Below are 71,235 nucleotides of genomic sequence, written 5' to 3' on the forward strand. Positions count from 1 at the left end.
TATTCAGGCATTTGCCTTCTGGAGCAACCGCTACATGTAATGAAGCCCTACTGCCTGGGAAGCGGTGGGACATCACCTGCTGATGGGAAAGAGAGGAGAAATCTTTATTTCCTTTGCTTCCACGAGGTCTTTGCTTTTTCTTTATTAAACTGACTTTGTCTCAACCCATGAGTTCTGTTTCATCTTATTTTCTCCCTCTCCTGTCCGGCTGAGGAGGGGCAGTGATAGAGCAGCTTGGTGGGCTTGGTGGTTCCACTGAGGGCCCTGAGGAACCCTGAGGCAGGTGATGGGAATAAGGGAGCAGCACTGGGAGCACTGGCTAGGATGAGTGGGAGTTAGGGAGTTGTACTGGGGCACTGAGGTGGGCAGGGGCAATGTGGGAGCAGCACTGGAGGCACTGGGGCAGACAGAGGGAATGAGAGACTGGTACTGTGAGCACTGGAGTGGGCAGAGGGAGCAAGGGAGAGGCACTGGGAGTACTGGGGCAGGTGGGGGCAATGAGGGAGTGGCACTGGAAGCACTGGGGTGAGCAGGGGGAATGAGTGGTGTCTTGATTGGTAGCTCCATCTCCATTAGTATCTGCATCTGAAACGGCACCTGCGTCTGCAGTTCAGTTTGAATTGGCATCTCTTTCTGCAACACTATCAGGAATGGTAGTTGCAGTGACACCTTCAGCTGCAACGGGATCTGCACATCCAACAGCATCTGCATCTGCAGTGGTACCTGCATCTGCCAACGTCATTAGGAATGGTTCCTGAATCTGCGGTTGGTGCCTGCAATGCTAATTCATCCTGCAACGCCACCTGCAATGGAATTTGTGTCTGCAATTGTATCTGCATCTACAATGGCATCTGGAGTTGTATCTGAAATCATGCATGCCTCTGCAATGCCAGCAACTGTGGGATCTGCACCTGCAGTGGTACTGGCATCTGAATTGCAATTTCCTTTGGTAACTGGACCTGCAACATCATCATGGAATTGACTGCTTCTGCAGTGGCATCAGCCACTTCCAAGTCATCTCCATCTGCAGTTCCATCTGAAATTCCATCTGCATCCCCAGTGTGATCTGGAATGGTCTCTGCAGTGGGATCTGCACCTGCTGTGGCATCTGCATTTGCAAGGGTACGTGCATTTGCCATGCTGTCTGCATCTGCAATGGTATCTGCTTCGTCAGTGGCATCTGCAAGGACATCTGCAAGGGGATCTTGTGGATCTGCAATTGTCTCTGCAAGTCAGTATGTGTCTATGTCTGTACTTATGTATCGGTATCTGTGATGGCACCAGAACCGGGATTTCTGATGGTACCAGCATCTGCGTCTGGTGGTGTATCTGTAGCTGTCATTGCACCTGTAACTGTAGCTGTATCATCAAATGTATCTGTACCTGCCCATGTCCTTGTCGTAGTTTCTGTGTTCATGTATCGGTATCTGCAATGGTATCTCCCTCGACAAAAGCATCTCCGTCTGCACTGGTACCTACATCTGCAATGGTATCTGCAGTGATGTCAGAGAATCCTAGAATGGTTTGGGGTGGAAGTGGCCTTTAACGATCATCTAGTCCAACCTGCCCTGCAAGGAGTAGGACACCTGTCACTAGATCAGGTTACTCCAAGCCCCATCCAACCTGACCGTGACCACTTACGGTGATGGAGCACACACATCATCTCTGGGCAACTTATTCCAGTGTCTCATCACCTGCATCATAAAAAATATCTTCCTTATGTCCAATCCAGTTAAAAACTGTTGCTCCTTGTCCTGTCACTATAGGCACCTGCTAAAAAGCCTCTCTCCGTCGTTCGTTCCTTTTGCAATAAAGTCTCCCTGGAGCCTTGCCTTCTCCAGGCTGAACAACCCCAACTCTCTCTGCCTTTCTTCCTAAGAGAGGTGTTCGAGTTGTCTGACCATTTTTGTGGCCCTCCTCTGGACCCACTGTAACACGTCCATGGCTTTCTTGAACTGTGGACCCCAGAGCTACACACGTTACTCCAGGTGGGGTCTCGCCTCCCTCAACCTGCTGGCCATGTTTCTTTTGATGCAGCCCAGGATACGATTGGTTTTCTGGGCTGCAAGCACACATTGCAGGCTCATGTAAAAGTTTTCATCCACCAGTACCCCCATGTCCTTCATGGCTGGGCTGCTTTCAATCCCTTCACCCTCCAGTCTGCATTTATATCCACCCCAACAAAGGTGCAGGACCTTGAACTTGGCCTTGTTGAACCTCATGAACTTCACATGGGCCCACTCCTCCAGCCTCTCAAGATCTCTCTGGAAGGCAACCTTTCCCTCTAGCATACCAGCTGCACCACTCATCTTCGTGTCATCTGCAAACCTGCTGAGGGTGCATTCAGTCCCACTATGTCCTTGTTGAAGATATTGAATAATAGTGGTCCCTGTGTGCACCCTTGAGGGTTTCCACTTGTTACTGGTTTCCCCTTGCACAATGAGCCATCAACTCTTAGGAGATTACACACCCTAATTCCAAGGAAGCATTTCACTGGTGTTTCCCTGTTGCTTCCTAATACCTCAGCAGCCCCTGGCCCTTCTCTGTTGCTCAAAACTCCTCCCTCTTCCCGAAAGCTAGTTGCACATGCAACTGGCCTCTTTCACAGTATTTTCAGTCTACCCTCTTCTTTCTTCCTCCCTGCTTCCCCGTCCTCTGCATGTCCCTCCTGGGTTTGCATAGTGCTGTTGACTTCCTCATCCCTCCCAGTTCGAGGTTCTTCTGATTCTGCAGTTCAGATGAAAAGTCCAGCTGATCTTCCTGGAAGTGGCACCTGTAGTTTCTTGAAGGCCCATCAACCAGTGTGACTGGTGAAGTTCCTTTCCTTTCGTTGACTGTTTATTTTTTCAAGTCTGTCTCTCTGCATATTTTGCTTCTGGTTTCCCTTCTTTCTCTTGGTTTCCTAAAGGAGAAAGCCCTCGATCAGATAACCTTGCTGGAATAAATCCTCTCCCGTGGTCACATGCCCTCGTGTGACCAGGTTTGGTTCCCATCCCTGCCTCCCTTATCCTTTGCCAGTCAGGTTTGTGTCCCTGAACATTCCTGTTGACAGCTTCCTCCTTTTCTCATTATTTGATTATCCCTTGTTGCCTTGACACAGGTCCTTGAGCAGATACCCTGACAGGATCAGATACGCTCCTTCCACACACCCAGACACAGGTGAGAGTAGGATATGTGTGGCTGGACGTCTTGAGCGAGCGTACAACATAAATGGTGCAGGGGCACGTGCAGACAGCCCTGCACACGCAGAGCGAGGGCTCCTTCCATGACGGTGTCAGATGGTGACCACAGGCGGTGCTGGGACAGCTGCAGGTTCCCCAGGATGAGAAGCTCAGACAAGCTGCCCCGAGAGCTCAGACAGGGCCGGTGTTTCACGTCAGTTTAGCCACCCCTGTGTCTGGCGAGCCAGTCGCTGTCGTGGTCTGGAGATCTGAGGGCACTGAAGGCTCTCACGGGTGTGCAGGCCCAGCTCTGGCTGGGGTGTCTGCGCCTCCCCACGTCCCTTCCTGGTGCCGTTTGGGATCCTGCCCTGGCACATGGCAGGAGCACAGGCACCACTGCTCCAGGAGAGACAAGGGGACAGGTGCCCCAACCACCAGCTTCCAGTGGAAGTCCCGCCCCCTCCCAGCAGCCACAGGGGCCATCTGCCCCACAAGTCACTCTCAGGTACCACCACGTGCTCTGCTGTGATTGGCTGGCAGGACCGACCACCCGTTCCGGTTCACCCAGAGATGATCCAACCTGGAAGGCCCTTCCCCTACACACAAAGGGGCCGTCATTTTGTTTTGGCTGCCATGTTGTTAAACATCATACTGCTCTGTGATTGGCCAATGGCCATTTCTTGCCGTCGGCACAGCTGTGTGTTCTCAGGCAGCCCTGTGATTGGCTGGCAGGACTGCCGCCTGTGCCAGCGCTGCCAGGGGCACCTCACAAAGGAAGCCCCCTGTCATTCCATACAGGGAGGGAGACTGCCACTTCTGACAGCCTCATTACTGACGTTTCCATCCTGCGTTCTGATTGGCTGACAGCCATTTGTTGACACCATCATACCCACGTGTTCTCAGGAAGCCCTGTGATTGGCAGCCCACCTCCTTTGGTCAAGGAAGTGCTCAGATAGAGAAATGTGTCCTTTTATATGAACTCTCTTTCTATAAATAATTGTACAAACATGTATAAATATATGCTCTTTTTATTTATACATATATACTTTTTTGTATATTGACATATACATCTATATATGTATTATATATACATTTTTTTATATGTGAACATTTATAGAGCTACAGGAATTAAGTACATACAGCGTTAAAAACATAGGTATAAACCAGATGAACCCTTTTTGTAACAAGAGCTAATGGAGTGAACAATTACAGTTTAAATATGAACAGAAACAAAAGGAAAAGGCCAGGACAGGGTTCTCCGCTTCACTTGGCTGCTGAACAAGCCCTGACAGGTCTGGAGTAGGGGGGCACTTCAAGAGGGTGGAGCAGTGCCCGAAAGTGGGCATGGAAGATATTGAATGCTCCCAGGGGCTACTTCCCCCTCCTAGGAGGCCTCCAAGGGGCCCTCATAACAAATCCTGTCAGGTGCCAGGAAGGGCCCAACCCTGTGGGTCGGACTGGGTGGCCCCCTCGCCTGAGCCCAGCCCAGCCGGGCAGCCGTGCAGGCTTAGCGGGGCAGAGTCTGGGCTTCGCATGGCACAGCAAGACACGGCCCGTGCGGGCTGTGAAAGTGGAAAACCAGGACAAAATGTCAACTTGAGAACTTGTGCACAGGCACAAAGAGGAGAAGACCCAAAGGGAATCCCTCAAAAGAACCACATGAATGAGAATAAACAAGCAACAGGCCTGTGTACTCAAAACTTCATTCTGAGGTGTCACACCAAGACGTCAGGTGGTGCTGGGGAGCTCCCTTTCCCCACGGATGTGGGGGATCTCACAGCCACCTGTAAGGCCATTGTGGGGGGCAGGCTGGTGCTGCATGTTTTGCCTTCTCCTTAGGTTGATGACCTGATTGAATGGTTCAAAAAGCTCCAGATGACTGAGTGAGGGGAGGAGTCAGAAGTGGGCTGGGACTTGTTCAGGTCCACCTGAGCCACACCAGCCAAACCCCATCCACTGTGTGTATGGCATGTGAAAGGATGGGGAAGGGCCTTGTGATGGTTGATGCAAATGCACTGAGTGCTGCAGGACCTAAGCAGCATCCAAATGGTGTGGAAGAAGAGGGGGAGATTGTCCTGGGTCTGGCTGGGAGGCAGTTCATTGTCTTGACAGCACCCCATACAGTGCTGTGCTTTGTGACGGTGTCTGAAAGAGTGCTGAGACCACACTGATGGTGTAGCTACTGCTGACCAGTGCTGGCTTAGTGTCAAGGCCTGCTCTGTACCTCACTCTGCCGCCACAGCGAGGAAGCTGAGGGTGAGTAAAACGATGAAGGGTGACAAAGTCAGGACAGCTGACCCCATCGGAGCAGAGATATTCCATGTCATATGGCGTCTTGTTCAGCACTAAAACTGGGAGAGCAGTTTCACCCAAGTAGCCATTGCCCAGAGCCTGGCTGGGCTTTGATCTGCTGGTGCGAGTGGTTGCCTCTCCATGGATTGTTTCCTTTCCTTTTTCCCCTCCATTTATTAAGCGATGTTTATCTTTCCCCCGTAGTTTTTCTCTTGCTTTTGCCCTTGCAGTTGCCTCCCCCATCCTGCTGAGGGGGAGTGAGGGAGCCACTGGCTGGGCATTTAGCTGCCGAGGGGGGTCACTCCACCACAGGAGCTCATAGCAAATGGGTTGGTAGTGCTGGTGAGGTCCCTGCTGCCTGAGGAGCTGACAGGCCAAGAGTAGGCTCATGGCTTGTGTAGGAACTTGTGAGGTTACTGTTGGCAGAGTGGCGGACAGGCCAGGACCAGGCACAGGGCTTGTATAGGTGAGGCCACTGCAGACCCGATACCTCGACAACAACTCCACGGCAAACAGGGGGAAACGTGCTCGCGAGGTCACTCCCCATTGAGTAGCTGGTAGGCACGGAGCAGGCCCATGGACTGTGTTGGCTGTTGTGAGGTCTCTGCGTCCTGCATGGGTGGCAGGGCAAGAGCAGGCCCACGGTCTGTGTGGGTGGTTACAAGGTCACTGGTTCCCGAGCAGCTGACAGGGCAGGCGAAGGCCAAAAGCCTGTGAAGAGGTTTGTGAGCTCATTAGTGTCTGAGTACGTCATAGACCCAGAAGAAGGTTCGTGGGTTGTGCAGGTTCCTATGAGGTCACTTGTGCCTGAGAAGCCAATAGGCCAGGAGCAGACTTGTAGGTTGCGTAGGTGTTTGTGAGGCTACTGGTGCTTGAGTAGATGGCAGGCCAGGAGCTGGAACCTGGCCTGTGAACATCCTGGGGATGTCAGTGATGCCTGGGTACCTGATAAGGCAGGAACAGGTACATGGCAGTGGCAGATGCTGTGACATCACCTGTGGCGGGGTGGCGGATAGGCCAGCAGCAGGCACACGGCTCGTATACGAGTTTGTGATTTCACTGGTGCCTGAGCAGCTTTTAGGCAAAGCAATGGCTTGTGTGAGTGCTTCTGCTGTCATCAAGGTCATATTTTGACTCTACCCAAACATGGCTTTTTGGAAGAACCATCGTTGGCAGAGGCTCATACACAGCACACACACACACATGTGACGGTGTCACACTTGAGCATGTAGCAGCAGAAGTCGAAGGGTGTGAAGGCACCGTCAGGATAAGTCATGAGCACACAGCTGCTGCACTAGGACAGCGTAAGGTCACGTCACCGGTGGCACCTCATGGCCAAGGGGCTGGTAGCAGGGCAGCCGTGTGCATCAGAGGGACATCACGGGGAGGGGGAGCTGCCCGGCCCCACGTCTGCGAGGCCGAAGGAGCAGCCCCTGCAGCCCTGGCTGGAGCAGTTGGGGTGGGGGTGGCTCGGGGTCATGGCAGGGATGTGCCGGGGCAGGGTGCCAGGAGGAAACCACAGACTTCCTGCCCGGGCGCTGCAGGGGGATCACGGTGAGCGCTGCGAGGTCACGTGGGCTGTGGTTTGTGCACCTGCAGGCTCCAGCTCCTAATCCCCCCGCAGGGAATAACGGCCCCTCAGTGACATGCTGAGAGTCAGGGACACGTCTGAGCCTCCGGGCTGCACATCTGCTGCCGGGGCAGGGACATGTCCCAGATCCGGCTCCTGCAGGGACCCACCCTGGGACACTCAGGGGAGGGACAGGCGAGCCAGCATTCCTGGGATGGAGCTCTTCCCCTGGCCAAAGACTTTTCCCAGCTGCTGCTCCCAGCGCAGCAAGGTCTGTAGCAGGGCCAGGGGCTGTTTCCTTCCCATCCTGACACAGACTCTGGTGCAGTCCCAGCTCCATGGTTCCCATGGTTTGGGTGCAGCTGGACACTTGCCTCCTGGCTTCTTGGAAGAGCCCAGGGCAGGAGATGCTCAGTGCTCCCAGTCCCCACAGCAGGGTGCAAGGGGTGACAGACCCGGTTCCCCTCCACACCCAGCTTGTCCCGTGACGATCCCCCACCACAGTGACCATGACACCCATGACACATATGTGTCCCTCAAATATGGTCATGAACGGCGCTGGAGAAGTTCATTGGAGGACTGGGCTGTGTCGGAGAGGAGATAGCTCCCGATAATGTCTAAAAAGGTGCTGCTGCTTTGATTGGCTCCTCCTGCAGCTGGGTCGGCATCTGTAGAGATATATCACCCTCTCATCGTCGTTGTCCCTGTGAGTGCCCGTGAGCCGTGACAGGGAGCAGTGTGTAGCAGGGCTGTGCCATCAGGGCAGGAGCCTCAGGATGGGGACAGAGGGACTGCTGTCTCCTCAGGTGCTGTGGCTGCTCCTCTGCATGCAGCTGTGCAGGGGTGAGTGCCAGTTCTCTTCTCTCACAGCCCAGGCCAGTGGGCACCAGTGGGGTCACTGGGATCCCTTTGGGAATGGGGTTTCTTTGCGGGTGCCATTGAGATGAGGGTCAGAAGGTGCTCTGGTCCATGCACCTTCTGGCTCTCCCTGTGCCTCGCTGTGTTTATGGCAGCCCATGCCTGACACCCCATCCTTGGTACCATTTTGGGAGGCCTTGTTTCCCAGTGCTGTGCCCCTGAGGCTGGCAGGGGCCAGCTGGTGATGGCTGCTCTCAGCAAGGACTAGGGCACAGCAAATCTCTGGGGTGCCCCAGAGGGTTTGTGTGCTGCTCGCTGTCCCCAGGGCCCAAGGGAGCCCCAGCCGCGGGAAGGCATTTTGTGCTCCACAGCGACAGAGGGACTGGGCTGTCTGCACCCACAGGTGGCAGAGGAGTTTCCTTCCTGGGGGCCCCAGCCAAGCACAGGGCTGAGCTGACTCCAGGGTCGAGGAGGGGACATGGGTTGGAGGGATCCTCGGGATCCTCTCAGTGGACATGGAAAGCCCTGGGGAGGGTGTGGGTGATGTCAGGGCAGGTAGTGGTCAGGGGAAGCTGTGAGCCTGGGGGCGTGGGGCTGTTCAGGGTGTTTTTGTCTGCAGAGGAGTGGGTGTCCTGTGCAGGACTGGGGGGATAGTGTGTGGGTGGGTATGGGCAGGGGCTGTTGGAATGGGGGGGTGCTAAGGGCTGTGGGGCAGTTAATGGCACAGCAGGGCTGGTGTTGGGTGTCCCAGCTTGCAGAGACCTTGGGGAGAGGAGGGATACACACACTTTCGCAGAGACAACTCAGAGAGGAGAAGGTCCCACCCCAGGGCCTGTGACTCAGCCCAGGCAGGGAGGACTCCCAGAGCTGTGTTCTGGGCCTTGGCACTCCGCTGACCATTCCTGTGTTGGTGTTTGAAGGGGCTGCAGAGGTGAGGCTGGAGGATGGTGGCAGCCGATGTGCTGGGAGAGTGGAGGTGAAGCACCAGGGCCGGTGGGGGACCGTGTGTCCTGTGTTCTGGGACATGAAGGATGCTGCAGTGGTTTGTAAGCAGCTGGGCTGTGGATCTGCTCTTCAAGCTCATCGGGAAGCATACTTTGGGCCAGGATCTGGCCCCATTTGGACATCTGGGTTTGATTGTGATGGCACCGAGTCTGCCCTGTCTGACTGCACACAAAAAGAACAGTATATACAGTACTGTGACCACAGTATGGACGCTGGAGTGACGTGTTCAGGTAAGAGGTGAGCCTGTTCTCCACCTTTGTGGACAGAATAAGGGAAGGGACCTGGCTGTGTCCTCAGAGAGCACTGAGCGTGCACCAGAGCAGGGTCCAGTGTGTGTGGTCACACTGCCAAGCTAGGACTGTCATTGCTGGTGTCCCTGGTCCCTGGGGAAAGCCCGGTGGGAGCCCACCTCAGAGTGCCTGTTGCATGCCTGGACCCTGAGGTGGCTCAGATTAATCCTCCTGCCCAGCCCTAGGGTGTCTGTTGGTTCCCACCTCTCTCCTCTGGTTCACCCAGAACATTTCTGGCAGCACTGAGGACCAGGCCCACCATGTCAGAGGCACCAAGAGCAGCTCATGCAACCACTCACATCCCCAGGAATGGATGTGAGGGGGGCAGGGACTTTTGGGTTGTGCCCCCTGGCAGACACAAGTCCATGGGCCTAAGCAAAGGGGATGTTCAGAGGGAAGAACAGGTGTTGGGCGGAGGGGCAGGGTGTCAGGTTGGCCCCTCATTCCTCTTCCATGAGAAAGCTCTCGCTCCATGAGAGCCAGCCCACAGGGACATGGTCCTGTGCAGACAGGGCTGACCTGCTGCCCAGCGTCTCGTGCCTGCCCCACTCCCTGCCTGCCCTGCACCACAGGGGCTTTGCCAGGACGTGCTTGCTGTCCTCAGGGCCTGTCCTTGCCCTGGAAGTTTGTGTCAGCCCCAGGCTGCTCCTTTGCCTGCTCTGCTGCCCTCTGCCTGAAATCCTGCTGGGGTTGTGCACACCTGGCAGCGTACGCTGGTCCTGGGTGACGACCCCCTTCCCAGGCAGGCACTGGAGCTGGGGGCACCCTTGCCGTGCCTTTGCCCTGTGACATGTCCCATCTAACAGGGATGCCCCAACGGCCCAGGAACCTCAAGTAATGCGGTGCATTCCTGGCAGCACCAAGTGTTTCCTCAGCCTGGCCCTGAGCTCGGAGGGCACAGCAGGTATCAGGGGGCTACAGGCTTCTCTTGCCAGCTAACCTACCCCGCACGCACCGGAGCCCCGCTCCGGGGAAAGCAGGGCATCACACGGATACCGTCAAGCCAAGCCTTCAATTTAATGCTGCGCAACACAGGGTTAAATACCCGTACACCCGCTATGCACGTGAATGCACCCGCCCCCCTGCACCCATAGACCCATCCATGCCCGCCACGCACCTACCCCTACACTCATGGACTTATCCATGCCTACCACGTACGTGGATGCACCTGTCCCCTGCACTCCTGGACTTATCCGTGCCCACCACGTACATGGACACACCTAACCCCTGCACTGATGGATTCATCCGCGTCCAGTGCGTGAGTCGCCACGGACTGCCCCTCCAGCGTACGTGCATCCCTTCTAACGTTACCCCACAGGGGGCCATAGTGCCTGGGCCCATCTCCCTGGGCTCAAGTTCTATGGCCACTGCAGGTCCTGGGGCTGGTGCTGGGCAGCCCAGCGTCTATGGGGCAGCAGCAGTTTGTCTGAGCAGTGCCTACAGCTGGGGGCTTGGGAGCACAGCAAGCCCCTGAGTGCTCTCATGATGCATGAGGAGCAGCAGCAGGTCCCTGGAGTGTTTGTGCCATTAGCACCCCCTGGGAGCTGCTGGGATGGTTGTGGGGCTCTTTGCCTGCAGCCGCCTTAGAGATGAGGTGAGACATGGGCATGTCACTGCCAGAGGGCTGTGGGAACTTGCAGAGGTCTTTGGTTTCTCCAGGATTTGTCCAGCTGGTTGGTGGGGACAGCCCCTGCTCAGGACATGTGGAGATCCATGATGGGAGCCAGTGGAAAACTGTCTGTGACTCAGACTTTGGTCCCAAAGCTGCTGACATGGTCTGTGGGGAGCTGCAGTGTGGTGCAGCCCTGGCCATCCCTGGGGCAGCTCACTTTGGAGAAGGTGTTGGTGCCATCTGGGACCAAGAGCTGCAGTGTGTGGGGAATGAATCCCTTCTTGTCTTCTGCCCCAGGGGAGCCCCCAGGGACCAGCCTTGCACCCACGCTAATGATGTTGGTGTGACCTGCACACGTAAGGACTCAGGGTGGTGCTGAACACTGGTGCTGCGCTGGGGATAGGGGAGCAGGGCGGGGACTGTGCTGTGCTGGGCGTGAAGACAGGAGGGGTAATGTGGTTGTCTACAGAAGGAGGAGAAAGGAATGGTGTCCCTCTGGCCTCCCCTCCAGCTACAGAGGGTACAAAGCACCAATGCACCCTCTCTCATCTTTCTCTGCCCCCAGAGTACACAGGGTTCAGGCTCCTGAATGGCAGCACAGCGTGTGAAGGGAGGGTGGAGGTCCAGGTGCTGGGGACCTGGGGCACCCTCTGTGCCACCCACTGGGATCTCTTGGACGCCCATGTTCTCTGTCGTCACCTTGGCTGCGGGTCTGCTGAGTCCATTCCAAGAGGAGGGCATTTTGGGAACGGCACCAGCCCCATCTGGAGAGACTCATTCCACTGAAATGGAACTGAAGCCCACCTGGGACAGTGCCCAGTGACTGCCCTGGGTGCCTCGCCGTGCTCCCATGAGAACTATGCTGCTGTCATTTGCTCAGGTAAGTGCTGGGGAAACACCGAATTAACTCAATTTTCCCCTTAGGTGTGACATGGCCACCCAAAGCGGGGGACCCCATGGCAACTCCCGGCTGCATTTCTCCCTGCATAAATGTGCTTTGTCAGGAGCGATCTCAAGAGCTTTTCCTGCTCAGACTGGCTGCTCTGATGTGGACAGATGAAGACTGAATGGGGACAGATGCCTGTAGCCCCCAGGGCAGCAGCCCAGGCCCTGGGACCACCGCCAGGCCTGGGCTTTTTTCTGTACTGCTGCACGATGGGCCAGGGACGGTTCTGTGGGGCTCAGCTCCATCTGTCTGGCTGCAGACAGCCCTGTCCCAGCTCCACAGTGAGAACCGCAGAGCCCAATCCCACACCCAGAGGGGCTGCGCAGGTGCCCCCGGCAGCTGCAGATGAGTTGAGGGGTCAGATGCAGAGTGGACATGAGCTTCTGGTGCTGGGCAGCCCAGGACCTATGGAGATGCAGCAGTTTGAGCAGTGCCTATGGATGGGGGTTTGAGAGTGTAGCGAGCCCCCACGTGCTGTAATGATGAGGAGTGGCAGGGGATCCCTGGTCTGTTTGTGCCATTAGCACCCACTGGGAGTTGCTGGGGTGGCTGTAGGGCACATGTACCGGCTGCTGTTCCCTCCTGCGGGTGCCACAGGAGGGACGTGTTGGGTGGCTCTGCCTCACCAAGACCAGAGACAGCGTCTTGGGAAGGCTCAGGACTGGGAAATAATCCTGTGGGAACCTGCTCCTGAAGCTCAGCGCAGAGGGCTGGGGTCAGGCAGACGAGCACCATTGCACCATGAGGGGGCCAGAGCCTGTAGAGGTGCTGCGGGTTTTGGGCTCTCCGGTGCTGACAAGGGCTGGGGCACGGCTGCTCTACCCAGGCCCAGCTGCCTCCATGTCGCTGCGGTTGGTGGCCGGAGGGAGCCGGTGCAATGGGCGAGTGGAGATCTTCCAGCGCGGGACGTGGGGCAGAGCCCTGGATGACCAGTGGGACACGCAGGAGGCCAGCGTGGTGTGCCGCCAGCTGCAGTGCGAAGAGGCAGAAAAAGCCTACAACCCCTCAAAGGCTCAGAGAGGGACCGGTCCTGTGGGGCTGCAAGGAGTGCGGTGTGCAGGGCACGAGGCCAACCTGAGCCTCTGCAACACCTCCCTGCCCAAGAGCGCACTGGCGGCAGGGATTGCAGAGGATGTGGGGGTTGTTTGCTGGGGTGAGTGGCACTGCATTGGCCCCTCCAGGCTTTGGGCTGGGTGGGCAGCCGGCCCCTGATGGCAGCTGATGTTTCTTCCTGCTGCAGGGAGCCGGCAGCTCTGGCTGGTGAATGGGTCCGGGCACTGTGCTGGGAGAGTGGAGATCTACTACCAGGGCAGCTGGGGGACCGTCTGCGATGACGGCTGGGACCTGCCCGACACTGCCGTCGTTTGCCAGCAGCTGGGCTGCGGAGGGGCGGTGGAGGCAGTTGGCTCTGCTCGGTTCGGGGAAGGCTCCGGGCAGATCTGGCTGGACGGTGTGAACTGCTCCAGGGCTGAAGCTGCTCTCTGGGACTGCCCGTCAGGGTCCTGGGGGCAGCACAACTGCGCACACAAAGAGGATGCAGGTGTCGTCTGCTCAGGTCTGTGCTGGGAACGGTGGTGGGAGCTGCGTGCCCAGGGATGCTGAGATGAGGCTGTTCCTGGCTGCCTCTGAGCCTGCCCAAGCCCATCCCAGGGATGCCCACACATGGGTCCCCTCATTCCCACTGGGGGTCTGTAGGGAGCTCAGCTGTCCCCAGGGGAGAGCGGGAAGGGCAGGGGTGTCTGTCCATCAGGGACTTTTCTCCACCAGTGCTTACAAGGGGGACTTGTTGGCCATTCCTTTACCTTCCTGTGGGCCTGGGTGTTGCAGGGCATCCCTGCTCCCATAGCCCTGGACCAATCTGTTCCCCTTTGGGGCCTTTCCTCCCAGAGTTCGTGGACCTGAGGCTGGAGAACAGCACCAACTGCTCTGGGCGCCTGCAGGTTTTCTATAACGAGACATGGGGCAGTGTTTGCTCCAACTCAATGCCTCTCAAAACGGTGTCACTGACGTGCAAGGAGCCGGGCTGTGGGGACGGAGGCTCCCTGGAAACACCCTTGACCTCTGGCAGAGTGTCTGGCCCCACCTGGCTGGATCTTGTGGAATGTGGGGAGAGAAACAGCTCCTTCTGGCAGTGTCCCTCTGCTCCCTGGAACCCACAGTCGTGTGATGACCTGCGAGAGGAGACCCACATTACCTGCAATGGTAATTCTGAGCTACAGGGGCACCAGCGTCTACCCAGCTCCTGCCACCTGCTTGAAACCCTCAACTGCACAGACAGGGCCTGCAGGGGCTTTTCCTTTCCGTGCAGGACCCTTTGCTGCTGGTAGCAAAAACGGGACTTCAGGTCTCAGAGCCCCACACGTTCACCAGCAGTTGCCAGCCAGGTTCCCAGTTTGGTGCAGGGGAGGCACGGGTGTCTCCAGGCAAAGTCTCAGAAGAGACCAGCCAGGGCTCTGAGGTGTGGCCGTTTCACGGACAGCTTCCTGCTGCTCTGTCAGCCAGGGTCCCTTTGGGGCTGAGCAGTCAGGGTCCCCCACATTGCCGTATGTGTCCCCTGAATGGCTGGGGTTCAGCTGCTGCGGTGAGTGAGGTGGCGCAGGGAGGCACCAGCAGAGCTCGGCCCCATTCTCTGCTGCACGAAGCCCTTCAGCAGCCCCTTCACCAAGGCATTTCCTTCTACAGGGAGACAGCAAGAAACGCCTCTGGCCCTGGGGGCTATGTGCCCAAACGCCTTGAGTTGCACAGGTAGCTGCTTCTGTGTGCCCCTCTCACCTGGCGGGGCTCTGCCTGCTGTCCCAGTGCCCTGGGAGGTGTCTGCCTTCTCCAGCCAGGGAGAAGATTCATGCCGTGGGAGGTGAGAACGGGTGCTCGGGCAGAGTGGAGGTCTGGCACTGCGGCTCCTGGAGGACAGTGTGCGACGCCTCCTGGGACATGCAGGATGCTGAGGTGGCATGCAGGCAGCTGGGCTGTGGCCCTGCGGTGTCTGCCCTGGGTGAGGCTGCGTTTGGGGAGGGGACGGGCCCCATTTGGCTGGAGCAGGCGGAGTGCCGGGGGACAGAGCCATCTCTGCAGGACTGCTGTGCGCAGCCTGGGGACAGCGGTGCCTGTCGGCATAAGAAAGATGCTTCCGTGCGCTGTTCAGGTGAGTGGAGAGGTTGGAACCACTCACAGGGGTGCTGGCAAGGAGCTGGGGAAGATGTTTTCCCCGCTGGGTCCCAGCACGCCCTCAGAGCTCCTGAGAACCATGCCATCCCTGCAGAGCGTGGGAACTTGGTGCCAAATGGGGAGCAGCTTCCATGAGGCTGAATGTCCCTTGGCCTCTGCCCAGGGACGCCTCCTGGGCTGCCTGTGCCATCCTACCCATGGCCCAGAGCAGGGCCCAGAGCTCTGCCCCAGCCACATTGACCAGCTCTGCAAAAGGGGCAGTTTGGGTGGGCTGTGTCAGGGACGTCTGCATGTGACACGCACTCCCTGCTACCCTCTCAGCTCAGCTCTCCTTTCTCCCTACAGCTGCAGCCAGGGCGACAGCACCAACCCCTCGAGCAGGTAACGTGTCCTCCTTGCCAGTGCCGAGTCTTTGTGGAGCCAGGCTGTCACCTGCAGCTGGAGGGAGGGGGCTCCTTGCTGGGGCAGCCATGGGGAGAGTTGGGGAGGCTGTCATTTACCCAGCAGGGTGGGAGCTTCCCCATCACCCACGGACCGACGTCCCCCATCCCGGGAGTAATGGGGGTCAGGAGTGGGGTGTCCCAGCTCTCGCAGGCCTGGTGCTGCCCTTTCTGTGTTCTCGTTATGCAGATCCCACGCGTGGCTGCCTGACTGGCAGTGGGAGCGTCTCATTGCCCGTCATCATCTGCATCATCCTGAGAGCCCTGCTCTGCCTGCTCCTGGCCCTCCTGGTCGGGCAAGTGCGAAGCACCAGGGCTGGGCACAGAGGTGAGTCCTCTCCCGTGGGCACAGGGGAATGTGTCTCCTGGCAGCGCAAGGGGTGCTGTCGGTGTCAGCGAGGGGCACAGGCAGAGCTGGGGGGGACAAGACTGTGTGCTGCTTGCTGTCCCATGCGCTGCCCCATTGACTGCCTGGCCAGAGGGGCACAAGGGCTGTCTCTGAGGGGATGGTGTGAGATTGTAGCTGCCGCAGACCTTCTCCGTGGGGACTCGGCCCTCACTGAGGAAGTGGCAGCGGTGACTGGACAGCGCAGTGAGTTTGTGCTGTGGGGTCAGCCCTGTGCTGGCCCAGGGGAACAGGGCTGGGGGAGCAGAGCGGATTCCCATTCCCTCTCTAGCTGTCCCTGAACCAGCCCTGCCTCTGTCCTCAGGCTCCCAGAGAGCCTGGGAGCCCTTCCCTGAGGCCGTGAATGAGGAGATTGGCTACAGCCCAGCGTGGGAGAAGCAGGTGACGTTCGGCAGCACAGGTGGGTATGCATCCCTTGTGGGGAGCACATCTGCAGGGCTCTTTCCTCTGGCCCCTTCCCAGGGCTGACCCCCTGCAGACCCCTTGCCCATGGTCCCTGCAGTGCTGGGGCTGCGGGGTCTTTGGGGAAAGCAACCAGGTCCTGGACCCAGGAGAGAAGCTTCCTCCCTAATGGATCTGCCCATCCCAGCCTCCCTGCCTGCCCCTACATCCCATCTGACAGCTGAGGGCTGAGGGAAGGGGCTGTGCTGGGGCATCTCTGGGAGCCCCTTTGAGACAGGGGTTTGTCCCAGGGGAGCAGGGTACATCCTGAGCCCTCCTCCCCACTCAGCCCTGGGTCTGTGGGTCCCCTGTCCCCAGCAGAGCTGACCACAAGCTGAGTCAGCAGGGCTTACCCCAGGAACACCCGCTGCAGGCTCTCCAGGCTCCTATTCGGAGGGGGTCCCTGACCAAGCTGCAGCCCTACCCCGGGACAGCAAGGAGGAGGATGATCTGGGATCAGCACCAGGTAATGGGGGGCAGGAAGGGGTTGATCTCTCCTCCCTGCAGATGTGTGATGGACAGCAATGTCTCTGAGTGTCACTGTTCGAGTTGGAGAGGACATGAGGGGTCTCCTCCCGCCCTGCTGCTGCTGCTGCCAACACCAGTGTCTGAGCCCCATGTCCATGCACAACTTCCCACCCTCTGCTCACTGCCACCAACTCCCCTGTCTTTTCAGACGCCCCTGTCATGCCCAGAGGTGACCCAGCAGATGGCTATGATGATGCCAGGGAGATTCCTGACCCTGGGGAGGATCCTGTGTCTGGGCAGGGAGACTGGGAAATGCCCATGGCAGCAGGGCCCAGGGATGCATCTGGAGGTGAGAGGGAAAGAGAGAGCTGCCGCTTCCTGGGGTGCCGTCCCTGGTGCCGGATGGATTGCTGCCATACTGAGAGCCCCAAATCCTGGGATGGGGGAACTTGCACTGGGAGTTTTCCTTGGGGGGACCGCGGGCAGGAGAAGGGAGCTGAACATCTCAGGTCTGGTGAGGAGAAGGGAGGAAGGTGATGTACAGACCAGGAGGGGCACCCCATGGGACAAACATGCAATGGCCTACCTTGCTGCTTGCAGGGGCAAACCGCCACTCCCAGAGACGCACTGGGGCCGCTGGAGCTGAGGGAGATGCCTGGTCCCTGCCCCCAGAGAGCACAGGCTATGACAATGCTGAAGAGGTGTCTCTGGCGCATCCCCCTGAGGACACAAAGGCTGTGACAGCAGAGCTCAGCGCACAACCGTCCCTGAGCCCTGGCCCAGCAGAGCCTGTTCCTGCCCTTGGGCTGGGTGCAGCCAGGAGGGAGAAGAGGTCTGTGCAGCTGGGAGAACCATGAGCACCAGGGAACCATCTCCACTTTCCCACCAACAGCCGGGTATTTCCTCTGCTCTGATTCCCCTGCTCTCACACCTTTCCTCCATATTTGTTCTCATTAAAAGGCTTTGGGGTTTGAGCTGGAGCCAGGGTTGCCTGCCCGGGTGCCAAGGTGTCTCCCTCAGGCTGACAGAGCACAAAGACACGGCTGTGGGGAAGGGGTACCTCCCGAGGACAGCAGTCTCGGGGTCAGGCTGTGGGGCTGCCGGAGCCCATGATCCCTGCGGAATATTCCATGCTGCCAGCCACAGCTTCCAGCACAAATGGCTCTCTGCTTTGTTCTGGGATGCACCCCAGCCAGATCGCCCATCTCCTCACCCCAGGGTTTCCCAGTTGCTCTTTTCCCCAGGTGTTACGGCCCGGAGCCGTAGCAGGTTTGTGATTCCCTTGGACTAAATTAAGGTGAAACGACACCAAACGATCGATTTAGGATTTTATTTAACATTCAGGGGAATGACTTAACTTTGAAAACTTGGAAAGCGTAAAGGGGGTTGATAGCTGGGGCTCTTACCGGAATATTTTTAAGAAGGAAAAGGAAAACAGAAAAGAGAAAGAGGAAAAAAGGGAAAGAGCTATCACCACCCTTGGATCCAGCGACGACGATGACGGGTGGGCACGCAAATCTTCCGGTGGGGTGGCGGGTGTGCGGCTTCTGGTGGCAGGGGCGCGGTGTCAGGCAGCCGTGATGGGCTGCCGGTGTGGGGCTCGCCCTGCGGCTCCCTGAGGAGTGTCTGTTATAGTCTCATCCCCGCCTCTGGTTCTGCCCCTTGCAGACGGATATGGTCCGGTTCCAGAGAGCTCTGAGTCCTCTGTGTAGGCACCAAGCAGGTGCTAAATGTGAGGGGTGGTTGGAAGCCCCCTCCTCAGATGACCTCTGTGTGACCCCTGGCCATATTTGGCAAGTCGTTACCAGGGGCCTGGGGAGCTGCACATCCCCCACGTGGCCCCCACCTCCCCTGTGCAGACTGCACCCTGTGCCACAGCCACAGCATTGTTTGAGACGTTAACTCTTTCAGTCCCTGACACCAGGCCCTGCCCGGGCCACACTGGTCCCACAGCACAGAGGCCCCAACAGAGCTGCCACCTTGAGCTGAGCCTTGGGCTGTGGTCCCACAGAAGTGAGTCCCAAGGTGGCCGTGGTGCCTTGAACACGCCAGCCAGACCCAGGTGCCAGATGGATTACGTCGCATCACAGCATGCGGATCACCTCCCGCAGTGGTTAGAAGACAACTCTGCTTCCCGCTGCCCTGGCACAAGGTACAGACCCATTCACTGGGGCACACAGGGCTGGGGTTGCCCCTTCGCTGGCTGTGCCAGGACCCCAGTCTCCATGGGCTCTTCCTGTTGCCTTACATGGACGCATTTCAACAGCAGAGGATATTTTGTGTCCCTTCCTTAAAGCAGGCACTGCTGAGATCTGAGACAGAGTTCCTCTCCCTGGGCTGAAACTGTCATCTGCCCCAGCTCCATGAGCAGAGAAACAACTCACACAGGAGCCGGGTGAGGAGAATAGTTTGACGGAAACAAAGAACCTTGAGCCCAAACTGCCCTCCCTGCTCTCACTGGTGGGTCTCCACACCCCTCCAGCTCTTCCCCAGTGGGCCTCTCTGCTGCAGCCTGGAAGGTGTGTTGGGTGTCCACGTCAGGGCTTCATGCAGGGAGCAGCCACCTCTGGGCAGGCCTGCACACAGCGTGATATGGCCCGAGAGCAGAAGAGCAGAGGAGGCGGCTGTCACCAACGTGGGAGCCTCTCCCACAACAGTCTTGCACCATTCCCTTCTGTGAGCTCCGCCACCCCTGGAGTTGTTCTGGGGGGTCTCGGAGGAGCCCAGACTCACATACCCATCTGCCTTGGTCCCTGTAGACTTCGTACTGGAAAGCCCTGGCCCTGGAGCCCATCCCTCCGTCCCCATCCCTGGGCTCATCTCTCCCTGTGGAGATGCAGAGCTGGGGCCTGTCCCCATGGGAGTTTCCCGGGGATGGCGGCTGCGATTGCAGTGCCCCTGTGTGTCACACACCACCTTGGAGTTCTTGCCCTGGGAACACCACTCTCCCGTGGGCTTTCCACAGGTGTGCTGTGTCCAGCGTGGGGCAGCAGTGCAGAGGGGTGGGGTCTCACTGCCACGTCCCTCAGGCAGATCCCTGGGAGCTGCAGGAGCAAGCACAGATCTGGGGCAGAGTGAAGATCCTGCATTGCTGCAGAGAATGGACCAAACCTGCAGGGCTGAACTGTTCAGGCCCCAAAATGCCCTCACATGGGCTCTTTCTGCTCTGCTCTGCTGCCCCCTCACACACACTCAGGCCTGTGGCTCATCTCCCTGAGGAGGAGCAGGCAAAATTCTGCTTGGTGTCAGAGTAAGGGAGAAATATTACAGCAGGGGAAAGCCAGAGCTGGCGGGGAGGTGGCATGGGACAGATGCTGGGCTCCTCTCTCTGGTCCCTGCCTGTGCTGCCTTGAGTCCACGGGCCAGCGTCCATACTGGCCAGAGGCACCCGCTGTCCTGTGTTCAGAAGATACCATCTCCACTCCCCTTCTTCTTTACTTCACATTTATACCTCATTTCTCTGAATTTGGGCTCGCTGTTCCGGGGTCTGGGCACTCTGCAGTGAAAGGCTGTGTCTCACACTCCATTTTGGCTCTGGAAGTTTTTGCCAGGGCAGCAGCAGAGGCACCATCTCCTGGCCTTTCCTACATGTGCAGGGCTTTGGACAGGCCTCTGCCTCCCTCTTCCCACTGACATGGGGTGGACGGAGACACAACCACCCCAGGAGCCAGCTCCACTAGTCCCACCTCTGCAGGGCTGTGCCTGACCTCAGCAGCTGCGGGTTCCCTGAGCTGAAGCTCTGCTCAAGCCAGTGGTGATGGCAGAGGAAAAAGGACCCGGAGCAGGGTCAGGGTAAGAGATGTTGCTCCTCCCTCCGCCTGGGAGTCCCACAGCTCTGTGCAGGCTCATCCAGCTCATACAGCCCTAACCACTGGCACAGCCGGCTGCTTCCCACCCAGTGTGGGATCTTCCCCTGGAGACAGGACAATCTCAGACCCTTACTCCAGAAAGCCACCAGGGCTGTGTGGCTGTGGTCCCAAAGGTCACCTGGTCCCTGGGCTGGACCAGCACCCTCACACCACATGTCTCAGTGCAGCCAGAAAGGATTCCTAGTGGGCTGCTGATACCCGTCCCCTCCCTGAGATGTCCCCACAGGCACTCTGCTGCCAGGCATTGTCCCTGGGTGGCGGGTGGGTTGGGTGTGTGGTGCAGGGCGGTGACCTGAGCTCAGGTCCAGCACAGCTGCCTGCCTCTCTTCTGAGAGGGGACTCAACAGAGGTGGCACACACAGCCCTCCTCACCCCACAGCCAGGCCCTGGCTGGGCAGGGCAGGCCCACAGTGCCGGCAGAGGACCAGTGCTCCAGCCTGTACTCGCCTGAGGCTGGGGAGTCAGGGGAAAAGCACCCTTGGAGATGCCGGGGACCCAGGACCTCCCACGTGCGAGACGGGTGCTCTGCCGCTGAGGTCCATCCCCTTGATGCCTGCCAGCAGGAGAGACACTCTCCTCCCATGACGCCTCTATGACAAGCACAGCACTGTTGTTGCCTGGGTGCCCAGGCACCCTTAGCAGAAAACAGCGCTTGAATCCTCCTGAGATGGGGAAAGTTGGCACTTTTGGCACATAGGGCTGCATGGCTGCCCCTTCCATGTCTCTGGAGCACAATGGGGCAGGAGGAGGCTCTTGCTGCAGGCACTGCTCCCACACTCTGACCCACTCTGGGGTTAATGGAAAGGAAAAATCCCCAAGCTTCCTGTGCCACCGAGGGCAACAGGCCTCTGTGTCACATCTGTCCCCAACTCCACAGCAGGAGCAGTGCAACAGGGTGAGCGAAATGCCCTCCCTGGGGTGAGGTGCCCCCAGATTCTGACGGCACCTTCAGGGCGTGGGGTGGGCGGACGTGGGGGCAGAAACCTCACATCCCCTCATCCAGGTATCAAGCCTCCCCCTGCACCTCTGTTCCTGCCAGCATCCCTGGAGATGAAGTGAAGGCCAGGCTTCCATCTCGCTGGGCCTGATGCCCAGAGTGAAGCACACAGGTGTTTCAGCCATCATAGCAGCATCATTGCAGCAGCGGGGGCAAGAGGGGCCAAGAAATTCTGCTCAGGGCAGCGTGTGACTGAACAACACTGCTGCCCAGGCACTAGAGTGGATGATTCTCAGCATGACTTTGTCAACTGTCCTGGGCACATCAGAGGTCTCGCTGTGACAGACCTCCGGAGGAAGGATGCAGCCATTCAGGCCTCAGCTCCAGGGAGTGCCTCCCCCTGGGACTGGGGGGACTGTGGCCTCTGGTCTGGGCGCTGAGGAGCAGGTGAAGGAGGTGTGTGAGGAGGGGAGCAGTCTGTGCATCATCGAGAATGACAAAGGGGAAATGAGAGAAGGAGTTAATGAAATTTTAGTAGATATGGCATTAATTATTGCTGGGCATACTAAGGAATCAAGTTGATAAATAGTGCTTAATGTTTTGCTAACCACTTGCTTAACAATTTGCTAACCATTGTGCAAACTATCCGAAGCAGAAAGTCTTGCAATTCTTCACGAAAGACAGTTCCTGGTAAGGACTAGGGGGGTTGCTTCAAGAACCAGCTAAAACCGACCCTGCAGCTTGAATAAAAGCCAAGGGACAACTGAGTTTGTGCAAGAACAAAAGGTTACTAGTGGTGACGGAGAAGAGTCACCTGCCTTCATCCCGACGACACCTGACAACCACCACCAGGAGGCACTGCGCAAGCCCGGATGGGAGGAGTTTATGAAAATGACCCCTTGGACTAATTTTAATACGAAGCGGGGATAGATCATGCATGTGTATAGGTGAATTACGGAACTTCATGTATATGTAACACTTGGTTGTATAAATTCAAAGTGAATTGCCACGTCAGGTACGCACGGTTTTGGTGGGACTACCCCCCCTCGTGCTGCCCAGCGCTGAATAAACATACGTACTTTACAGTCTTACAGATTATGGAGTCCATTTTCCGCACATCAGGAGCCAAGAGAGGCGCCACGAGCCCTCAGGAGCCCGCAGCTTGCGCGAGAGCGGCTGACAAGTCCTGGGCAGAGCCAGGGGCACGAGGGGCTCAGCCCCTCTCCGCGTAGAAAGCAGGCCAAAGGCAGTGCCAGCACCATACTGGACTCTCAAGGCCACACGGTGAACACTCCCTGAGAGCAAAGGCTGCAGGCCCGGCCGGGAGGTCTGCGCCAGCTACCCCATCAGGGCTGATGCCTCCAGGCAGACACAGCAGCCAAGGGGTGAGGCTGCGATGCAGACCTGGGGCTGCAGGCAGGGCTGGACCCCACTCCCAGGGCAGGGGCAGGTGGCAGCCCTGACTGCAGAAGGTGAGCCCAGGTGGAGGAGCTCCTGCGACAGGGGCTGAGCTGCAGGAGGCTGCGGGACATCAGGGAGGCTGAGAGGGAGCTGGATTCTTGGCTCCAAGCGCAGTCTGCACTGGAAACACAACCCCCGGTCAATCAGCCAACCCCCTCCACTGACACATGCAGTAGGTAAGCAGACAAACGATGTTGAGGGATGGAAGCTCCTGAAGGCAAGGGCCAGCAGGAGGAAGAGGCTTCCCCCGAACCCCGAGGTGCCCCTGCAGAACCGCTTTGCTGCTCTGCAGGCTGAAGAAGTCAGACCCAGCACATCAGGACAGACACTGGAGCCGAGCGAGGCAGCCTGACCTGCTCGCGTAACGACCAGTGCCACTAAGAAAAGGCCACAGGTGGTAGTAGTGGGCAACTCTCTTCTGAAAGGTACAGAGGCGCCCATTTGCCAACCCAACGTGCTCTCTAGAGAGGTGTGCTGTCTGACGGGGGCTCCTATCAGGGGTGTCACTAAGGGACTACCAAACCTTGTACGGCCCAAGGACTATTATCCACTGCTGGTGTTTCACATGGGCGCCAGTCATGCAGCCAGGAGCAGCCTCAGGAGCATCAAAAGGGACTTTGGAGCCCTGAGAGCAATGGTTAAGGACTCTGGGGCACACATAGTCTTCTCATCAATCCTCCCAGTCAAAGGGAAGGGGCCTGAAAGGGCCAGTCGAATCTGGCAAGTCAACAAATGGCTACAGGAACCGTGTCACAGCCAGGGCTTTGGCTACTTAGACCATGGGACTGGCTTTGAGAAGCCTGGTCTACTAGGGGCTGATGGGGTACACCTAACTGAGAAGGGGAAGAGCATCTTTGGCCAAAGGCTTGCCAGGCTCATCAAGAGGGCTTTAAACTGGTGTTGCCAGGGGAGGGGGAGCACAGGCCAGCCCACCACTGTCAGCATGGTGCCAGTGCCAGCACCAAGTGCCCAGAGGTCGGGGAAGGATCGCAGGTCAGTAGGAGAGAACCTAAAATGCAGCCCAAAGGAATTCCCATTGCTGCAGCCAGCAAGTCGGCTTTGTCGGGGGCCCAGCATCAGTGCCTATCTGCCAATGCACACAGCACGGGTGATACAGGGAATTAACTATCTGCTAAATATTGCTTGATTTAGGAGACTAACTGTCTGCTAGACAATGCCTAGAAATCCTGTTTGCCTTGAAACTCACTTAAGCTTCTCAAGGACTAATATGTCTAGCAAAGGACAGAATGTTAGTTCCACCACAAATTTGGTCAGAAGTCGGGAAACTGCTGACATCCCCAAGTGAAAGGAGAGTGTGGGTGAATGACTAAAGCTCATCTAGAGGAAGATCAGACCCCTGAAGAAGTGAACGACCACCAGAGACAGATCTGAAATGCTAAGGCAAGTGGTTTTTTTAATAACTCCGCCTCACTCATGCATAGGTATGTCTGTATTGTGCAATCCTATGGATATGTGTACCTGCACCGGATACATTTTTGGTAAAATGTGCTGTCAGTGTGCGTGCTTTTGGAGGAGCGATCCCCCACGCACCCGGCGCCGAATAAACATGCCTGCTTTAGAACTCTCTCCGAGTTGTAGAGTTTGATCCGCGCGTCATGGGGAACAAACAGGAAGAGTTAGAGATGTGTGCACGCATGCAGGGCTACAATCTTGTCGGCATCACAGAGATGTGGTGGGACGACTCGTACGACTGGAGCGTCAACATGGAGGGGTATAGGCTTTTTAGGAAGGACAGGCAGGGGAGATGAGGAGGGGGTGTCGCCCTTCATGTCAGCAACCGGCTGGAGTGCGTGGAGCTCTTCCTGGGGATGGAGGAGGAGCTGACAGAGAGCTGATGGGTCAGGATTAGGGGGAGGGCAGGGGACATTACAGTGGGGGTCTGCTACAGAAGACATGAGTTTGAAGGACGGACCACTCAATGGGTAAGGAATTGGCTGGACAGGCACACTGAGAGAGTGGTGGTCAGTGGCTCAGTGTCCAGGTGGAGACCAGTAACGAGTGGCGTTCCTCAGGGGTCCGTGTTGGGCCTGGCCCTGATTAACATATTTGTCAGCAACATGGATAGTGCACCCTCAGCAAGTTCACTGACAACACCAAGCTATGTCATGTGGTCGACACGCTGGAGGGGTTGGGATGTCATCCAGAGAGACCGTGAAAGGCTGAAGAGCTGGGCCCATGCCAAGCTCATGAAGTTCAACCAGGCCAAGTGCAAGGCCCTGCACCTGGGTCATGGCAATCCCAGGCACAAACACAGACTGGGCGGAGAATGGATTGAGAGCAGCCCTGAGGAAAAGGACTTGGTAGTGATGGTGGATGAGAAGCTCAACATGACCCGGCAATGCGCCCTTGCGGCCCAGAAGGCCAACCGCATCCTGGGCTTCATCAAGAGAAGCGTGGCCAGCAGGTGGAGGGAGGTGATTGTCCCCCTCTACTCTGCCCTGGTGAGACCCCACCTGGAGTACTGTGTCCAGTTCTGGAGCCCCCAACACAAGAAGGACATGGACCAGTTGGAGAAGGTCCAGAGGAGGGCCACGAAGATGATCAGAGGCCTGGAGCACCTCTCCTATGAGGTGTCCTTTCAGGCGGGTTGGACTAGACGACCTTTAAAGGTCCCTTCCAGCCAAGATTCCCTGACCCCATCCATAAGCTGATTCGTTGGCTGGAGAGCCAGGGAGTGATCAGCAAGTCCCGCTCACCTTTTAACAGTCCCATATGGCCAGTGAGAAAATCAAGTGGAGAGTGGAGGTCAACAGTGGACTATCGTGGCCTGAATGAGGTAACACCACCACCGAGTGCTGCCATGCCAGACATGTTAGAACTTCAGTATGAACTGGAATCCAAGGCAGCCAAGTGGTATGCCACCATTGATATTGCCAATGCGTTCTTCTGAATGCTTTTGGCAGCAGAGTGCAGGCCACGTTTTGCTTTCACTTGGAGGGGCATCCAGTACACCTGCAATCGACTGCCCCAGGGGTGGAAACACAGCCGGGAAAGCCTCGAGGTTTAGGTGTGGTGGGCAGACAGAGCCATGAGTGGCACATTAGCACTCTGCAAGTCTGCTCAGACATTTACAGCCCCAGCTGAATTTAGCATCAGCGGACTGCACTGGCCCTGGAGCCACAGGGGCCCCAAAGACACCCAAAGAGTGTCCTTTACAAGCACCTTCACCAGCAGCTGTATGGCGATTTGGGGACGACGGTATGATGGTCTAACAAGTTTGCACAGTCTTTGTGATTTCTCTGGTGCAAGTGTTTAGAGAAGTGACTGAAATATTACGCCTGCCCTCAGACTTTGGCCCAGAAGCTGAAGTGGAGTAATTGATGGCAACACTTATCCAGAGGATTTCAACTATTTTTTATGTCGCTTTGACATGACAGTTCCCCTGTACCTTACAAACCTCAGGTTTTGTCTCACACCAGTTAACTCATGAATCACTGGCTACTCCCAGGGAATGATATCTGTACGTATGTGTATATATGTATATCAAAGAAAAAAAAGTGATGTTTAATTGGAAGGTGTAGGATCTGGGCATGATGTAGATAGTATGGAATAAGGGGTGGATAACGTCCTGGTTCTGGCTAGGATAGAGTTAGCATCCACCTGAGCTGGGAGGAGAACTGGAGCTGGTGACCCCTATGGCTGGAGCACCCAGCTGGGATAGTTTACTGATTAGCCAACAGCTGGGGTAAGTTTCCCCAAATTGGCCAGAGGGCTGTTCCATCCCATGGGAGATCATGCTCAGTGATGGAAGTGAGGAGGGTGCTGAGGGGAGCCTCCTGCTGCTTGGGAGGAAACTGGGCATTGAGATTTGCTGTGAGCCATTGTACTGTATTTGTTTTCCATCTCTGTTTTGTTTTCTTCTGTTATTGCTCTTAAATTTATTTTTTGTTTCATCTCAAACCCTGAGTTTTGCTGCCTTTTTTTTCCCAGTTCTCCTCCCTGTCCCACTGGAGGGTGGGAGGAGTGAGCAAGAGATTGCATAGCTTGGTCCTGAGCTAAACTTGGTCCTAAACTATGACACCTTCCCAGATGGTCCTTCCCAAAGAGCTTTCATCCCACCTGCCTGTGCTTGAGGTCTTTGTACCTGTGGCCATGGCAGCTGTCTGTGCTGCTGAGGTCTATGAGGAGACAGGTTGTCTTCATGGCACTGGGGCCTTCTTGTCTGCTTGCAGCCCCTTGGAAGTCTAGGCACTGTCAGACTGTTGTCCTTCACATCAAACTGCCTTCAGGAAGAGCACTGAGCTCTGCGAGGGACAGGAACTCCCTTCCCAGAAGCTTGGGTTTTCAACACATGACAAAATCTACATTCAGGTATTTCAGTGACAGTGGTCACTCTGCTCCTCTGTATCAGGTGAGGAAACTGGACCTTAAAAACCTCAGACTATGACTTACTGTGTGTAAAGAGTGAGGAGAGGCATGGACAGTTCTGGGCAGAGAGAGTTTTGAGGGCAGCAGTGGACTTTTTGCAGCACAGAAAATTCTCTTTTTTAATGCCGTACACCTGGCTAGCATTAGAAATCTTTTTTTAGAAAACTCACCCCAACAAAGCAAAGAAAATAAGAAAACTCTTGGGAGTGAAGAATGTGGTAAGCTTCTAAGATTCCTTGTGTTGGTATCCTCCTGGTTTTGTTTTGCTTTGTATTAAGATAGTCATCTTTGGGGGGATGTCACGTACTGGGATGGGATGCAGTTACAGGCACACAGATGCCTCATGCCAGTTCAGATGCTCTGGGACCCTCTGCTCAGGCTCCACCTGCAGCTCCTGAAGGGCTTTGGTCTCCTGCAGGTGCTCTCTGAGATCTAAAACATCTCTTGTTCATCTGTGGAAAATGAACCTTATTGGAGGCAGCTTAGACTTAACCATACACTTGAGAAGTGTGGTTTGTTGTTTATCATGTTCTACTTTTGGTTTGCTTTTTTTTTTTTCTTTGGTTGTGTGGTTTGGGTTTTTTTTTATAATTAGCAAATACCCTTCTGTGTCTGTGTGTATCCAGTTCTCTGAGGAAAGCAGGTGGAAGTTGGTGGAAAGGAGCTGTAACCTCCAGCTACAGAAGAGCTTCAACAGCGAGGTCTGATGTCAGAAAAAGTGAGGCAAGTCCCACATGGCCAATGAGAGAAATGACAAAGTTGGAGAAGTGAGGAGCATGATGATTCCTACGGAGTCAGCCCTCAGGGGACTGCTTTTCTTATTGGTTGAGACCTCCTTGGGAGACCCTGGATCAATATCAACTGCAGAATCCTGCTGTCACATCTTCAGAGTGGTCATTGAAATCTTTACGTCCACTCCTGAAACCTCTCTAATTAGCTGCACAAGCCTTGAAGACTTGATGAAGGTGATGGAAGAGAGCGAGCTCCTTAGGGCTTTCTACATTTTAATGAGCCCTGTGCTGTGTTTGGCGCTCTGAGTCCATGAAGCTCAGATCCTGAGAGGAGACAGAAGTAATCTCTCACAAAGTCAAAGTCAGAAGAGAAAGCCAAAGCATGAATGGGTCCCACTGAGGGCCATTACTGATAAAGCCTCCCCAGGGACTCGTTAGAGGAGATAATTGGAAGCTGTGATGAGAGGTAGGCCAAGGCACTGTGCAGGTGGCTCTGATGCTGAGAAAACCCTTTGTTTTCAGGACAGAAGGGCCGGGCCCTGACTCCAGCCTCTGGGATGGGAGATCCCGGCTCTCAGAGCTCAGGGCTCTTCCTGGAGGTAGTTTGGTGTGGGATGTGCAGCGTTGAGTGAAGGACAGCAGTCTGGTAGTGCCCAGACTTCCCAGGGGCTGCGAGGAGACAATAAGGACAATCACCCCTACGTCCTGGCACAAGGTTTCTAAATTGTTCCTTTGCAGCTCTCCCTGCATCCCCTTCCTGTGTACCGCCTTTTTGTCCCGGAGCTTGGTCAGGTCAGGCGAGCAGCCTCCCGAGATGGTTGCTTCTTTTCATGAGTGTTTGGAGAGATCATTCTTGTCCTTGGAGGAGGCTGTCCTTCAAGGCCTACCAGATTTCCTGAGCTCCTTCACCCTTCAGAGCTGCCCATGGCACCACTTGTATCGGTCTCCCAAGTACACCAATGTCTTCTCCTCTGGAGTCCACTGGCCTCTGCTCTGCTGCTGGCCTTACTCCCTGTCCGTTTGCATCTCAGACCCCAATATTTCATGGTCATGGCAGCCAAGGCTGATACTGATTTTCACATCCCTGATCAACGCTTTTCTGTTGGTTAGGATGACATCCTTGTGAGCATCACCTTTGTTGGCCAACCTGGCTATTTGGAAAAGAAGTCACCCCACAATCCTCCAGGCTGTTGGCACCGTGTTGCTTTGCCTGGCCAGTGAATGCCAGGACACTTACAGTTCCCCACAGGAACCTGCTCATATCTCAGATCTATCTATAACTGAGCTGGTATCTCAGATCTATCTACACCTACTTTTCCTAAACTTAGCAGTGGTACTACATGATCTCTTCTTTAACTTTTCCTGACGTACCAAAAGCTCATCTTGCTGCCCTTGAATTACTGTTTGAGTTTCAATTGTGTTTTGATATGGACTACTGCTGTGCTTGGAGGACGCTGTCCATGAATGCGAGATGTGTCCAGGCACACTGTGAAAATTACTGGTCTTTTCGTTGATGGTGTCATCAAGGGAGTGAGTCAAGATCCCTGTGTGAGGTGCTTCATGTCCAGGCAATGCCTGCAGCTCTTGGGTCGAGAGGGGACAGACCTTGCCTGCCTGATGCCATCTGATGCCTCTGACTGATGGGATCAGCCAACAGCACGCAGGCATCAGGTCGCACACTCTGCAATGCCCTCTGGGGTGTCTGTGATGCACCTGCCCTGAATGGGAATTGCTGTCCTGTAGGTTCTGTGTGTTCCTTGCCAGCTGTGGCATCTCACGGAGCTCTGTGGGCCTGGACGGGCACATTTGAGTGCCTGCCCAGGATTCTGTAAGGCCATGTGGGGCTGAACACGGGACAAATGCCATTACAGTCAGTGGAGATCCAGGAAACTCAGCTGATGGACAAGAGAGAGACCTAGCTCTCCATATGGTACATGACTGCAGTTGTTCACCAGAATAGCTCTAAGAGCTGCCATGAATCTGAGGAGTAGGAAAAGGTTTATTTTGCTTTTATTGCGGCATCAGCCATCATTTCATTTGGCCAAAGGAATCTCCCGCCAGGCTCGTAGATGATCCCTGAGGTGGTGCCCTGCCTCTATGAACTTCTCCATTAGAGCTTGCAGTTACCTCTGTGTACCTTGGACCAGCTCTGGCAACTCAGATGTCACCAGGCATCTGCATCTGAACACCCCTCTCCTGCCTTCCATCTCCATTCATTCCTGTGGGAGGGGAGAAAAGACGCTTCCGTGCAGGGTCCGATGTTGTGCACACCTGAGCAGAGACAGGAGGGATCCCACCTGCTGTGGGTTTGTGGAAGGCATGGGAGGGAGCTGGGTCTCCTCCCAATGCTAGGGATAGAAATGCAGGATGAGATGCCTCCATTGACCCAGCTGAATCCCTTCCTGCAGCAGGGGTAAAGGAGATCCCTGCCTGTCCCTGTCTGGGTTTCCTGTCTCAGAATAAGAACAGAAAAGGTGATATTTAGATGTAACTTTGACTTTGAGAGGAGAAATTACACTGCTGGAACTGAGTGTCTCTCCCCAGGCAAGGGAGGAATCGTCAGCGATGCCTTCAGGCTGTTTTCCAGCAGGTTCCTCTGGAGCCCCATGGCCAGCAGGAGGGAGCCCCGAGGGGACAGAGAAAGTGACGCCTTGGGCTGGGCCTCTGCTGCTGAGCTGGGCCGGGCTCCTGGCATGGAGGGAGCTGATGGTAACAGGGCAGCGCTGCAGAGAGACAGCTCTGCCCAGGAGCAGCTCCTCTGCCAAGCGCAGCAGAGCTGAGGGCTCTGCCTGCAGGCACCCAGGGCAGAAGAGTGAGGCACAGAGAGGTTGAAGGCAGCCTGGGCTGGAAGGATGCTGCGCGTTTTCCAGGGGACAAACACGCACAGCCCGTAACAGGGTAAGGCTCTGGCTGCGGGGTAATGCAGCTGCACTTCCTAGAAAGATCTCCTGGAGCTGGCACATCCCACAGCTGGTGGGGTCTCTCAGGATGGTTCTCACATCGTCAGTAGTGTAGAGGAGAGCAATGTGCTACAGAGCGTGGCTCCTGGCAGGACCTCGTACAGCTGTCATAGCCAACGACCTCAGGATCCTTCTCCAGAGCAGAGGAGGAGCAAGACATGCTCCAGAGCGGGGATTCCCTGCTGAACCCTCAGAGGGACAGAACACGCTGGCTCCCTGCTCCCGCGCATGGCTGCAGGGTGTGAAGCTGGGTGTGCAGCCAGGGCTGCCTTTCCCAGCAGGGTCCCTGAGCTTGGAAACTGGATTCCTCCTCTCTCAGCAGCATCCAGATTCTCCTCAGGGAAACAGGTGCGATTGTCCCCCAGCTCAAAGAGCTGCAAACAGAGCTGTCAGCACCCTCAAGGTTTCACTTGGAGGGCAGTAGAAAGTTGAGGGCTTCTGCCTTCAAAACACTCCTGATGTGTGGGGGGGCAAGCAGAGCAGAACAAACACAACTAAATCCCCACAGCTCTGCTTGTCAGGTGGGTGAATTAGGAGCAAAAAACCCAAAAACCTCTTTGATATCACAAGTGGATTTAATGAATGGTCACCCCGTGTTCCTATTTACCTATCGCTGTAGGGCATGAATTACTCCTGCACAGCCCACAGCAGAGATCGTGTTCCGTGGGGCAACCTCAGCCAGTACCAACCAGAGCTGCAAAATGGGACCTGCCAAAAGTCTTCCTGAATGGGGAGAGGCACTTTGGGGGATTTCTGTGAGAAATGGAGTAGAGTTTGCTGAGAGAAATCTCTCCTAACCTGTTGATGCCTTTTCCTCACTGAACAGGCCCCTATGCCCAGATAAACCAAATGTCCAACGGCAGCTCCATCACTGACTTCCTCCTCCTGACATTCAGAAATATTTGGGAGCTGCAGCTCCTGCACTTCTGGCTCTTCCTGGCCATCTACCTGGCCGCCCTCCTGGGACACAGTATCATCATCACGGCCATAGCCTGCAACCACCGCCTCCACACCCCCATGTACTTCTTCATCCTCAACCTCTCTGTCCTTGACCTGGGCTCCATCTCCACCACTCTCCCCAAATCCATGGCCAATTCCCTCTGGGACACCAGGGCCATTTCCTATGCAGGATGTGCTGCTCAGATTTTTTTATTTTCTTTTTTGATGTCAGCAGAGTGTTATCTTCTCACAGTCATGGCCTACGACCGCTACGTTGCCATCTGCAAACCCCTGCACTATGGGACCCTCCTGGGCAGCAGAGCTTGTGTCCACATGGCAGCAGATGCCTGGGGCGGTGGGTTTCTCAATGCCCTGGTGCACACAGCCAATGCATTTTCAGTACCCCTCTGCCAGGGCAATGCTGTGGACCAGTTCTTCTGTGAAATCCCCCACATCTTCAAGCTCTCCTGCTCACACTCCTACCTCAGGGATGCTGGGCTTTTTGCTTTCAGTTCTGTTCTATTTGCAGTTTGTTTTGTGTCCATCGTGCTGTCCTATGTGCAGATCTTCAGGGCCGCATTCAGGATCCCCTCTCAGCAGGGTCGGCACAAAGCCTGTTCCACCTGCATCCCTCACCTCTCCTTTGTTTCCCTGTTTCTCAGCACTGGCATGTTTGCCTACCTGAAGCCCCTCTCCATCTCCTCCCCGCCCCTGCATCTGCTGATGGCAGTTCTGTAGACAGTGGTGCCTCCAGCTGTGAATCCCTCATCTACAGCATGAGGAACCAGGACCTTAAAGATGGACTGAAGAAACTGATTCAATCAGTGGTCTCTCAGCAGCAAAAAGGTGCCCACGTCTCTTCATAAGTGGTTTCCTCTCCGTTCCATCTCGGGAAACTTATGTGTTTTAGGAATTCTATCTGTGATAATCCTGTTTGTCCAGGAATGTCTGCAGCCACTGCACTTCTCCAGAGGCATGAGTCCTGTCTGTCTGACCCAGAGACTGGTCCGTGTGTGTGTCATGGTGGTACAGATGGTCCCTCATGTTGTGTCTGTGCAATAAAAGGGAATTTCCTCAGTGTCAGTGTCTGCACGTTGGGGTCTTTGTCCAAAGCTGAAGTCAGGAACAGGCTGAAGAAGTTGCCCCTACTCAGATGCGCTGCTGTGCTTGGATTCTCCATGGGCTGAGGGGAGGAGGCCATGGGGCAACATGTTAGGGACGGGTCCTGGTCTGAGCGTTTGCCTGAGGGTGCCCAGTGCCCCTGGAGATGGCGAATGATCCACAGGGACCTGCCTGGGAGTTTCTCCCGGGCACTTTCAGGCACCACAGCAGAGCAGCATCAGCATCTCAGGGCCCTGCAGGGTGAACAGGGAGGGGACAGGGATTTGTTGCCAGGCCGGCATGGACACAGTCCCATAGGGAAAGGAGCTGGGCTGGCCTGGAAAGTGCCCGGGAGAGAAAAACACCAGTACTTGTACTGTTTGACTATGCAGGGTTAGAACTTAAACCAGTGGGTTTATGGTGCAGAGTCAGGGCTCATCCATGGGAACTGAGATGTGCAGGTGAAAGGGATCGACTTGGTAGTATTAGGTTAACGGTTGGACTCAATGACTTTAAGGGTCTTTTCCCTGCCTGGCCTCTCTCCTTGCCCAGAACCCGGCAGACCCTGGAGCAGGGCTGTCGGAAAAGCCCCAAGTGGGGCTGGGAAAGGGTCGGCTGCTGGGCGAGGCTGCAGAAGTAGGAGGGTTATGAGGGAAGCAGTGAACTGAGAGCTGTCTTTGGGATCATACTGGGGGGAACTTTCCCCATCCCAGAATTTGCTCTTTACTATGCTGTGCCTGCACAGGGGGGCTGTGGGACCACGTGTGGGCAGCAGGGCTGGGCTGGCACAGGGACATGGCGATGACAGGGCCATGAAGCAGCTGCCAGGAGGTGACATCGAGGACAAGCTACCAAGAAATAATTTCTGTATCTTGCCTTCAGTGCAGACGGATGTTTGAAGGAAAGGGAAAGCTCAGCCGGAGTTGGTGGCTGCAGGGGAAGTGAAGAGCAGTACGAAGAGCTTTGATGGCTTCTGAGAGACACAGGCCACACAAGGACAACGCAGGGCTGCTGCTGAACGGGGAAGGTGATTTAGTAACAGCCGACCCAGGCGGGGCTGAGAGACTCAATGCTTTCTCTGCCTGAGGCCTTCCTGACAAGGTCTGCGGGCCTCTGTGCACAGGGAAAGGGTTTGTGGAGGAAGATGACACCTATTGGCAGTAACTCCGCTAATTCCCACACAGGTCAGAGGCAATTTCTGTCCCTGCAGGGGATGCACGCTGGCAATGGCACAGGCCGGGAGCAGCCCTGTGGGAAAGTTCTCAATGTGCAGGCAGCTGGACAGGAGGCAGCCGCGTGCACTGGGAAGATGGGAAGTGAGCAGCATCCGGGGCTGTACAACCAGGAGCATGGCCAGGAGATCGAGGGAAGGCATTATCCAGGTGACTGCATCCAGATTTCAGGTCCCAATACGGGAAAGATGTCGGCAGGCTGGAGTGTGTTTAGTGAAGAGCCCACAAGATGGCTGTGGGATGGATCAGTCTACCTGTGAGGAGGGGCTGAGGGAGTTGAGCTTGTCAAGCTTAGAAAAGGGAAGATCTTGGGGAAACAGGTAGTGTTCCCAGGCAGCCTGGGTCAGGTTCTTGTCTGTGGTACAAGACAAAAGAAGAAGAGGAAATGGGCTGAAATAAAAGGACAGAGTTTGTGTAGAACTGCAGCCTGTGGGAAGGACCCACTTTGGAGAAATTCACGGAAGACCGTCTCCCCTGAGTGGACCACCACGCTGGAGCAGGGGAAGTATGTGGGAAGGAAGGTATGGCAGAGACAACACGTAATAAACTGAGATCAACCCCAATTTCTTACCCCCTTGTGCTGCTCAAGGGGAAGAGGTAGAGAAGCTGAGAGTGAAGTTGAGCCCAGGAATAAAGGAGGGATGGGGGAAGGTGTCTGAAGATTTATCTTATTTCTCGTTCTCTTACTCTGACTTTTGATTGGCAATAAATTAAATTAATTTCCCCAAGTTGAGTCTGTTTTGCCCGTGATGGTGATTGCTGAGTGATCTGCCTTACTTTTATCTCAACCCATGAGCCTTTTATCCCTTCAAGAAAGATATTACTTATCATCCAGGCAAGTGTACCATCATCGTATGCCAATTCATTGGCAATTATACTCTGGAAAGAGGGAGAGGGACCAACAATAGATGAATTGGCTACTCAGCTCCGGCAATATGAAGACACTCTCTCTTCTTCCCTCGTCTCAGCTGTGGAGAAACTGTCTCGGGAGGTCCAGCAGTTAAAAGAGGGTAGGTCCTACTCCCCGCCCATACAGAGCAGTATTTCAGCTATTAGGAGTAAACGTTTCCCTGCTCAAGAGAGACGGTACACACGGCGAGGTATCCTGTGGTTTACCTTGCGTGACCAAGGAGAGGACACGAGAAAGCGGGATGGGAAACCTACCTCAGACCTAGAGGCACGGGTACGTGAGCTGCGGGGAAAAACATTTGCAAATAGAGGTTCTCCCCGGAAAACTGCTGCTCCGGTCTCCAGTGGGCAGTTCCCCAGACGGAATAGAAGGGCTGATCTTACCTATGATCCTATGGAAGGGAATTCTGATTCATATTCACAGGAAGTGAGCGATGAATATTATGAACAGGATTAGAGGGGCCCTGCCTCCAGCCAGGCGGAGGAGAGGGACAACAGAGTTTATTGGACTGTATGGATTAAATGGCCTGGCACATCAGACCCACGAGAGTATAAGGCTCTAGTAGACACTGGTGCACAGTGTACCCTAATGCCATCAAGCTATAAAGGGGCAGAACCCATTTGTATTTCTGGAGTGACAGGAGGATCCCAAGAACTGACTGTATTGGAGGCTGAAGTAAGTTTGACTGGAAATGAGTGGCAAAAGCACCCCATAGTGACTGGCCCAGATGCTCCATGCATTCTTGGTATAGATTACCTCAGGAGTGGGTATTTCAAAGACCCAAGAGGGTACCGGTGGGCTTTTGGTATAGCCACTGTGGAGACGGAGGAAAATAAACAGCTGGCCACCTTGCCCAAGCTCTCAAAGGACCCTTCTGTTGTGGGATTACTGAAGGTTGAGGAACAACAGGTACCAATTGCTACCACCACAGTGCACCGGCGGCAATACCGCACCAACCGAGACTCCACAATCCCCATCCTCAAGCTGATTCATCGACTGGAGAGCCAGGGAGTGATCAGCAAGTCCCGTTCACCCTTTAACAGTCCCATATGGCCAGTGCGAAAATCTAACGGAGAATGGAGACTAACAGTGGACTATCGTGGCCTGAATGAGGTAACACCACCACTGAGTGCTGCCGTGCCAGACATGCTAGAACTTCAGTATGAACTGGAGTCAAAAGCAGCCAAGTGGTATGCCACCATCGATATTGCCAATGCATTCTTCTCCATCCCTTTGGCACCAGAATGCAGGCCACAGTTTGCTTTCACTTGGAGGGGTGTCCAGTATACCTGGAATCGATTGCCCCAGGGGTGGAAACACAGCCCCACCATTTGCCATGGACTGATCCAGACTGTACTAGAAAAGGGTGGAGCTCCAGAGCACCTGCAATACATTGATGACATCATCGTATGGGGCAACACAGCAGCAGAAGTTTTTCAAAAAGGAGAGAAAATAATCCAAATCCTTCTGAAAGCCGGTTTTGCCATAAAACAAAGCAAAGTCAAGGGGCCTGCACAAGAGATCCAGTTTTTAGGAGTAAAATGGCAAGATGGACGTCGTCACATTCCAATGGATGTGGTCAACAAAATAACAGCTATGGCTCCACCGACTAACAAAAAGGAAACACAGGCTTTCTTGGGCGTTGTGGGTTTCTGGAGAATGCATATTCCAAATTACAGTATGATTGTAAGCCCTCTCTATGAAGTGACTCAAAAGAGGAATGATTTTAAATGGGGCCCTGAACAACGACAAGCCTTTGAACAAATTGAACAGGAGATTGTTCATGCAGTAGCCCTTGGGCCAGTCCGGACAGGACAAGATGTTAAAAACATCCTCTACACTGCAGCCGGGGAGAATGGCCCTACCTGGAGTCTTTGGCAGAGAATACCAGGGGAGACTCAAGGTCGACCCCTAGGCTTTTGGAGCTGGGGATATAGAGGATCTGAGGCCTGCTATACTCCAACTGAAAAAGAGATACTGGCAGCATACGAAGGAGTTCGAGCTGCTTCAGAAGTGATTGGTACTGAAGCACAGCTCCTCCTGGCACCCCGACTGCCAGTGCTGGGCTGGATGTTCAAAGGGAAGGTCCCCTCTACACATCATGCAACTGATGCCACATGGAGTAAATGGGTCGCACTGATCACACAGCGAGCCCAAATAGGAAACCCCAATCGCCCAAGAATCTTAGAAGTGATCACAGATTGGCCAGAAGGCAAAGATTTTGGAATGCCACCGGAGGAAGAGGTGACACGTGCTGAAGAAGCCCCACCATATAATAATTTACCAGAAGATGAGAAGAGATACGCCCTGTTCACTGATGGGTCCTGTCGTATTGTAGGAAAACATCGGAAGTGGAAAGCTGCTGTGTGGAGTCCTACACGACGAGTTGCAGAAGCTACTGAAGGCCAAGGTGAATCGAGTCAGTTTGCAGAGGTGAAGGCCATCCAGTTGGCTTTGGACATCGCTGAATGGGAAAAATGGCCAAAACTCTATCTCTACACTGACTCATGGATGGTGGCAAATGCTCTGTGGGGGTGGTTAAAGCAATGGAAGCACAGCAACTGGCAGCGCAGAGGCAAGCCCATCTGGGCTGCCGCACTGTGGCAAGATATTGCTGCCCGGTTAGAGAATCTCGTTGTAAAAGTACGTCACGTAGATGCCCACATACCCAAGAGTCGAGCCACAGAAGAACACCAAAATAACCACAGGGTGGATCAGGCTGCTAAGATTAAAGTTTCCCAAGTGGACCTAGACTGGCAACACAGAAGTGAACTATTTTTAGCTCGGTGGGCTCATGACACCTCGGGCCATCAAGGAAGAGATGCAACATACAAATGGGCTCGTGATCGAGGGGTGGACTTGACCATGGATACCATTGCACAGGTTATCCATGAATGTGAAACATGTGCTGCAATTAAGCAGGCCAAGCGGTTAAAGCCTCTTTGGTATGGGGAACGATGGCTGAAGTATAAGTATGGAGAGGCCTGGCAAATTGATTACATCACACTCCCACAAACCCGTCAAGGTAAGCGCCATGTGCTTACAATGGTGGAAGCCACAACTGGGTGGCTAGAGACATATTCTGTACCCCATGCCACTGCCCGAAACACCATCTTGGGCCTTGAGAAGCAAGTTCTCTGGCGACATGGTACTCCAGAAAGAATTGAGTCAGACAATGGGACTCATTTCCGAAACAATCTCATAGATACCTGGGCCAAAGAGCACGGCATCGAGTGGGTATATCACATCCCCTATCACGCACCAGCCTCTGGAAAGATTGAACGGTACAATGGACTGCTGAAAACTACACTGAAAGCAATGGGTGGTGGGACCTTCAAAAATTGGGATAAACATTTAGCAAAAGCTACCTGGTTAGTTAACACTCGGGGATCCACCAATCGAGCTGGCCCTGCCCAGTCAGAACTGTTACATATTGTAGAGGGTGATAAAGTCCCTGTAGTGCATCTAAGGAATATGTTAGGAAAGACAGTCTGGGTTATTCCTCCCCTGGGCAAAGGCAAACCCACCCGAGGGATTGCTTTTGCTCAGGGACCTGGATGTACTTGGTGGGTGATGCGGGAGGATGGGGAAGTCCGATGTGTACCTCAAGGAGATCTGATTTTAGGTGAGAACAGCCAATAATTTGAACTGTATATAATCATTTCCATAGTTCTTATATGTCATATCAAAGGTATTGCAGCAAGAACACCCTGATCAGTGAAGAATGAGCTTCAATAAAACCAAGAGAGATGCAACGATGATGGAACAGGAACTGGCGCCCAACAATTTCCTCAAGATCAACATCTTCAACTTGCAGACCATGGACATGATACAACAGCCACGCCAGATGTACCAACTGCGAGTTCCAGATGCAGCATGTAACAGTCCCATACTACATACCATCTCTCTTGTCCTGAAAGACTGTATGACATATGGAACCCAAAGTCATGGACTAAATGAACTCAACAGACTTTGGCGAGATAGCCCATAGATTGAAGGAGTTACATCTATGTGTGTGTGTGTATATATATATATATATATATATGTATACGCATGACGTAGATGGTATGGAATAAGGGGTGGATACTGTCCTGGTTTTGGCAGGGATGGAGTTAATTTTTCCTCTCAGTAGCTGGTATGTTTTGGATTTTGTGTGTGAAGAATGTTCATAAACATCCTGATGATACCAGTTGTTGTGAATGAGACCAAGGACACCGTCCTGCTTTCCAAGTCTCGCTAATTTGCAGATGCAGGAAGCTGGGAGAAAGACAGACAGCATAATTGATCCAAACTGGCCAAAGAGAGCATTCCATGCCATAAACGTCATGCTCAGTATATAAGTGGGGGCAGGCGAGGGTGGGTATCTGCCTTCCTGGCATCCATCCTTCCTGCTTGTTTTTGCTGGCATCGTTCCCCCTACCTTGCTGGCTCCCTTTTGCTCCTTTGCTTGCTGCTCGGGTTTCCGTGATCGCTGCTCGGGACGGGCTGTATCGGTCATTGGGACATCGGGTGGTGAGAAAACACATATTGTTCACTTTGTATATTTTAAATATCCTTATATTCTGTTATTATTGTAGTTTTCCCTTTTATTTTAGTAAATTGTCTTCATCTCAACCCACGAGTTCTCCTTCCTTCCCAATTCTCTCCCCCATCCCCCTGGGGAGGGGGAGAGTGAGCGAGAAACTGTGTGGTGGTTTGGGCTAAACCATCACAGTCGGCAACATGAACAGTGGGATAGAGAGCACCCTCAGCAAGTTCACTGACCACACAGAGCTGTGTGGTATGGTCAGCACATGGGAGGGGAGGGATGCCATCCAGAAGGACCTTGTCAGGCTGAAGAGCTGGGCCCGTGCAAACCTCATAGAGTTCAACCAGACCAAGTGCAAGGTCCTGCACATGGGTTGGGCCAATCCCAATCCCAGCAAGACTGGGCAGAGAATGGATCGAGAGCAGCCCTGAGGGGAAGGACTTGGGGGTACTGGTGGACAAGAAGCTCAACATGAGCTGGCAATGTGCACTGAGGCATCCTGGGCTACATCAAAAAGAGCATGGCCAGGAGGTTGAGGGACGTGATTCTCCCTCTCTGCTCCCCTCTCATGAGATCCCACCTGGACTATTGCATCCAGCTCTGGAGCCCCACACATAAGAAGGTCATGGACATGTTGGAGAGGGTCCAGAGGAGGCCACGAAGATTATAAGACAGCTGGAGCACCTCTCTTATGAGGACAGGCTGAGAGTTGGGGGTGTTCAGCCTGGAGAATAGGAGGCTCTGGGGAGACCTTCCAGTAGCTAAAGGGTGCCTACAGGAAAGAAGGGGAGAAACTCTTTATCAGGGCCTGTTGAGATAGGATGAGAGTAATGTTTTTTAAACAGAGGGAGGTAGATTCAGATTAGACATCAGGAAAAAATATTTTTACACTGAGGCTGCCGAAACACTGGAACAGGTTGCCTAGAGGTGAATGCCCCAGGTGGTGAATGCCCCATTCCTGGAAGCATTCAAGGCCAGGTTGGACGGGCCTCTGAGCAACCTGATCTGGTAGGAGATGTCCCTCCTCCTTGCAGGGGCGTTGGACTAGGGGGGTTGGACTAGATGGCCTTTAAAGTTCTGTTGTGGTTTTGTTTAGTGAGGGAGGCCTAAGGTGGCAGCTTCTGTAGGAAACTGCTGGAAGTCGCTCCCCTTTGTTCAGTGGATTCGGCTGGGCCTAGGGCAGACCCGCTGCTGGCCAAGGCAGAGCCAATTGGTAGCAGAATGTTCCCTGATAACGCCTCTGCGATAACATATTTAAGAAGGGGAAAACAGAAAAAAAAAAAAGAGCAGAGAAGATGTGAAGCAGCTGAGCGGGGGCAGAGGTGCAGAGAGGGAGGTGCAGGCCTCATGGGCCTTGCAGGCCTCACCCTCTGGCCTCTCGCCAGGCAGCGACTGGGTACAACTCGTCCCGGCCTGGCTGCAAGAAGTGGAGAGGAGATGAGAAGTGAATGAGATGTGAAGAGACCCTGAGAGGCGTCTGCCAGCCTGTTGTGAAGAACTTTTCTTGTGAGAGGAACGGCTGCGGAAGCCAAGGTCAGTGAAGGAGGGGGAGCAGTAACGCGGCTCTTGGCCAAGATTCCCCTGCAGCCTGTGGTGACGACCATGGTGGAGCAGGTTGTCGCCCGGCAGCCCATGGAGGTCCACGGAGGAGCAGAGATCCCTCTGCAGCCCATGGAGCCCACGGAGGGGCAGAGATCCCCCTGCAGCCCGTGGAGGACCCCACACCGGAGCAGGTGGAGGCCTGAAGGAGGCTGTGGCCCATGGAGGGCCCGCCGGGACAGCCGTTCTGAAGGGACTGCACCCCGTGGAAGAGATGACCCACACCAGAGCAGTTTCACGAAGGACTGTGGCCCGTGGGAGGGACCCCACGATGGAGCAGGGGAGGAATGCGAGGAGTTCTTCCCCCAACTATGAAGCAGTGGCATAAAACAATGCGTGATGAACTGACCGCAACCCCCATTCCCTCTTCTCCCCTGTGCCGCTCGGGGGAAGGTGGTAGAGATAAATGTTCTGGATTTGTTAGTGGGGGGCGGGGCTAAGGTGGCAGCTTCTGTAGGAAACTGCTAGAAGTTGCTCCCCATTGTTCAGTGGACTCGGCCGGGCCTAGGGCGGATCCGCTGCTGCCCAAGGCCGAGCCAATTGGTAGCAGAATGTCCCGTGATAATGCCTCTGGGATAACATATTTAAGGAGGGGAAAAGAGAAAAAGAGGAGGAGGCGATGTGAAGCAGCTGAGCGGGGGCAGAGAGGGGGAGGCGCGAGCCTTGTGGGCCTTGCAGGCCTCACCCTCTGGCCTCCCGCCGGGCAGCAGACTGGGCCCAACTCGGCCCAGCCTGGCTGCAAGAAGTGGAGAGGAGATGAGAAGTGAACAAGATGTAAAAAGGATCCTGAGAGTTGTCTGCCAGCCTGTTGTGAGGAACGGCTGCAGACGCCAAGGTCAGTGGAGAAGGAGGGGGAGGAGTAATGCGGCTCCTGGCTGAGATTCCCCTGCAGCCTGTGGTGAAGACCATGGTGGAGCAGGTTGTCCCCCTGCAGCCCATGGAGGTCCACGGAGGGGCAGAGATCCACCTGCAGCCTGTGGAGGATCCCACGCCGGAGCAGGTGGAGGCCTGGAGGAGGCTGTGGCCCATGGAGGGCCCGCTGGGACAGCTGTTCTAGAGGGACTGCACCCCGTGGAAGAGATGACCCACGCCGGAGCAGTTTCACGAAGGACTGTGGCCCGTGGGAGGGATCCCACGCTGGAGCAGAGGAGGAATGTGAGGAGTTCTTCCCCCGACGATGATACAGCGGCATAAAACAAAGCGTGATGAACTGACCGCGACCCCCATTCCCTTTCCCCCCCCCCCCACCCCCGCCGTGCCGCTCGGGGGGGAAGGTAGTAGAGATGATGTTAAGCCCGGGAAGAGGGAGGGGTGGGGGGAGGTTATCTTGTTCCCTGTCTCATTCTCCTGCTAGTTTTAGAAATAAATGAGTGTTTTTCCCCAAATTGATTCTGTTTTGCCAGTAACGGTAACTTTAAGAATTTCTCCCCATCCTTATCTCAAACCTCAAGCCGTTTTCCTTATATCATCTCCTCCTGTTCTCTCGGAGGGTGGGGGGGAGTGACAGAGAGACTGCGTAGTCTGGTCCCGATCGGGGCTGAACTACGACATAATGTTAAGCCTGGGAAGAAGGAGGGGTGGGGGGATTTTATCATGTTCTCTGTCTCATTCTCCTGCTGCTTTTAGTAATAAATGAATAGTTTTCCCCAAGTCGAGTCTGTTCTGCCCGTGACAATAACTTTAAGGATCTCTCCCTGTCCTTATCTCAAACCTCGAGCCATTTTTCTTATATTATCTCTCCCTATTCTCTCAGAGGGTGGGGGAGTGAGAGAGAGAGAGACTGCGTAGTCTGGTCCCAATCCTCACTGAACTACGACAGGTCCCTTCAAACTCAATCTATTCTATGATTCTGTCTTAGACTGGCATGTTCCTGGGCTTTGATAATGTTGTTCCTAGAAAGTCAAGCCCTTTTGCCCAAGAAGATCCTTAGGACACCGACAGCAGCTGTCTGCAGTCCTACCCTGGGATTCTTCCAGTTGTCCTCCCAGCAGACTGCAAGCTGGGAATCCCTGTGTTATTGAAGCGCTGGGACCATGAGGCTTCCTCCAAGGAAAGGCTCTGTGCCTGCCAGCTTCATGTATGGACATGATTTGCTGGCCAACTGCGAGTGGGGCTGACTGGAGGAGGAGGACACCAGGATCTGGAGAGATGCAGGGTTGGAGCTGCCAAGTTGGCAACAGCCCCAAGTCTGGGCAGGGCACCTGGGCAGACCCAAAGCCCAGGCCTACACTGGACAGACCACGTGTGCTGCCCATGGGTGTTGCAGGAGACACGTGGACTGCTTGTGACCTTGATACCAGATCAGCCTGAGCGAGGAACAGGATGGGGCCAGTTATGTGTTCATGGTTGTGGGTGTCCTGCTGGTTGTGAGGTGGCTGTAAAAGTTCCTTTCCTTATTGAAGTGGTTGTCACGCTAAGAAGGGGGGTTGCCAACAAATCCCTTATGCTTGCCCTGTCTGTCAATATCCCAAGAAAGATGAGACCCTTGAGCCCAGCCAGTGTGTCTGAACCCTTTGGACAGCCGACCATATCGGAGGGCGATTTGACAAAACTACTCAGGGATACATGTTGACAGCGTGACTGAGTCAAATCCCCTTATTTCAATTATTCAAGGTCTCAAAAATTTGCACAAAGGGAATTTTATTATGGAAAACAGAGATTTGTGACTGGATAAGGTTCAAAGATTGCCGGTGATGGCACGCTGAGTGCAAGAATTTCCCATGCTGCGTGCGTTGGCATAGAAACACTTCAGCAGGGCCCCCGATAAAACCGACTTGCTGGCTGGAGTGACAGGTGTTCTTTTGTATCGCAGATTAGGTTTATTTGCACCTACCCGCGATCCTTCCCTGACTTCTGGGCGCTTGGTGCTGGCACTGGCGCCATGCCGATAGCCGTGGGCTGAACTCTGCTCCCCCTCCCCCAGCAAGGGGACAAGGAGGGGTGCCATGCTGGACCTTGTGCTCACCAACAGGGAGGGGCTGGTGGGGGACGAGAAACTGATGGACAGCCTTGGCTGCAGTGACCATGACGCGGTGGAGTTCAAGATCCACGGGGCGGCAAGGAAACTGCACAGTAAGCTCTCTGCCCTAGATTTCAGGAAGGCGGACTTCGGCCTCTTCAGGAACCTCATGGGCAAAGTGCCATGGGATGCGGCCCTGGAGGGAAGAGGGGCCCAGGAAAGTTGGTCCATATTTAAGGAGCACCTCCTCCAAGCTCAGCAGAGGTGCATCCCGATGAAGAAAAAGTCGGGCAAAAAGGCCAGGTGGCCAGCGTGGATGAGCAAGGAGCTCCTGGACCAACTGATAGTGAAGAGGAAAGCCTATAGAGGGTGGAAGCTGGGACAGGTAGCCTGGGAGGACTACCCAGTGACTGTGCGAGCGGCCAGGGATAGGGTGAGGAAGGCTAAAGCCCTGATGGAATCGAATCTGGCCAGGGATATAAAAAGTAACAAGAAAAGCTTTTACAGGTATGTAGGGGACAAAAGAAAATCCAAGGAGAATGTAGGCCCCCTCCGGAAGGTAATGGGTGTCGTGGTTACCCGGGATGTGGAGAAAGCTGAGGTACTCAATGACTTTTTTGCCTCAGTCTTCACTGATAAGAACTCTTGTCTCCCCACCCAAGCTGTGGAAGGCACAGGCAGGGACTGCAAGGATGAAGAACCGCCCACAGTGCTCGAAGAGCAGGTTCGAGATCATTTAAGGAACTTGAAGGTGCACAAGTCCATGGGGCCTGATGAGATCCATCCGCGTGTCCTGAGGGAACTGGCGGATGAAGCTGCCAAGCCACTGGCCATCATATTTGAGAAATCGTGGTGGTCTGGTGAGGTCCCCGATGACTGGAAGAGAGGAAACATAACCCCCATTTTTAAAAAGGGGAGTAAGGAAGACCCGGGCAACTACAGGCCGGTCAGCCTCACCTCCGTGCCTGGCAAGGTCATGGAGCAGATTCTCCTGGAAACCATGCTAAGGCACATGGTGAGCAAGGAGGTGGTTGGTGACAGCCAACATGGCTTCACCAAGGGCAGATCGTGCCTGACCAATTTGGTGGCCTTTTATGACGGGGTAACAGCATCGGTGGACAAGGGATGGGCAACGGATATCATCTACCTGGACTTGTGCAAAGCTTCTGACACTGTCCCGCACGACATCCTTCTCTCTAAACTAGAGAGGCATGGGTTCGATGGATGGACCACTCGGTGGATAAGGAGTTGGCTGGATGGCCGCACTCAGAGAGTGGTGGTCAACGGCTCAATGTCCAAGTGGAGACCGGTCACCAGTGGCGTCCCTCAGGGGTCCGTGTTGGGCCCAGCCCTGTTCAACATCTTTGTCGGCGACATGGACAGTGGGATAGAGTGCACCCTCAGCAAGTTCGCCGATGACACCAAGCTGTGAGGTGCCGTCGACTCGCTGGAAGGGAGGGATGCCATCCAGAGGGACCTGGACAGGCTGGAGAGGTGGGCCCATGCCAACCTCATGAAGTTCAACCAGGCCAAGTGCAAGGTCCTGCATCTAGGTCGTGGCAATCCCAAGCACAAATCCAGGCTGGGCGAGGATTGGATCGAGAGCAGCCCTGAGGAGAAAGACCTGGGAGTGTTGGTAGACAAGAGGTTCAACATGAGTGGGCAATGCGCCCTTGCGGCCCAGAAGGCCAACCGCATCCTGGGCTGCATCAAGAGGAGCGTGGCCAGCAGGTCGAGGGAGGTGATTCTGCCCCTCTACTCTGCCCTGGTGAGACCCCACCTGGAGTACTGCGTCCAGTTCTGGAGTCCCCAACACAAGAAGGACATGGACCAGTTGGAAAGGGTCCAGAGGAGGGCCACAAAGATGATCAGAGGGCTGGAGCACCTCTCCTATGAGGACAGGCTGAGAGAGTTGGGGCTGTTCAGCCTGCAGAAGAGGAGGCTCCGGGGAGACCTGATAGTGGTCTTCCAATACCTCAAGGGGGCCTACAGGAAAGATGGGGAGAAGCTGTTCAGTAGGGCCTGTTGTGATAGAACAAGGGGTAATGGGTTTAAATTAGAAGGAGGTAGGTTTAGATTAGATATTAGAAAAAAAATTTTTACAATGAGAGTTGTAGAGTACTGGAACAGGTTGCCCAGAGAGGTGGCGGATGCCCCATCCCTGGAATCGTTCAAGGCCAGGCTGGATGAGGCTCTGAGCAACCTGATCTAGTCAGGGATGTCCCTGCTTCTTGCAGGGGGGTTGGACTAGATGACCGTTGAAGGTCCCTTCCAACTCTAACTATTCTATGATTCTATGATTCTTAGAATGAGTTTGAAGCAATGTACAAGCAAACCCTGATTACTAATAACAGCTGGCATGGGTGAGTTATTTGAGCATGCACAGAGCAGGGTTCTCACCCAAAAAGCATCCCTGTGAGGGAGGAGGAGACAGGTTCAGCCCGTCGACTGATCCCAGAATTTATAATCGAGTTTGCCCTAGTATTCTCCCCTGGCCCGTTTACCTTTATGATGTTTCTTACATTAAGGTGGATTTTGAGTGACTCTAGTAATATATTCTTTTGTTGCTAATTGGTGTAAAATTATTTTGCCTCATTTCTTAAAGGTAGAGTAAAAAATACGTAGAGCACATGCCCAGTGAGGGGTGGTCTCACCTTGGAGGTGGGTTGCCTTTGGGATGGAGGTGTGTTTTACCATTATAATGAGATTCTAATGAGCAAAGTTCATCTAAAGGACATGATTTCACCACAAATCTTGGCTCAACAGCTGGTATTCTTCTTGTTTGACAGTTGCAATGCAATTAATCCGCTACCAATCAGCTTATTAGGCACCAGGCACCATGAAGTTCCCAACCCTCCAGGGAGTGTAACAGAATTTTGAGAGTTGGGGCTGTTCAGCCTTGAGACGAGAATCCTCCAGGGAGACCTTATAGCAGCCTTCCAGTACCAAAAGGGAGCTTATAGTAAAGACGTGAGAAAACTATTTAGCAGGGCCTGTTTAGACAGGACAAGGGGTAAGGGTTTTAAAATAGAGGCAGGTAGATTCAGACTGGACATTAAGAAAAAAATTTTACAGTGAGGGTGGGGAGTCCCTGTCACAGGTTGCCCAGAGAGGTGGTGAATGCTCTGTTCCTGGAAACGTTCAAGGCCAGGTTGGATGAGGCTCTGAGCAACCTGATCTGGTTGGAGATGTCCCTGCTCCTTGCAGGGGGCTTGGTCCAGATGACCTTTAGAGGTCCCTTCCAACCCAAACTATTCCATGATTCTAGGACATGAGATTCTAGGACATGAGCTTGGAAGAAGAGACCAACTTTCAGTCTGCGCACTGGGGAGATCCCACTTTATTACAGAGATGCTATGAGAGCGTTGGCTCTATCCCACTGATAGACACACTTTTATATAGGCCCCAGGGGAGACACAGCTGGTTCATTTCTCAGTAGGAGATGAGTCCAAACACTTATACAGGAACATAAAAACATACAGATAATGATAGCGGTAAGGAAAACCCAAGAAACAAGGCACATTCCTGCAGTGTGATAGCATCCAAGTCATTTGTGAAAAGAGACTAGAAGTTTAGAGCTACTGGAAAACGTCCAAGATATGACTTTCCCAACGGCCTCCTTGAGCTCCTTGTTCCTCATGCTGTAGATGAGGGGGTTCGCTACTGGAGGCACCACTGCGTACAGAACTGCCACCACCAGATCCAGGGATGGGGAGGAGATGGAGAGGGGCTTCAGGTAGGCAAACATGACAGTGCTGATAAAGACAGAGACCACGGCCAGGTGAGGGAGGCACGTGGAAAAGGCTTTGTCCCGTCCCTGCTGAGAGGGGATTCTCAACACAGCCATGAAGATCTGCACATAGGACAGCACAATGAACACAAAACATCCAAATAAAAAAGAAAGGCTGAAAACTATAAGCCAAACCTCTTTAAGGTAGGAGTGTGAGCAGGAGAGCTTGAGGATCTGGGGGATTTCACAGAAGAACTGGTCCACAGCATTGCCTCGGCAGAGAGGTAGTGCAAGTGTACTGGCAGTGTGCACCAGGGCATTGAGAAACCCACCGCCCCAGGCAGCTGCTGCCATGTGGACACAAGCTCTGCTGCCCAGGAGGGTCCCGTAGTGCAGGGGTTTGCAGATGGCAATGTAGCGGTCGTAGGCCATGACTGTAAGAAGATAAAACTCTACTGAGAACAAAAAGACTAACAGAAAGACCTGAGTAGCACACCCTGGGTAGGAGATGTCCCTGGTGTCCCAGAGGGAATTGGCCATGGATTTGGGGAGAGTGGCTGAAATAGAGCCAAGATCAAGAAAAGACAGGTTGAAGAGGAAGAAGTACATGGGGGTGTGGAGGTGGTGGTCGTAGATTATGGCAGTGATGACAACACCGTTTCCCAGGAGGGAAGCCAGGTAGATGCCCAGGAAGAGCCAGAAGTGCAAGAGCTGCAGCTCCCGTGTGTCTGCAAATGCCAGGAGGAGGAACTGGATGATGGAGCTTCCATTGGCCATTTCGTCCATCTAGACATGGAGAAGAAAAACACAAGACAAGAATAGTTAGGAAGATCTCTCAAGGGAAAATCATAGAATCATAGAATGGTTAGGGTTGGAAGGGACCTTCAAAGGTCATCTAGTCCAACCACCCTGCAATGAGCAGGGACATCTTTGACTAGATCAGGCTGCTCAGAGCCTCATCCAACCTGGCCTTGAAAATCAAAGTCACTTCTCATAGACTGCCTCCCTGCTACACATACCCCCTTTTATTTTTCTAGGCCACTGGCTTTCAGCTTTTGGGCAGGACTTCTGGTTGATGCTGGATGAGTGTCCTGTGAGGAGCAGGGCCTCGTCCCACTGCTGCCGACGTGCCAGCCCTGCTCTGCAGCAGTGGGTTCATGGGAATATTGGGGATAGTGGCCAGTCCTATTGTTTGAGTTTTTCAGATGGAACTGCCCCTAACGCAGAAGGGCTTGTCAGCACCTGCACTCCCAGTGCTAAGGAACGGGGATGGCACAAGGCAGTTGGAAAGCTTTGGCATTTTCTACAGCTCTAATCCAGATGATTAGAGCTCCAGAACTTGGGGAGTGTTCTTGGATGTCAGAAACGCTCAGCATTTCTACTGCACTCAAGGAGAACAGAGTCCTGAGAGGCAAGAGCATTGCCTGCGGCTTAGTGCAGAGTGGGGGCAGCTGCTCTGACCGGTCTGGCTCCCAGATGTCCCACGCTTGCACCTTTCTTACATGAAGAGTGATCACAGTCCCATGTTACCCACAAAAGCCAGCAGACACTGCTGAGAGAGCAGAGGGATCCACTGCAGACCACTCAATGCCTCACCCTTTCACCAGGTCTCAGCACCCCACTTCTCGCCAGGGACACGTGGCTCACTTCACCACGCCAACAGCATTTCCTCGGTCACAGCATCTCTGAGCTTCTCCTTAGGGCTGTCAGATAACACAAAGGTGCTGGGCGACAGGTTTCATCCTGGAGTGCAGCTCACAAGGGAGCAAGAACAGGATAACAATAGCAATTGCACAGACAGGTGGGGAAACAAGGGAGAATGCAGCGAGGGTCTGGCTGGGAGAGGCAAGGGGAGAGGCCGCCAGGCACTCACGGCGGTGTTACCCACAGCAGAAGCTTTGCTGGGGGAGAGAGGAGGCAAGGGGACTTGCTCAGAGGAAGGTGTCTGCGTAGGGGGGATGATACGGAGTTTTCTGAGTTCTCCCTCCCACAGTATTTCTGGGTTTTGTTTCCTGTCATTCTCTGATGTATTCCTGCACCCCGGAGATTCTCCTCTTGGCAGATATCTCCCTGTGCCATGTCTTCTCCCTGTCAGCACCCACAGACTCCATTCCCATCCTTGGTGCTGCACCTTTGCTCTACACAAACCTGCCTGTTTGCAGGGCACTGGCTGGCGCAGGGACCCATTTGCAGGTTTCAAAGGGCAGGTCACAACACCCTGATGGCTGCAGCAAAGCTGACGCTGGTGCTGTCCATAGGCAGAGGAACGGCTGAAGGCACTTCAGGAGGCTTTTGTCAGACCTACTGGTCCCTCAAAGTTACAGCTCAGGAGTGTCAGTGACTCGTTCAAGCACCCGCACTCCTGTTCCAGTTTCCCCCCAAATTCCCCAAGAGCAGGAAACTGAAAACTCCGACTCTGAAAAGCTTCTTATGGCAACAGTAATCCCTGCCTTGACCTTCCTCTTGAAAAGTGTCCCGGAAATGTCCTCGGCTGATCTGGAGCTGAGAGAAGACCTGACCCACACGGCATCCTCTTGCAACCAGAAAGACCCTCTCCTGCCAGGAGCCGCTTCTTCCACCCATCTCCTCTCCCCACTGTGCCGTTGGGAGCTCCTCGGGCAGGCTGGGTGCTGACCCTGGAAGGAGACCAAGTCCCTGCCCCGGCACACAGGGCGCTGGGGCACAGGAACCCTGCTCTGCAGGACAGCCCAGGGCACCCCTGGCTGCACACACACCTTCACACCCAGCAGCCGTCCCCAGACGAAGGCAGTCGATGTGCCCTGTCCCTCTGACGGTGCAGCAGGGAAGCAGTGGGCTGTGGGCTGGGCCAGCTCCAGGAGATCATTCCAGGCAGCTGCATCGCCCTGCAATCACAGCCTTACCGTGCCAAGCGCTGCGCAGATTTCTCCCACAGTGAGCTGGCAGCATCCTCCCAGCCCAGGCTGCCTTCCACCTCTCTGTGCCTCGCTCCTCTGCCCTGGGTGCCTGCAGGCAGAGCCCTCAGCCCTGCTGCGCTTGGCAGAGGAGCTGCTCCTGGGCAGAGCTGTCTCTCTGCAGTGCTTCCGCTTGCCATCAGCTCCCTCCATGCCAGGAGCCCGGCCCAGCTCAGCAGCAGAGGCCCAGCCCAAGGCGTCACTTTCTCTGCCCCTCACCCCACCCTCCGCTCCCCCAAGATGTCCCTGGGGCTCTGCAGGACCCACCTGGAAAGAGACTCGAGCAATCAGTGACGTTCCCTCTCTTGCCTCTGCAGAGACACTGCTCTCCAGCACTGTCCTTTCTCCTCTCAGAGGCACATTTCAGGCTGACAATCACCTTTCTGTGTCCCATCCCATCACCAGACTGGACAGCTGGGAGGGACAGGGTGGCATCTTTTTGACCCCTCTGAGGGAAGGGATTCACTGAGTCAATGGAGGCATCTCATCCTGCATTTGTAGTCCTGCGGCTTGAAGGGCACTCAGCTCCCTCCCATGCACACCACAAACCCACAGGAGGTGGGATTCCTCTTCTCTCAGCTCAGGTGTGTGTTACAAAAATCCAGATTCACGAGAATTCCTTTCATAAGGCCCATGGTAATCAATGGAGATGGAGAGCAGGAGTTCTGGCACACAGACAGCTGGTAACGTTTGAGATGTCAGAAACGCTCCAAAACATGTAAAGGCAAGTGCAAGCAACAGGCAGCATCTGGGGATATCATCCTGGAGCCCTCTGGGGAATTCCTTTGGACACCTGTAATGACAGCAGGTGCCCATATTTTGGACAACACCGCCTGACCCTACTTAGTATTTTCAGAAGAGCCTCCAGAGGTGTTCAGCTGACGGGGGCCATGTGCCATCAGGAGACCAGTCTCTCTCTTTCTCCTCTCCATTAGCTGTGTTTACCACTTCTGTAACAACAGTTGTCTCACACATCCCCACGTTGTCTCCCTAATACAGAGCAGCTCACTGGATGGCCAAATACAGGCCTGTAGTGCGGCACGAGACGCCAGGGCTCTCCACCACAATTGTATGTGGCCGGCAGGGACAGCATGGGACCTACATAAAGCCAGGTCCACTAAGAGCGAGCACGTGACAGACACCCAAGGCAGCATTTCTTCCTTGTATCTTGTCTAAATCTACCTCCTCCTAGTTTAAAACCACTAGCCCTTGTTGTGATAGGACATTACGGTTTTTAAATAGAGGAAGGAAGATTCAGACTAGATACAAGGAAGGAATTTTTTTTTTTATGTGATTGGAGAAACACTGGCACAGGTTGCCCAGAGAGGTGGTGGATGCCCCATCCCTGGAAACATTCAAGGCCAGGTTGGATGGGGCTCTGAGCAACCTGATCCGGTTGGAGATGTTCCTGCTCCTTGCAGGGGGGTTGGACTAGATGGCCTTTTAAAAGTCCCTTCCCACAAAAACTGTTCTATGATTCCATGATTCTGTGATCTCAGATTGATTTGGTACTTGTGTGAACGTGCCTGATTGCCACTCCTGAAGGGAGACCAGCTCTGTCCCATCTCTATCCAGTAGATGCAAGGTGCTGCTTGAATAGGGAGCACATCACATTGGGGACTCTACTTGTAAGCCTACGCTCTTAGACTCTGCTGGTCCTTCTCTCCCCCATCCTTTAGTCACAGAATCACAGAACATTTTGGGTTGGAAGGGGCCTAAAAGCTCATCTAGTCCAAATCCTCTGCCATAAGCAGGGACACCTTTCACTAGACCAGGTTGCTCAAAGCCACATCCAACAGAGAATCATAGAATCACAGAATGCTTTGGGTTCAAAGGGACCTTCAAAGGTCATCCAGTCCAACCCCCCTGCAAGGAGCAGGGACATCTCCAACTAGATCAGGTTGCTCAGAGCCCCGTCCAACCTGGCCTTGAACGTTTCCAGGGATGGGGCTTCGACCACCTCTCTGGGCAACCTCTTCCAATGTTCTACAACTCGCATTGTAAAAAATTTTTTCCTAATATCCAATCTGAATCTACCTCCCTCTATTTTGAAACCATTACCCCTCGTCCTATCACAACAGGCCCTGCTGAACAGCTTCTCCCCATCTTTCTTGTAGGCCCCCTTGAGGTACTGGAACACCGCTATCAGGTCTCCCCGGAGCCTTCTCTTCTCCAGGCTGAACAGCCCCAACTCTCTCAGCCTGGCCTCATGAGAGAGGTGCTCCAGCCCTTTTATCACCTTTATGGCCTCCTCTAGACCTTCTCCAACTGGTCCAGGTCCTTCTTATGTTGGGGGCTCCAGAGCTGGACACAGTACTCCAGGTGGGGTCTCACCAGGGCAGAGTAGAGGGGGACAATCACCTCCCTCAACCTGCTGGCCACGCTCGATGCAGCCCAGGATGTGGTTGGCCTTCTGGGCCACAAGTGCACATTGCCAGCTGTCATAGTTCAGCCCCGATCAGGACCAGACTACGCAGTCTCTCTCTTTCACTCCCCCCACCCTCCGAGAGAATAGGAGGAGATGATATAAGGAAAAACGGCTCAAGGTTTGAGTTAAGGATGGGGAGAAATCCTTAAAGTTACCATTACGGGCAAAACAGAATCAATTTGGGGAAAAATACTCATTTATTTCTAAAACTAGCAGGAGAATGAGACAGGGAACAAGATAACCTCCCCCCACCCCTCCCTCTTCCCGGGCTTAATATCATCTCTACTACCTTTCCTCCCGAGCGGCACGGGGGCGGGGGAAGGGAATGGGGGTCGCGGTCAGTTCATCACGCTTTGTTTTATGCCGCTGTATCATCGTCGGGGGAAGAACTCCTCGCATTCCTTCTCTGCTCCAGCGTGGGGTCCCACCCCTAAGCCACAGTCCTTCGTGAAACTGCTCCGGCGTGGGTCATCTCTTCCATGGGGTGCAGTCCCTCCAGAACAGCTGCCCCAGCAGGCCCTGCACGGGCCACAGCCTCCTTCAGGCCTCCACCTGCTCCGGCATGGGGTCCTCCATGGGCTGCACGGGGATCTCTGCCCCTCCGTGGACCTCCATGGGCTGCAGGGGGACAACCTGCTCCACCATGGTCTTCACCACAGGCTGCAGGGGCATCTCAGCCAGGAGCCGCATTACTCCTCCCCCTCCTTCTCCACTGACCTTGGCATCTGCAGCCGTTCCTCACAACAGGCTGGCAGACACCTCTCAGGATCCTTTTTACATCTTATTCTCTTCTCATCTCCTCTCCACTTCTTGCAGCCAGGCCGGGCCAAGTTGGGCCCAGTCAGCTGCCCAGCGGGAGGCCAGAGGGTGAGGCCTGCAAGGCCCACAAGGCTCGCGCCTCCCCCTCTCTGCCCCCACTCAGCTGCTTCACATCTTCTCTCACTCTTTTTTCCTGTTTTCCCCTTCTTAAATATGTTATCACAGAGGCGTTATCATGGGACATTCTGCTACCAATTGGCTCGGCCTTGGCCAGCAGCGGGTCCGTCATAGGCCCGGCCGAGGCCACTGAACAAAGGGGAGCGACTTCCAGCAGTTTCCTACAGAAGCTATCACCTTAGGCCCCCCCTCACTAACAAAACCAGAACACCAGCTCATGTTGAGCTTCTCGTCCACCAGCACTCCCAAGTCCTTCTCCTCAGGGCTGCTCTTGATTCATTCCCCGCCCAGCCTGTGTTTGTGCCTGGGATTGCCATGACCCAGCTGCAGGACCTTGCACGTGGCCTGGTTGAACTTCATGATGTTTGCATGGGTCCATCTCTCCAGCCTGTCCAGGTCCCTCTGGATGGCATCCCTCCCTTCCAGCGTGTCTACGGCACCACACAACTTGGTGTCGTTGGCGAACTTGCTGAGGGTGCACTCTATCCCACTGTCCGTGTTGCCGACAAAGATGTTGAACAGTCCCGTGAGGGACACCACTCATTACCGGTCTCCACATGGACATTGACCCGTTGACCACCACTCTCTGAGTGCGGCCATCCAGCCAACTCCTTATCCACCGAGTGGTCCGTCCATCAAACCCATGTCTCTCCAGTCTCATCCAGAAGGATGTCGTGCGGGACAGTGTCAGAAGCTTTGCACAAGTCCAGGTAGATGATATCCGTTGCTCATGCCTTGTCCACCGATGCCGTGACCCCGTCATAGAAGGCCACCAAATTGGTCAGGAATTATCTGCCCTTGGTGAAGCCATGTTGGCTGTCACCAACCACCTCCTTGCTCTCCATGTGCCTTAGCATGGTTTCCAGGAGAATCTGCTCCATGACCTTGCCAGGCACAGAGGTGAGGCTGCCCGGCCTGTAGTTGCCAGGGTCCTCCTTGCCTCCCTTTTTAAAAATGGGGGTTACGTTGCCCCTATTCCAGTCATTGGGGACCTCACTAGACTGCCATGATTTCTCAACTATGATGGCCAGCGGCTTGGCAACTTCATCCGCCAGTTCCCTAAGGACCCGCGGATGGATCTCATCAGGTCCCATGGACTCGTGCACCTTCAGGTTCCTCAGATGTTCCCAAACCTGCTCTTCCAGTACAGTGGGCGGTCCCTCATACTCCCAGTCCCTGCTTGTGCCTTCCACAGCTTGGGTGGCGAGACAAGAGCCCTTATCGGTGAAGACTGAGGCAAAAAAGTCATTGAGCACCTCAGCCTTCTGCATGTCCCGGTTTACCAGGTCAGCCGTTTCCTTCCAGCAAATTTGGCATTTGCTCTTCTGCAATGCTCATGGAGGTGGCCAGCTCCATGCCCAGCCCTGACCACGGCTGGGGGACACAAGGGTCCCACCAGGCAGCAGGCAGGAGCCGCAGTGCAGGCAGCAGGCTGGTGCTGGGGTGGCCATGTCCCTTGCCCAGGGCCCGTCTCACAACAGCCTGGGTTCATCATCTCATGGTGCCATCTCCCCTCTCCCCCAAGGTCTCCTCTGAGTGTGTCCTGCACCTGATCCCAGCCGCAGAGGTGGGAAGCGCCTGCTGTTACCCCCAGCCTTTGGGTGGTGCCTTTACTTCTTCCTGCAGCACCTCTTTTTCGGCAGAGCTCAGACCTTCCCTTCAGAGCATCCCAGGCTGCAGTCATCTGCTTGCATGGCCCTGCCCCGTCTAGTGTTGCCCGTACGCATTCCCTGCGCGTTTTCTCACTCTGGCTGCGCTGGTCTGGGTGCTTTGTGCTGCTCTGCTCCACAGCTTTGCCTGAGAAGGGCACTGCCTAAGAGCTCAGCTCAGGGAGGAGATCCGAAGCATCCCCTCCAGGGACAGCCCAGGGCAGGGCTGGGAGCGAGGATCCAAGCTGGGGGGTGAGTTTCGGGTGGGAGATGCGGCTGTGGTAAGCCTGCGAAGGGAGCAACCAGCCGCTCGTGGTAGCCGGTGTTGTGAGGATGGAGCTGCTCTGCTCAGGCTTCAGCGGGGAACATGGGAGGGATGCGGGGTGGGAAGCATGTGCCTCAAATGTGGAGGGTGTACCTGGGCAGCAGAGAAAAACGCTTCTTGGGATGGGGTGAGTGTTTGCTTGCGTACAAAGCCAATGCACCCAGCCTCTTCTTCTGGTCAACATGTTTATCTTTTGCTCATTTTCTCTCTTCTTCATGGGAAAAGTTTCTTACACGTGGGTTGTGGTGGATGCACTGTCCTTGCAACTCTAGCCACAGGGATGCTTCAGCACCTTTGAGAGAAGTGACGCTTAATTTGTGCTGTGACTTTTGGAATAGGCAAGAATGCACGGGAAGAATGCATTAACTTTGCAGCCAGGGCCTGAGGACTCCTGCCTTCATTGAAGCTGTCAGTTTTTTGTCTAATTCAATGTGATTTTGGGTGACACCTGATGAAGTGTCTCGGTATCCTGGCTGCATTTAAGTTGTGTTTTTACCTGTTTGAAGATGAACTGGGTACTGATTTTCGTAACTAGGAGCTTAAGATTTCCCTCAGGGGAAGTAGAGGGCGTGGAGAGAATAAGTTGGTTGTGATGTGACCGTGTTTCACACAAACATGGTGTAAATTTAGTTTTGCAGCCCTGCTGTTTCAGGTTTCCAGTGAAGGACTGTGTTCTCGTTTGGTGTAGCTGAGGGGGGGCTACAGTGGTAACTTCTGTGAGAAGCTGCTGGAAGTTGTGGGGAATTTTTTAACCCTCCTGCCTCCCCACCTGCAAAAGCCAGGCCCTTGGCCACGCTCCCTCCCTGAGACCCCCGGACCCTCCCCTCAAATTGTGCCCCCACCCCAAATGCAAACAAGGGATGTAGAGCAGGAGGGCGTGAGCGATGCAGGGGTGAAAGGGGGCGTGGCCTCTGGCAGAGGGCTTTAAAACAGCAGAGAGGATGGTGTGACCGAAGTAGGGCTGCCATCATTAGACAATGCTTATTGGGGGAACACATCGGTTCCCCTGGTTCTGGGGGAGGCTTGTCGCGGCAGCTCTGTGCTGGTACCGGCTCCTCTAACGCTGCCTCACAGCCCAGTGCTGTGGCCGCGCCTTTACTTCGTCAGCTGCCAGCACTTCCACCAGTGCTGCTGCCATTGCGTCCGCTCCGCCCCTGCTGTGCCCGTCAGTAGGGCCGAGGCCCCTCGATGTCGTGGCTGCAGCAGAGGAAGAGGCAATGGCGGGTGGCGCTGAGGCTGCTGACCCAGTGGGGGACCTGGAGAAGGGGAGGCCGAGGGGTGAGCGGCTGCTGGGGGTCCCATCTGGTGCCAGTGGGGTCTCCAGTGACCCTTGGTCTCACCGTGATGTGGAGGTGAATGAAGCTGATGTTGCCTGCAGCATTAGGGCTGTTTTTTATTCACTCTAGCAATCTTCCAGAAGGCTGATCTTCGTCAAGTTATTAATTTAGTACTATACAGCAACTCTAATTAATTAGAAATCTCATAGCACATTTTCCTTCCAACTCAGCCTACTGGTAGGAGGTAGATAGCACTGCCATGGGCAAGTAGAACTGCTCGCTTTTTGTACACAATATGATAGGACTGCTGTTGTCTCCCTTGCACCCTCTTTGCATGATGAGCCCTGAGGAGAAAAGATCCTTCCATGCCTGACTAGCTCGCTCCAGTGCTCAAAGAAGCACAGACTGCAATTTGCCCTGCTTTAACTTAGCAAGGGTAGAGCAGACTGCCTCTGTTGCCGTTCTGTCTCAGGGCAAAATAATGTTTGGCCTTAACAGGCCAAAGTCTTCCCTCCGGAAGCCCAAGGTAGCAGTTCTGCTGACTCCCCTCCTTACTTCTCCAAGAATCAAGACCTCTGTTATGTCATGATCGCTATGCCCAAGATGACGTCCATCACCCACAAGTCCTCCGGCGCTTGCAAGCAACAGGTCCAGCAAGGCCCCTTCCCCAGAAACACAGACCTCATCTCTGCAAAAGGTGCGCTGTTCAAAGCTGTAATGACAGATACTGTTGCTTTAAAGCAAAAAAATGCTCCCTGACCTCCACCTAAAAGTTGAATGGAAAAAAAATTAAAGCCTTGGGGCTTGCTTGGAGCTAGCAAATGCCTCTGAAATGTTAACTGTGGTAGCATATTTTAAAAATGTATAATGCCCATGAACTTGGTGTCTGCTTTTCCTCTCTGCCTGCAGTGATTTGCGCAGTGAGAGGGGGCAGGGGGGTTAAAGCAGAATCCTAACCCAAACCCTTACCCTAACCCTAACCCTAATGAACCTAACCCTAACGATCCTAACCCCTAACCCCTAATCCCTAACCCTAACCATAATGACCCTAATTCTCCTTATCTAATTGATGACTAAGTTGTTTAACATTGTTTCATTACAGATCGAGTGGACAAAGAATGGAGGGGCTCTGGACAGGTGAAGGGAATGATGTCGGGAAAGGAAGAAAATGTTCACTGACCTCATCCTAGGATGAAGGGGAATCTGCATGGGAAAGGAAGAACCAAGATCAGCAAAGAGTCACATGTCAGACATGGCCCTGAAAGAGCAGGATGATGACGTAGATCTGCCGGAACAAAGAAACACCGAGACAGGGTCAAGGAGAGCAGACCTGCTGAAGAAGCCCAAGCAGATAAGGAGGGAACTGGAGCATGAAAATGTTTATTGAACTAAGGGGATGTATATGCCTGCAGGAGCGTAACATCGATAAAGGTTGTGAACAGTCAGCGAAATCGCACTCATTAGTGTCCTCAAAGTGAGCTCTCTCATTAGAACAGGAAGACCACACCTCCAGTGCTAAAATCGCCCCTCCTCAGAGAGAGACCCCTACTTACCCAGCACACGTAGTAAATTGAAGAAGCATTGTGTCTTTAAACTAACATAAGAAAAAAGTAACCAATTCTCGTCAAGTAGGTGTGAGCAAAAGGCAGAGCTGCTACTCTCAATTGTGCAAATATCTAATGCGATGGTAACTAGGTGTGCTAGTTTGTGGATTTACCACCCAGCACCCATCTCTGCGCAGAAATGAAATAAAAAAAATCTCAACTCCGTGTGGGATCGGCTCTCTGCACACCGCGTAAAGAACCCAGATTTGGGAAACAGAGAGACGCTCTGAGCCGCGCTGTCTGGCCTCTCCCCAGGCACGTCAGCAGCCAAGGGCAAGACGCACATCACGCTTTGCAACTTGGTCTCCACCTGGGACTCGCTGAGCCCAACCCAGAAGAAGAGCCCAAAGCAGTGGTACGAGATGGGCTACGAGTGCAAGGGGAGCAGCTGGGCTGCCCCCAAGCAGACATGGACTCCATGGTGAGATGCTGTTCCCCATCTTTTCAGGATGATGCTGTGCAGGGCGGGCAGCGTGTGGCCAGGGATGCAGGAAGGGCGGCCAGGCCTCCATCTCTCTCTGGGAACCGAGGCCAGCCCTGGCACCCTCGACATCAAGGCCTCCTAGGCCAAACTAGTGCATTCCAGTAGCAAGTAGAAAAAACCTGCGAGATGTTAGACAGATCCATGCTGACATCACTTCCTGGAAACAGCATGAAAATCTGCTCGGCTGCAGGGATTCCTGGGCTGTGGCGCCTGCCATGCGTGTGCAGGGGACAGGGATGGGGACCTGCTCTGTCACAGGCACCTGCCAGCCCTTGGCCGTGCTGGGTGTTCCTGTGCCTGCGGTGGGGCTGAGTGGGCACGGGGACACCCCTGCCAGCACCACGTCCCCGCCTGGCCACGCTCAGCCCTGGCACCCCAGCGGCTGTGAAGGGATCAGCCCTCATGAGTGGCAGGGGCTGACTTGTCTTTGTAGCAGGTCCACCAGTGCCCTCGCCATGGGTGAGCTGCCCCAGCAGCATCCCCACTGCAGCATCCCCAGCCGCCCTGCCACAACGGGGACCCTGCTGTCCCCTTCCCCACCAACCGCTCATCCCTCCCTTGGGGTGCAGGGTACAGCCCTCCAGGCAGGGACTCTGGGGGTTGTTACCATGGCACAGGCTGTGTGCGAGGGGCTACGGGCCTTTTGCAGGGCTGAGCGGCTCCTACACAGGTGCCTTGTTTCAAAAAGCAAGAGAGGCATGTTAGCGTGGCTGGGGTGACCCCCCCCCCCCAGCATGCAGCCGGCTGCTGGTGCCCCACTCTCCACACCCTCCTCTCCCCAAGGGGACATGGAGGTGAGCGTGGGGTTCACTGACTTCCCCAGCGTTGTGGCAGGGGCCATTCCCACTGCAGCCTCCTGCATGGGCTGGAAGCTGCTGCCAGACCCTTCTGCAGCCACTGCTGTCGGACGGGCTAAGACCCACCAGCCTTTGGGGGCAGGCAGCAGGGCTGGGCAGGGAGTTCCCCCCAGCACGGCACCAGAGGAGTTCTGGTGGCGCGGGTGCAGAGTGTCCATCATTGCCTCGGGCAGGCGTTGGCTGTGTTGCGGCCTTTGGCAGTACTGCACCATTACGGCTCGTCCAACTCCATCCTCTGCGGTGGCAGGGACGGAGCACAGCACCCAGCTGGGTGCAGACAGCAGCACAGCTGCAGGAAAACCTGTGCCCTCCAGTGAACCTTCCTGTGCACTTCAGGCCCTGCTTTCTCTGAGCCATTTCCACATTGCAGGAGTGCTGGCATGTGTGGCGAAGCTGCCCATCCGCGACGCCGGAGACACCGCCGCGTGCGCCCACCACCCCTCACTGCAGCTTTGGGACCGTGCTGGGAATAATCCCCACAGCCCTGCTCCGGGGGTGTTTTCAGGCTGTGTGTCCCTGTAAGGTTTAAGATGTCGTAGTGAACCAGTCCAGGCAATTTGGTGATACTAAAGAGAAAAATTAAGAAGAAAGAAAAAGAGAGGAAAAAAACCAACCCACCCCCAACCTCTAATCAATGCCACATATGACTCTCATACGCTTCCTGTAAGGTTAGAGCATATGTGCCGTACACTCCTCTCTCTGCTGGTGGTCTGTCTTTAAGTTTAATATTTCCACTTGTTTTGCCACCAGCTCTGTGTTCCTGTGCTGTAATTTCTGTCTCTCCTCATCAGGCGCTGGAGTCGCTCTGGCTTTGTGTGGGGTGTCTGGCCCTGCAGCTCCCGGGCCGAGCACAATGGCGGCGGCTCAGCCAGTGCCCCCTGGGCCCCCCAGCCCCTCCTCAGCCAAGGAGAGGGGGCATCCCCGGGGGGTGGTAAATTAGACCCATGGGGCCAGCGGCCCCCAGGGACTTAGGGGAACAAACAAGGCAACCAGGGGAGGGGCTGTTGCGGGGCTGCTTTCAAATCCTGCTGGGCAGCACAGGCTGCGAGGTCGAATGGGAACAAGGCCTGGATCACCCCTGCCCATCACGATTCCGTGTGCTTGTACACAGTGATGTCACAGACCCCAACGGACCACGCGCCAACAGGCCCTACCGCACCACCATCCAGCCAGCGGGCACGTGCGGCCTTGCCCTCAGTCCGCTCTGGGACGCAGTGCGGGACGGGCGGGTGTGCGGTTGGTGGGAGGGACGAGGGAGCGCATCTGCGGCAGCAGACGGGACGTGAGGAGGAGGTGCAGCAAGGAGCCTGTGCCAGTGGCAGGCGTCTCCTCTTCAGGGCCGCTACATGTGTGCACGGCAGCAGAGCCCCAGACGGTGAGTGCGGCCATGCCGTGGGGATGGGACTGGGTGGCACTGGGGCCTGCGCTCCACTCTGCACTGCCCTCCCCTGCCCTGTTGGTGGGGCCAGCCGTGGGGTGGGCGTGGGGCCGCACCGGGGCACTGTGGCGGCAGCGCTCAGAGTCACAGGTGGGATGGGATGCCCATAGCAGCGGTGGTCGGGGACCCGCTGATGCCTGCAAGGTGCGCGACAGAGGGGCTAGACTCTGCGTCGTCTTGTCCCAGCAACACCTGGCCCAGCACCGGGAGCGGAACGGAACAGAACAGCCCAGAACAGTCCAGCTGCCCCTGCTCAAACAGCTGCCCCCTCCCCACAGCTGAGACTGCTGTGCCCTGCCACACTGATCGTGGAGAAGGTGATGGAGGCGCTGAAGCTGGGCCAGCAAGAGGTAGACGCGGATGGGGAGCTGGGTCAGCTGCTGACTGCCTCAGCCAAGAAGATGCTGCTGCAGGAGACAGAGTTCAAGCCTGCCAGCCGCGGCTCCTCTCGCCAGCCACAGCTGCGGTGGGGCCAAGGGCCCCGACTGCCACGGTGGCCCTGAGCAGGGGTTGCCCAGCAAGCAGGGTAGGTAGAGAGGGCAAGGGGGCCCTCTCTGCACTCTGCACCCCTGCGGCTCACAGTCCCTCTCCCCACAGGCAGTGACTGGGCACCGGAGGACCTGGGGGATGGCATCCCCGCACCCCAGGAAGTGCTCTTCCCTGCGTGGCGCCTCTCCATGAAGTGGGAGCGGGTCTACCCAGTCGGTGCCGGGCTGCACAACATGGGCAACACCTGCTTCCTCAACTCCGGCCTGCAGTGCCTGACCCACACGCCGCCGCTCGCCAACTACCTGCTCTCCGGGGAGCACAGCCAGACCTGTGAGTGGGGAGGCGCGGCTCGGCAGGCAGGGGAGGAGGAGCTCCTACCTGTCCTGCTCCCAGTGCTGCACTCAGCACCTCTGTGCATGGCTCTGGCAAGGGGTGTGTGGGTGTCGGAATGCGCCTGTTCTGCTCCCTCCGAAGATGGATCTCATCAGGTCCCATGGACTTGTGCATCTTTAAGTTCCTCAGATAATCCCAAACCTGCTCTTTGAGTACAGTGGGCGCTTCTTCATCCTCACAGTCTCTGCTTGCGCCTTCTACAGCTTGGGTGATGGGACAAGAGCTCTTATCGGTGAAGACTGAGGCAAAAAAGTCATTGAGAACCTCAGCCTTCTCCATGTCCTGGGTAACCAAGACACCAGTTCCCTTCTGGAGGGGGCCTACATTTTCCTTGCACTTTCTTTTGTACCCTACATACCTATAGAAGCTCTTCTTGTTGAGCCGGGGAAGTACAGGCCAGTCAACGTCACGTCTGTGCGTGGCAAGGTGGTGGCGCAGATTCTCCTGGAAACCGTGCTGAGAGAAATGGAATGCAAGGAGGTGACAGGTGACAGCCAAGATGGCTTGACTAAGGGCAGGCTGGGGAGGTGGGCCCGTGCAAACCTCAAGAAGTTCAACCAGGACAAGTGCAAGGTCCTGCCCGTAGGTCAGGATATCCCCCCACCCCAGGCAGAAATCCACGTCCCTCCTTTGTGGAGGGATGAGGTGAGGCCGGGGATGAGGTGAGGCAGGCTAAAGCCCTGATGGAATGGAATCTGGCCAGAGACGTCAACGGCAACAAGAAAAGCTTCTAGAGATATGTCGGGGACAAAAAGAGCTCCAGGGAGAATGTAGGCCCCCTGTTCTCAGTGAACACCTCAGCACAAAAGGCTGAATTGATAACTAGCCCTCATAAAAGCCCTAAAATGGACAGAAGATAAAAAGTGAATATATGGACTGATTTAAAGTGTGCTTTTGGAGTAGTCCATGCCCATGGAGCCACATGGAAAGAGAGAGGAATGCTGACAGCACAAGGAACATCCATTAAACACCAAGAAGAAATCCTGCAATTGCTCCTAGTGGTGCAGAAACACAAAGAAGTTGCAATAATGCACTGCAAAGCCCACTAATTTAGGAATTTCCTAGTGAATATTGGAAATAAATTAGTCAATCAAAAGGCAAAGGAGAGAGCAGAAAAAGGCATCATGACAATAATACCAGTTAAAGAAGTGAAATTTGAACAACAAACCCCAAATTGCAGTAAGGTTGATTTGGAATTAGTTAAATCAATTCAAATAAAAATGGATAACGATCATTAGTCCTAAAAATCAAGTTGTGGTCTCACCACAATCAAAGCTAAAAACATAGAGAAATTCATTGGGAAACAGAGGCAATCATCAGTGATTTAAGAAGACAGGTGATTAGTGTTAGGATGATAAAGCTAATAAAATCAGTAACAAAAGTGTGAAATTTATTTAAAGAATAACCCTAGAAATATTAAATAACCATCTCCAGGAACCACATATAAGGGAAACTTGCCTGAAAATTATTGGCAGATTGATTTTTCAGAATTGCCACAACAAAATGGATATACATATCTATCGGTATTAGTAGATACGGCCAAAAGTTGGGGTTTTTTTCCTGTCACACCAATAGGCAAGAGAAGTTGCTAAAAATCTCCTAAAAGAAATAATATCATGGTTTGGAATCCCCAAAAGAAGATTATCAAATAGAGGTCCTCATTTTGTAACTGAAATTATTCAAATATTGAGCAAAATTCTGGGAATTAAATTGAATTTACACACTCCTTGAAGGCCACAATCTAACAGATAAGTAAAATTTGTCAGAAAATATCTTTAAAATGGCCTCATGCTCTTCCTTAAGCACTTCCGAGAATCAAGATTCAATCCAGATCTAAGACTAAAATTAGTCCATATGTTAATGTGTGGAAAATCTTATCAGACTCCAACCCTTGTTCAAAATGTGACTGTTCCTGGGGATAATGAAATGGAAATGTATTTGATATCCCTTGAAAGAACTCTGAATGCTTTAAAAGGAAATGGAACTGCCACAAAGCCTCTTTCTTTAGATTCCCCAGTTCATCATTTTTAACCAGGAGATTATGTGTACCTGAAAATTTGGGAATCAGAATCTCTTCAATAAAAATGGAAAGAACCGTATCAGGTGCTTCTAGCAATATATACAGCCCCTGAATTTGAAGATATTGATTCTTGGATTCATTATTTGAGAGTCAAGAAGCACAGCCTCCAAAACAGAAACAATGGATTTCTAAAGAAACATGTCATTTAAAGTTAACAGTCTCTCATTTTTAATGAATTAGACAAAATCATATCAAAATAATGAAATCTATCAAAGGAATTTTAGTAGTAATGTTAATAATACTTTTTGTTTTACTGATTTTGGAGATTAGTTATAAGTAAATGAGACTTATTGAAAAAAAAATTAAATAAGTCTCAAAAGGGGGAAATGTTACATGACATAAACATTGAAAATTAAATATCAATATGAGGTGATTCTTGCTAACTGTAGAACTGTAGTCATATAGGTTAAATCTTCATAAAATTAGTTTGTTCCTAAAGGGAGTGGGACCCTAGAGATATTATAATACGCATTTGTTAGAAGCTAGCCTAGCATATCTTTAATACAATGATAAGTCCCAAACACCCCCAAACACCACCTGCAGAAATAGGCCCTGAGCCATCACTTTGGAGCCAGGAAAATCAAGGAGCATCGTGACCTCAAGACCATCTCAAGACCATATATGGAGATTTCAAGGAGGAGTTTGACCAGCAAATTCGAGGAGGGGGCGTTTTGACGACCACCAAGACCACCAAAAGACCCTCGACTCAAAAGACTAGGCATGTGCAAGTGGGTGGGGAATATTATGATTTCTTGGGAAGTTGATGTTTATGTATAATATTTCTCAGAAATTTAGTGAATATGTATAATTTATGTGTATTTAACCTGCGCTGTTGATTGAACAGGTGCGCATGCTAGGTGGAGCGATCCCCCGTGCGCCCAGCGCTGCAATAAAGAAGTGCCTGCTTCTTAACTTCTCATTGCTGTGAAGGAGTTTTATTCCGGATTTCGGTAACATTAGGAGCTCACAATCTACATTCCATTGGTTACTCACACTGTTCGCAACAGGTACTGATTGGCTAAGAGCATATCACCAGCCATTATGCAGGTGTTAATTGGCTAAGAGCCTATCACCAGCCATTATACAGGTGTTAATTGGCTAAGAGCGTATCACCAGCCATTATACAGCTGTTAATTGGCCAGAAGTACCGAAGCGGCTGGTCCCATATCTGGGGTTGTTCACGTGCCAGTGGCCATCAGCCCTTAGCCCGCTTTCCTGCCTTTTGCTCGCTCCTCTGTCAAGTGTCCTTCGTATGACCTTGCAGTCCTGCTAAGCAGGTAAAACCCCCGATCATGTCAAACCACTAAGGCGGGAGTGAATCCTGTCAAACTTAAACAAACCTCCCAAACACATTTACAACTTTTAAACAAAATTATCTATAGTATTATCTATCTATAATGTATAGTTACATTATCTATAAAGTTACAAAACATGGGCTTAGGCAAACCCTTATGCCCTTCTCTCACATGTCCGACACAGGAGCTGGAGGCCGCATGGGGATGTGTTAGTTCATGTTAATACTCTGAACTACAGAATTCTGACTGTCGTAGCTCAGCTCCGATCGGGACCAGACTACACAGTCTCTCTCTCACTCCCCCCACCCTCCGAGAGAACAGGGGGAGATGATATAAGAAAAATGGCTCAAGGTTTGAGATAAGGACAGGGAGAAATCCTTAAAGTTACCGTTACGGGCAAAACAGACTCGACTTGGGGAAAAATACTCATTTATTTCTAAAACTAGCAGGAGAATGAGACAGGGAACAAGATAACCTCCCCCCACCCCTCCCTCTTCCCAGGCTTAACATCATCTCTACTACCTTCCCTCCCCGAGCGGCACGGGGGCGGGGGAAGGGAATGGGGGTCGCGGTCAGTTCATCATGCGTTGTTTGATGCCGCTGTATCATTGTCAGGGGAAGAACTCCTCTCATTTCTCCTCTGCTCCAGCGTGGGGTCCCTCCCACGGGTCACAGTCCTTCGTGAAACTGCTCCAGCGTGGGTCATCTCTTCCACAGGGCGCAGTCCCTCTAGAACAGCTGTCCCAGCAGGCCCTCCACAGGCCACAGCCTCCTTCAGGCCTCCACCTGCTCCGGCGTGGGGTCCTCCACGGGCTGCAGGTGGATCTCTGCTCCTCTGTGGACCTCCATGGGCTGCAGGGGGACAACCTGCTCCACCATGGTCTTCACCACGAGCTGCAGAGGAATCTTGGCCAGGAGCTGCGTTACTCCTCCCCCTCCTTCTTCACTGACCTTGCTGTCTGCAGCCATTCCTTACAACAGGCTGGCAGACGCCTCTCAGGTTCTTTTTTATATCTTATTCACTTCAACTTCTCATCTCCTCTCCACTTCTTGCAGCCAGGCCGGGCTGAGTTGGGCCCAGTCACTGCCCGGCGGGAGGCCAGAGGGTGAGGGGTGCAAGGCCCACGAGGCTCGCACCTCTCCCTCTCTGCCCCCGCTCAGCTGCTTCACATCTCTCCTTCTCTTTTCCTGTTTTCCCCTACTTAAATACGTTATCGCAGAGGCGTTATCATGGGACATTCTGCTACCAATTGGCTCAGCCTTGGCCAGCAGCAGGTCCGCCCTACACCCGGCCGAGTCCACTGAACAAAGGGGAGCAACTTCTAGCAGTTTCCTACAGAAGCTACCACCTTAGGCCCCCCCTCACTAACAAAACCAGAACACTGACATATAGAAGCGTGTTCTTTGCAGGAAGCCAGAACTATGTACATATCATCCTGTTTCCTCTAAGCCTGTGGCTGTATAAGAACAAACAGGATGGTGAAAGGTTCCATGTACAGAGAGGGTCACATTTCATCATACCTCTCGGAATCTCAGAGCTGTGCATGAGGGATAAAAGACAGCCCTGGAACTCAACGCCAGCATGCCAGTCCCTCTAACACAGCTTTGAGACCCTCCCAGTGTCTGGCACCACAGACAAGTAACCATAGCAAGAGCAACTCCAGAGACATCTGGATCAATCATCGTCAATCTGTGATGATGACACAGATATACAGTTGCTTTGCAAAGTTTATTATGATTATTAATCAGGAGTGTATTTGTTAACTAGTAATTAGTCAAATATTGTTGTATCTCAATGTTTGTAGAGTATAAGAACCCCATGTAAACCAGATTTCAGGTGCCCCAGTGTGGCTGGACCACTCATGAACATGAATAAATATTCACTCTGATAATTCTGTATGTGCATCCTAGGTTCTCAGTCAGCACGAGCCAGTTGGAAATTTTTGTAACACTTTGGAAACCCAGAAAGGACACAGCTGACTTGTCGGAGGACTTGAACGGAATGATCATGAACTCCTCATAGAGGTAAGCATGATCTTTGTTTATTCAGGGCTTTGCTTATACAGTTATAGGATTTTCAGGGTTGCATGCGGGGGTAGACTTATTGCTGTTGGGTACAGGGTTCGCAGCACGCGCCAGTACTATGTGACTGATTGGCTATATGCAAATAGGCACGAGTATCTACATCTTATTTTTCTCCCCTACTTGCGGTTAGCATGACCTGTTCAACATTCTTTTCTGATTGCAACATGGCTGTTTATCACTTACTTGACCTTGTGGTGAACTCAGGATCTCCCGTACTGTAGCTAAAGGCTGGGTTGTGCAGGCAGGCCTCAGATAGTACAGCATGCCCCTGTTCAGTGAGGATATTCTCTACAACTCCCCCTTTTTCTTTTTGCACAACCCAGGCTCTGGTTATTACACGTTCCAAGCTCCTTTTTATACATGACATGGCACAACTCAAGATAATCAGACCTATTAATATGAATAGACTCCGAATAATCAGACAGATTCATGCAGCAAAGCCCATCAAAATCCTGACAACCATGATTTTGTGCTAATAATAAAAAAAATCTACTACTGATCTATTCTGTTACCAACCCGACTACGCCAAAGACACCGCCGAGCAAGAGGATAACAATCAGCGGGGTCAGAGCAGAGAAGGGAGGCAGGCACAGCACCTTCAGGGTGTCCCCTATTGTTAATAGAGTGTGCTCCGGGTCCATCCTCTCTCCTCCGCTCCAAGCCACCTCTGTTTATACCCTCAGCAGATTCAGTGAAAGAGTACTGACCAGACGTTACCGCACGCGTGGCCAGTGCACGCAACAAGGCCTGTCAAGTATGTGCTCTGCAGGCTAACAGTGGTTCTGTTTTGTAAAGTAGCGTAGTGTATAGAATCTACATCTGTTGACGCGGAAGTAACGGACACTGCTGACGACCAATATGATCAAGCAAATGCCAATGTATTGTTGATACATCCCGGTTAATGTAGCCCTTCTAATTCCGTATCATACACAAGCTCTCTAATAATTGGTTAACTATATCATGCACGCGCTCCTAGCTAAAATATGATTCGTTAAGTCTCTTTGTTCATGCGCACGGCTCTCTCCACCTGCACCCTGTATCACGTTCAGCCCCCAGTCACGTATGCCAGCTGTTTTCCTTCTTCTCAAGGTTGCTTCATTTACTTTCTCACAGGGAGCCTCATTACTTTCTCACAGGGAGCCTCATTACTTTCTCACAGGTGGCCTCATTATTTTCTCACAGGTGGCTTCAGTACTTTCTTACAGGCAGCTTCAGTACTTTCTCACAAGCGGCTTCAGTGATGTCCTTGAGGCCTGCTGCTCACAAACATAACAATTCCATTCGGTCTGGATTGTTCACTAAGTGTCCCTGATACTCCAGGTATCCAACAAATCCCCCTTTTTGTTTTGAACAATCCAGACCCACTTTCATCATACGTTCCATAGCTTTCAGAAAGCATTTTAAAATATACCCCAAAATCATCAGAGTCAACAGCAAACTCGTCAATAATACCAACCCATAAAATATCAAATCTTTTAGCCAGCCTGTGACCCCCAAGGATTTCAACCAGTCTGTTAACCTGCTTTCCACTTGTATTGCATGCATGTTGCATCATAACTCTGCCAACTGATAGCGTATCGACTTAGAATGATCAGAAACATTCATGCAACACATACCTTCAAAATCTTCACATCCATGTCCATGCGCTAATAACAAAAAATCGATGGCTGCTAGATTCTGAAAAAATATCATGACGCATGCTATCCATGTCTTCTAATAATCCTGATAACATGCTAGAGGTTAAATTCATTTGCTTTTGTGCCCATCAAGCTAATTTATTTAAGTTAGCTAAAGTTTTTGCAGTTGCTGCCCAAGGAACAAATAAAGATAATGCTATCTGCTCAGCTGTCCCCAACAGGGTTAAATTGCTGTCACAATGGGGAGTCAATACTTTTAGCGATCTTCTTGCTCGAGTATGATACCGTAATGTTCTCATAGGTGGAGCAAACACTATCAATTTTCCAAAATAACATGGTCCTCCTATGGCCCTTTTTGGTACTCCTGACCTTATTTTACTACAATATCAACTAGGTTCATGGTTGTTTGGGTTTTGTTTTTTGTTTTTTTTTTTTTTTTAGCCAGATTGTCTGTATTGAGTTGTTAATAATTTTTTGCAAGCATGGTATGTTAATGATTATGCCTAGTATGATGCCTAGTATCACAATTCCGATTTCAACCAAGGACAGCAACCACCCAGTTATGCCACACACAACCTTAGTTAATAAAATTACTGATCACACGTTATACATATTCATGATTACAAAGCAAAGCTAAGTTTCACTACCTTCTAGTAGTTTTCTACTATAATATTTTTCTACTATTATAGATATAACAACTCCAGTAACTTTCTTATCTATAAGAGCAATGACTAGTTTTCTGCAGGCCTCTGTTGAAACAAGCCATAAATTCTGCTAACAATGTTTTGGATCTTAAAGCTTCCCTTCTCATTCCATGGCTTTCTTCCTGAGAGCATGATTGCATTCCTCCCCCAAGGTCGGTGTGCTTTCACTGATACCATACTGACTCAGCAAAATAACACATCTCCCCCTTCTTTGTTTATGAGAAGAGGCTTGTTTCAACGCTTTATCTATTAAAGTCTGCACATATTTTAAGACACAGAATTATAGATGAAAATACATATATAAAAGGAATGAATAAGCATCCTACAACTATTAGTAACAAGCTTATATCAAGTCACCAAAAGATTTCTGAATATATCAAAACCATCACTTTGTTGCAGTTTTTGTACTCCTTCTTGCAAGTTTTGAATACTTTTCTGAATAGATTCCGAATGATCAGACAGATTCATGCAGCAAAGCCCATCAAAATCCTGACAATCATGATTTTGTGCTAATAATAAAAAAATCTATTGCTGATCTATTCTGTTACTAACCCAACTACGCCAAAGACACTGCTGAGCAAGAGGATGATTATCAGCCGGGTCAGAGCAGAGAAAGGAGGCA

The 71,235-nt window shown here is 53.5% G+C and overlaps 1 pseudogene; it reads left to right on the top strand.

The window, feature by feature from the left end:
- The first annotated feature begins 7,799 nt into the window (after positions 1–7,799).
- Positions 7,800–58,726, top strand: LOC147596613 (antigen WC1.1-like; annotated as a pseudogene).
- Positions 58,727–71,235: the final 12,509 nt, after the last annotated feature.

Source organism: Chlamydotis macqueenii, chromosome W, assembly GCF_036417535.1.
Source record: "Chlamydotis macqueenii isolate bChlMac1 chromosome W, bChlMac1.mat, whole genome shotgun sequence".
Taxonomy (NCBI): Eukaryota; Metazoa; Chordata; class Aves; order Otidiformes; family Otididae; genus Chlamydotis; species Chlamydotis macqueenii.